General features: G+C 39.8%; 1 protein-coding gene across 1 annotated transcript; it reads left to right on the forward strand.

Moving 5' to 3' along the window:
• The first annotated feature begins 21,573 nt into the window (after window positions 1-21,573).
• On the forward strand, window positions 21,574-53,046 carry ZNF716 (zinc finger protein 716). Its single transcript, XM_034950976.4, has 4 exons — window positions 21,574-23,048; window positions 35,241-35,367; window positions 35,853-35,948; window positions 48,110-53,046. The coding sequence occupies exons 1-4, from the start codon at window positions 23,010-23,012 to the stop codon at window positions 49,333-49,335; spliced, it is 1,488 nt and encodes a 495-aa protein (XP_034806867.1). The 5' UTR covers window positions 21,574-23,009; the 3' UTR covers window positions 49,336-53,046.
• Window positions 53,047-72,089: the final 19,043 nt, after the last annotated feature.

Genomic DNA, 72,089 nt, shown 5'->3' on the forward strand with positions numbered 1-72,089 from the left:
GACCCAGCAGAAACAACAGGTAGACTCTGTAGACACAGATACTGGAATTATCAGAGAGAATATAAAGTAACAGTGTTTTATATATCTAAAGAAATAAAAAAGATTTCTGGAAATATGAAAAAAAAATCTTGTTTTATCACATGATCGTTCAAATCGTCCTTAAGTATTAGAAATACACTACAGCATCTCCAAATTTAAATAAACCTGAAGTAGTATAATTACATCACTCTGAATCAGTGCAGATTTGTACTGTCTTAAAATGTAAAGATTTGCATAAATGCATAAAATAATTTGTACTACTTTATTAAAATGGAAAATAGTCAAAATTCAAATTCAAATATTACATAATGTCAAATTTTCTTCCACAAATCTATATATTTGTATATTCATAATATTAATATTTCATCGAGAAACATGTACTGACTAGTTATAATTCAGTGAGATGTAAGAACAAATCATGAGAGAATTACAGACATCGCCCACCTGAGTCTTGATCGCTCACTGGTAATGAAGCTGAGAAACAGACGCTCACCTGGCTGAGTCTTGGAGTGAGTCTGTGTGGGAATTGTGGTCCCTGAGCCGTGGTTATAAGGAAGGGATGCTGTCAGTTTATCTCCCTCAGGCCCATAATTGTCATGTTACCTGTAGAAGCAGGATGGCCCTGACCCTGCGATTGTTAGAAAGGAGAGCCACTGGGAGAAAAATAAATGTACCTCATTCCTGAAAAGAGCAGAGTAGCCACAGCTGGGTTCTGAAGTTTAGAATGAGTGAGCTCATTTTCTTAGGTAACTTTTGCTCAGGTGAATTGCCTCCTCTCAGTCCTTGTCAACAAAATGGATGTTAAAGAATAACTCTAACTTCAAACCACCTTTACAGTTTCATGTCAGATTACCAAATGTTTCCTTGCTAAAAAAAAACTATACATACATACCATGGTATGAATGAATATCATAATGCTGCATAAAAGAAACCAAATTAAAAAGCGTGCATAGTACCTAATTCCATTCATTAAAAAAATCAAAAAGCAAACAAAACTGAATTTCTGGCTTCCTAGCTTGTTTAACAAGACTCTCACAGGAAAAGTAATACATTTTTGATAAAATGTGTAATTATATAGAAATATATTTATGTGTAATACATATGGTATAATACATGTATGGGTAAGAAGTGAATGAGAATTTCAGCTTTGTCCACTGTAGGGGAGTTAGGGATTGGAGTTGAGTTTAGTCAAATTAAGTTTCTTCTAGAAAAATAACAATACTCCTCAAAAAGCATAACAGAATCTAGAGTGTCTATCTGTCATTTATAGTTTCTAGCATGTAATTTTAAAATTCATGAGATGTGTGAAAAAAGCAGGATAATGTAATTCATATACAAGATTAAAAGTAAAACAGGCATCAGAAGCTAGCTCAAAGATGTCCAAGGTGTTGTAATAAGATGACAAGAATTGGAAAGCAGCTATTTTAAATATGGTCATGGAGGTAAAGAAAAATATTCTCATAATGATTGGGCAAATGTGGAATCTCAGAAGAGAAATGGAAATTATAAAAAAAACCAAATAGAAAGATGATAATAAAAAAGTACTATTGAGAGGATCATCTGATTAGAAACAGAAGAAATAAACTTAAAGACAGAGCCCTAGAAATTAACCAATCTGAAGACAATGTTTCAGACGAATGATTGAAGAAAAATAAACTGAGCCTCAGAGATCTGTGAGATGACTGGGTCCTGCTAGACAACACCTGCCTTCCCCAGTGTCGAGTCCACAGTGCAGCTGACCTGCCCCTGCGTGAGCATTTCGGCTGTGGTCCAGCATTCTTCTGAGAGCCTGGCCCCAAAGGCCAATGGTCCACCCTGGGGCTCCTGCCACAGTCACTACTGCCACTGCTATTGCTGCCACAAGGCCAAGGAGGAAGTGTGGAGACCAGGTACTTTCATGCACCCCAACAGTGGAATCCACCCTGTTTTTTTTTTTTTTGAGATGGAGTTTCCCTCTTGTTGTCCAGGCTGCAGTGCAATGGCGAGATCTCGGCTCACAGCAACCTCTGTCTCCCGGGTTCAAGCCGTTCTCCTACCTCAGCCCCCGGAGTAGCTGGGATTACAGGCATGTGCCACCACGCCGGGCTAATTTTGTATTTTTAGTAGAGACGGGGTTTCTCCATGTTGGTCAGGCTGGACTCAAACTCCGGACCTCAGGTGATCCACCCGCCTCGGCCTCCCAAAGAATCCACCCTGTTTTTGAGGAAGGTAGGTGGCAAGTGGGTCACAATGTTTCACAGCTGCCAGCCTCCACTGCACCCACTGAGGGGGGTGCCTATGCTCCCCAGTAACAGGCCCATGGCATAGCCACACTGCCCTTGCCTGGGCATTTTGGTTCCAGCTGCACACTCTTCTGAGGCATTGCAATCCCCAGCTGCTGGCAAAGCAGTTGACTCTGATGGAAGCGGGGAGCAGCTCTGCTCTTCAGGGCAGGGCAGGGTCAAGCCATGCCTCTGGCACCAGCTGTCTCACTCCAGCCATTCCCTGACTAGAGTCCAGTGATGTGGGTCTTATCCTAGCTCCATGTTTCACCAACTGTGTGACCTCGATGAGTTTCTTCACCCCCAGCCTTCTGTGTCCACATGCAGGCAGTGGATATGGGACACGAATAGTGACAACTGCACAGAGTGACTGGGCACGTCAAATGAGATGGGACAGATAGAAAGAAAAGTGGAGGCCTGGCCCATTTGTTGTTGGAGGTGCTCGCTGAGGTGCAAGCAGGTCTATAGGTCACCCACCCATCTGCCCAGGAGCCTCACCTGCCTGAGCACTTATTAGGCACCTGATGTACAGGGATTCTATGGCAGACACCCAACACAGCCCTTAGTTGTGGCTGCCACATGATTCTCCCACCTTGGCCTCCCAAAGTGCTGAGATTATAGGCATGAGCCACCACCCAAGCTTAAATTTTTGTTTCATTTTTGTTGTTTTTATATGCTTTAATTACTTTCTCTTTTTCTTCTGTGTATCTACTACAGTTTTTTTTCCTGGTGGTTATCATGAGACTTACATAAAACATCTTGTATCTTAACAACCTTGTTTAAGATGATGACAATTTAACTTCTATGCATAGAAAAACTTTACAAATTTTCTCCCTTTCACGCATTTTATATTATGTATGTCACACTTTACAACTTTTTATGTTGTGTGTCCATTAACAAATTATTGTAGCTATTTTATTTTTAATATTGTTTATAAATCTTACACTAAAGGTCAAAGTGACTTATGCAAAACCACTACAGTATTAGAGTATTCTAAATTTCACTGTTTATTTACCATTTTCAGTGACATTTATACCTCAATATTTTTGGTATTATTAGCCTTCGATCATATCAATGTGAAGACTTCTTTTCAGCATTTCTTGCAGAACAGATTGAGGTGTGATAAATTCCCTCACCCTCTTTTTTGTCTTGGAATGTTAGAATGTCTTGATCTCTATTATTTCTAAAGAGCCTTGTTGGATATACTCTTCTTAACTGTCAGGTTTTTTTCTTCTTTCAGCATTTTGAATATATGGTCTCCCAGTTTGCTTGCAAGGTTTCTGCTGAAAAATCCACTGATACCATTATAAAGGTTTCCTTCTATGTGAAGAATTTATCGCTTGCTGTTTTCAAGGTTTGTGCTTTATCTCTGTATTTTGACAATCATAATGTGTCCAAGGGCAATCTTTATTAGGTTCTTCTTGCTCAAGGTATTTGGAGCTTCATAAAACTGGATGTTCACATTATTTTCTAGATTTGGAAAGGTTTAAGACATTACGTATTTAAAGCTCTTTTCCTCTTTCTCCCTTTTTCTGAAATTTCTGAAATGTGTATATTTGTTCACTTGGTTATATATTGGTTACTTTTAAATAGCCTGTTTTGGAATTTGCTGAATTTTTCTTCTTTAGGATTGAGTCTCCTGTTAAACATTTCTATTACATGTTTCCCGTTCTGCCATTGTTTATTTCAGTTGCAGGATTTCTGTTTGGTTGTTTTTTATGGTTTCTATTTATCTATTAAAATAATTTTTAATATAGTTGGGGTCTTGTTATGTTGGCCAGGTTAATCTTAAATTCTTGGTCCCACGCAATCCTCCAGCCTTAGCCTCCCAAATTGCAATTTTCACAAGTATAAGCCACCATGATCAGCCTATTTCATTATTGTAATTCTCATTTTGTTTCTGTGTTGTTTCATAACATTTTTAGTAATCTATCGGTGTTCTTTTGCATCTTATTGAAATTTCTTGATGATTATTTTCAATTCTTTGTCAGTCAATTCTGAGACCTCCATTTCTTTGCAGATTTTTACTACAGCTTTATTAGTTTCTTTGGGTGATGATCATGTTTTTCAGATTCTTTAAGATCTGTGCAGCCTTATGTTTGTGTCCCTGAATACGAAGGAGTAAACACATCTGCCACTCATCACAGGATAGTTTTGAAAGATAAATACTTTCTCCTATTGGGTCCCTGGGCTGATGAGATTTTAATTGAGATTGTAGTTGAGTTTGTTGGAGCCAGGTCACATGACTGCTACGTGGTCTTTAGAGGGCTTTGTGAACATTTAGAAATCCATGTCTAAATAAGCTGTATTGCAAAGAACAGTGCATATCCTAATCCTGGTGTTGCTTGAATAGGTGGAATCCTTCTGCCCTCCATAAACAAAATTGATGAAATAGGTGAGAGAAATAAGTGTTAAAATGCACACTGTGTCACCTGGAGAACAGAGCACTATATCTTGGAATGCCAGTCAGAAGAGACATTTTTTTTCTTTCTCAAAAAGGTGGTTATAGTCCAGCTGGGACCCTGAGGTGCATCTGGATCACTTGGGGGGTTTGAAATTTCACAGATTACTGGGCTCTCCTTCGTGTTACTCGCTCCGTAGTTCTTGTCTATGGCTCAAGAATATTCTTTTTCTACAAGTTCTCAGGTGTTTCCAATGCTGCTTGCTCAGGGAAATCACTTGGAGAACCAGTATCTGGGTGCGTATTGTGTGTCTTCTCCAGCAAGGATATTGGCCCACAGAAGATGCAGTCAGAGACACAGGTGTCTGAATGGTTTTAAGTGGACTTCGGTGTTGGTTATCCAAATGTGAAAGTGATCTGATCCTCTGGACTATTGCATTACTTTTCTCTTACCTCAATTAAGTGATCAGAATGTGCTATTTAAAACCTATAAGTGGCCTCAAACTCTTCAGTAAAAAACCATTTATCATTGCGTTGCAAAAATTCCAAACTATTCATCAGAACTGAAAATGTCTTGTGTGAGATTCCATGGGGTAAGGAGAGCAGTGACAAAGCTATAACTATAAGACAGACAAGAAAATGGCTTTGATGCATATGTAACTGGGGATAAAAATAAAGAGGGAATGAGGAACTGGAGATAATTATAAAATAAAACAAGCAGAATTTTCTTTTCTAAATTCAGTCAGTTCAGTTGAAGAGCAGGTATCCTCTCTCCACATGCACAATCAATGCTATTTCTTCACTCTAAATGTTTCAGTCTCTTACCTGAAAGATGTAATATTACTCCAATAGAAACAGTTTTCTCTGCTGGGTGTGGTGGCTCATGCCTGTAATCCCAGCACATTGGGAGGCCGAAATGGGCAGATCACGAGGTCAGGAGATCGAGACCATCCTGGCTATCATGGTGAAACCCCGTATCTACTAAAAATACAAAAAATTAGCCTGGCGTGGTGGCATGTGCCTATTGTCCCAGCTACTTGGGAGGCTGAGGCAGGAGAATCACTTGAACCCAGGAGGCGGAGGTTGCAGTGAGCCGAGATTGCGCCACTGTACTCCAGCCTGGGTGACAGAATGAGAGTCTGTCTCAAAAAAGAAAAAAAAAAAGAAACAGTTTTCTCTTAAATGTTGAGTACCTGCTACACACCCAGCACTGTCCTCTGTATTTGTTTACTTTATATAAACATTAAAACAACTTCATAACTTATAAAACCTCATAAATTTCCACTGGAAAAAAAATCAGCCTGGTAACATTTTTAAAATTGTATGCTGTCACTTAACATAAATAGAAGGAACAATTAACTAAATAAAATTTTGACTTAAACAGTTTTTTCTCCAATCGGTAAGGGAGAAAGTGGAATGCAATAGTGAAATAAAATGTAATACGCTCACTCACTGTAGAATTAAATCTTCAAATAAACTTCTGAGCAACATTCAGTTTTATGAAAACATTTTTAAAATCACTGAGCAGATAATATAAAAATATTTCATAAACTTTGGAACAAAAAATTATATATTTGTTCTCATGTGAATAATAGGCAACTAAACAAAACAAAAAAATATATATATATATAAGGAAGATTCTGAACCCAGGAGACATGAGATTTGGGAAAAATAAGCTCAGTGTACAGTAGAGAAACTCATTTTGCTTGAAGCATTTGTGAGGTTCCTGATTTGCTAGCAAATTGTCAACTCTTCCAACACTATCTTTTTGGTCCACAATTTCCTTTTCAATTTAAAGAATACATACACACATACATACACACACACACAATTTCCTCCTCTATATTTCTCTTACACATATAGTTTATTTTTAGCCTAATATATTTGTATATTGCATTCAATGTAAACCAAAGCACAAAAATCTTTATGTGTTCAGTTGGCCCATGTACAGGAAATGTGCAAAGAAAAATATTCAGTAATTTTTTTTTTTTTTGAGACAGAGTCTCTGTCATCCAGGCTGGAGTGCAGTGGCGCGATCTTGGCTCACTGCAACCTCTGCCACCTGGGTTCAAGTGATTCTCCTGCCTCAGCCTCCCAAGTAGCTGGGATTACAGGCACACGCCACCACACCCAGCTAATTTTTGTATTTTTCTGATCTTTATCATAACTGACATAATCTTCCTGTAGTTACCAAAAAGTTAAAAAAAATATGAAGTAGAACTTTTGACAATAGTCTCCACATTATTTGAGTTCTCTGAACAAATCATTACTAAATATGTCATTTCACTGTATTACCCAATAGTATATTGTTACCATCTGTTGTCCCCAATCTTGATTAAAGTGAAATAGTTTAACATTTGTGGCAGGATAACATTTCATTTATTGCATATCAGTGTTAAAACACTGAAAAACATTTAGTTTATTAATTAAAACTAAGTTAACACATAGTCTAAGTAAGGCATTCCAAAATCCATTATAGTCTTCTTGGTCAAAATACAGTCACAAACATTGAATAAGCATTACTTTTTTCTCTGATGAAATTATCTTGATACTTCCTTTATCTATTTTTAAAGATGAAGGTTATTTAGGAAACATTGATTTAAAATACATTTAAAACCTTTCATGGAGGCGTTCTCTCTATCTGTAATTTAAAAAAAAATTATCACACTGAATAATATTTAAGACTTTAACCTTTTACTATAATACACTGGTATTTTAATAGACTGCCCAGCTTTTTTATCCCTTAAGGAGAGATGATTGGTAAAATTATTTATTTCAAAAATTCGGAATTTTTCACTCTTCCTTTAATAGAGAAGAATAATTCCCAGTATACCTACCTCATGCAGAGTAAGTAAACCACAAACAGCATCTCTCTTTAATTTTTTTTTTTTTTGAGGTGGAGTTTTGCTCTTGTTGCCCGGGCTGGAGTGCAATGGTACATTCTCTGCTCACTGCAACCTCTACCTCCCGGGTTCAAGCAATTTTCCTGCCTCAGCCTCCCCAGTAGCTGGGACTACAGGCACCCACCACCACACCTGGCTATTTTTTTTTTTTTTGTATTTTTAGTAGAGACAGGGCTTCACCATGTTGGCCAGGCTGCTCTCAAACTCCTGACCTCAAGTGATCCACCCTGCTTGGCTTCCCAAAGTGCTGGGATTACAGGTGTGATCCAGCAGTTTTTTTGTTTAATTTTTATTTTTTAATTTTACATTTGCCATGAATTTCCTTGAAGAAATTCATATAGAATGGCCTCTCCCAGCTCTGATGCAGCAACAATAGGTCACATTGTTTATAGTGTTTTCATATAAACACTAGGAATGTAGGCATAGTGACAACCGATTTAAGAGTTGAATTACATCAATAATAGATATTCCTTAAATAATCTCAAATAATGACAATACAAAGCAAGTATCCATTGAAATATAATTATACCTGTCCAAATATCATAGTCCTTGCTTCTTGCGAAAATACAAACCAGTAAATTATCTAATTGTTTTAACTTTAGATTATTCTCTATATTAAATATTCTTGTCTAATGTAAAGTTTGAAAATTATAGTGCCTTTGTACTTTCTCGTGGGAATTCTCTGAGGTTTAGTTAGACTTGATTTTTGAATACTCCCTCACACTTATTGCATTTGAAAAGTTCCCTGTGGAAGAATTCTTTATGAATTCTGGTTATTTCTAAGGTTTATATTTAAGATAAAACTCTATCTACATCCATTACATGTATAGTGATCTTCTAGTATGAATTATCTGATGTTGAGTAAAGTGTGAACAGTTGTTAAAGGCTTTGCCACATTTTTTACATTGTATTTAAAACAGCACATAGAAAGCAAATCTGTTTTATTCATTAAGACAAATTAATAATGTTTTCCATTTTAAAGAAAGTGTGAAGGATTTTTTTTTCTAGCTAGTCGTCATCCTTTATATAGACAGCTTAGGGGTCCCTGGGTGCTGGAGACAGGGGTCCCTTGCCCACTTATATCTAAGAAGGTTCTGGTTGGCATTCATTCATTTAACACAGAAATATTAAGCAATTAACTTTGTGTGGTTACTTTGCTAGAACCTTGGCATAATTCAATGACTACAGCATACAGATCTCTGGGCCTCAATTCTATTCAAGGAGTTAGACACTCCTTCAAAGTAGATGGACATCATAGCAGGTCATGTCCACGGAATGTGAGATGAGATGCCCAATGGCCTCTTCTAGGTAGGGAGCCATCCTCTTAGATTCTGACCAACAGGACAAATCCCAGGACCAACTATAAGGTGGGTGGAATTTGAGTTCATAATAAGGGCCTCCTGTCCTCCAAATATATGGGGGAAATACAAAGACCATGGTTGGGAAGAGGCCAAAAGAACCCTGGGCCTTGTGCATCTTATGATTCCCATGAGAAGGCTGGAGTCTGGGTGTTCTGCAGAATAAAAGGAGTCAAAGAGGCTGCAGATGGGCCTCAGACCCCCTACTAAGAAGAGAGGAGGCTGGAGCTCCCAGCCAGCCCTTGACAGACCCATCCCCATCACAGTCACATCCCAGCTCTGCCTGTCCCCCTCTATCCCACATCCAGGGGGCCCAGAACTGGAGTTATTATGAGCAGCCTGCTTCTCATAACCCTCCTTCTGCAGGTGCCATAGACGGGCCTGGGGGGAGCATGCCCGCTGGTAGTTGAGGGCACTAGTTGAAGACGCTAAGGTCCCCTCTCCACCTTGGGTGCCTCGGCCTGCACCATTGTGCTCTGCCTGGCTGTGGCCGCTGTGGCCAGCGCCTCCTCGGAGCTCCTGGAGAATGGCAGGTGAAGAAAGACTCAGCTACTCAGCCTGCACAAGGCAAAGGCCCAGGTTCAGTGGGTTGAGGCTTCGAGGACACGGAACGGGCGCCTGGGTGGAAAGTAGTCACCAGGTGTGAGTGGCACCATGGGGCCAATGCCCGGTTTTGCTGTCCCTGCTTCCTGAAGATCGCAGCTGGAGTCACCTGGGCACAGCGTTTGATGTAGCACCTGCAGCGGCAGAAGTGACACCCAACTGCGAGGATGCTGCAAGGAGCCGGCACGGAGACATCTGTCCCCTCTGCCCCGAGGCCCCAGTTCCTGGCCAGCTTTGGCAAAAGGGAGAGGCTGGACTTTGGAGGGTGGGTGTGAGTGCATGAGCTCATGTCCAGCCCCCAGTGCCCGGCATGACAAGGTGACCCTCTAGCGTCACCACTGCCCCAATCCTGCTTTCATACCTGGCGGGCCAATAGGTCTTTCCCCAGGTATGCAGAATGCAAAGAGGAGGGGAGTGGGCCAATGTCCCAGGGCTGTGGAGCTGCTGGCTGTCAAGGTCAGGTGGGACATGGTGGGTCTTCTAGAAGGGTTTGTGGGGCCAGCAGGAGTAAGGGTGCACCAACCTCAACCTGCAGGGGTACCATGGTCCCCAAGGTGCAGTGCCTACAGTCCCCAGCCAAGCCAGACTATGCGCTCCACGTGCCACCTGCTCCTTACATGTGCCCCAGGCTCCACGCAGTAAGCAGAGAGCAGTGGCCTGGTGTGTGGCTGCCGGGCACCTGCCCCCTGGGGACAGCCAATTCCTAGGGGGACCGAGGCATCCTCATCCCTAGCCTGGCAGCTTCTCAGGAAGGCTGTCGCCTGATAAGTGGGAGGGGAGGGTTTGGGGAGGGCCAGTGGCCCAGCCAACCTGAGTGATTTCCAAGTGAATGAACTGGGGGTTCCCACTGCCTCTGGCTCAGGCTTGTGGCAGAATCTGCCTGGACCTCAGGGGCTCCAGGCTGCCAGCTGCCTATCCAGGCTCTGGGTGCCTCCTCCAGACCTCAGATACCTCAGCTGTCTGAGAGGACTGATAGGGCATGATATGGCAGGGGTGTTTCAGGATTGGGCCAGATGATCCCCTGTAATCTCTTATTACTCACTCCCTCCCCTCCACTTTCATGCACCCTGCCTCCTTTTTTTTTTCTTTCCCTATTCTGAGTTTGTCATGAGACTTTGTGGAATGTTTCTGGTGGGGAGGTAGGAAAGGTGAAACCCTTACCCTTGGCTTCAGAGTTCCTCCCAGGCACCCCCTCCTCTTAGGCTTTTTTAAAGCACAGACCTGGCACCATGTCCTGTACTTCGGAGAGCTGCAGAGAACTTCATGTGTTTCCAAAACCAGAACACTTGATTGCTGACTCCAGATCCTTATCTCACCCCAAAACCCAAATGCCTTGGGGCGGCCAGCTTCAGACATGAGTGAATTTGATGCTTTTTCTCTGGGATTGACTGAAGGCTTATATAATGGAGCACGCCTGCCCCTGTGTTTTGGGAGAGTTACTAGTAGTGACCCAGAACTGTGAGCACCATTCCCCACACAGAGCACAGGGAACACAGCCCTCTCCAGCAGGCTGGGCTGGCCGTGGCCTGATGCACATCAGTCCCAAGGCAAGAGACCCAAGGCAGGGAATGTCTCTTGCCCCCGCTTTCACAATGCAGACATTTAACTGGGGCTGGTGGCCTCTTTGGGTCCCCAGCCTTCAGAGTGGGATTGTTACCCTGTGCCACCAAGGGAAATGGAAGCACAGGGCCAGTGGGTGGCAAAGTTAGAGACTCTGTGATTGGGAAATATCACCTTAGACCCAGCATGGCCCGTTCAGGACATAGCGCCTCTTGGGCTCCATCCATGGGCTGTTCTTTCCATGGAGCACTTTGGTTGTAGTCCGCACCCTGTGGGGTGGGGGTGGGGCACCAGGAGGAGCAAGTGTTATGGGATCCACAGGGGGAAGGAGAGGATATCCCCCCTTTGCCCCACCCTGGGCACAAAAGCTTTGTTCTCTGATGTGTGTGGGCATCAGTGCCTGTGTGGGTATGGGTGGGGTTGCCTCTTTTCTTGACCAAGAAAGAACCATTCCTGGGTCTCCTGGGAGGCTTAGGGCACTACATGTACCTGGGAGCTGAGTGGAGTGTGTGAGGGCTCTGCAGGACTCTCCCCTGCTGCCTCCTCTCCAGTGGGAGCCAGGCCATGTGCTCTTAGTGCCGACTCACGCCCAGGCCCACACTGCCCTTCACTCAGCAGGCCCCTCCCTGACTCCCCCAGCTCAGCTCCTTTTGGGTCTCCTGAGGCCCTTGTGGGCCCTGGGATAGAATCACGGAAGTTGACAGCTCTGCTGCCTGCCTCTGCCTGAAGTCAGAGTCCCTCGTGGGCAGGGTGGGTGGGCAGGTCAGGGCTCAGTTTTTGACTGAGTACAGGGTCCTTTTTTCATGCCACACTGATGGAAACACTGGGCAGGGCTGGCCTGGGGGCTGCTCTGTGGCCCCCCAGTCCATCACTGGACCAGGTTGAAGGCAGTATTTGTGCAGATGGCTTCATCTGTTGTCACGATCCAGACACTAGAACCAACTGGCTGTTGCTCTTGGGCCAGGGTCTTGGGCTGAGGCTGTCATGACCAGCATGTTCTCTGCCATTTGGGGGCCTCAGGCAGCTCCCAATGCTGAGTGGTCCCGAAAAGACATGACAGCCAGAACTGGAAGGCTGGAAGTCAGGACAGGAGTACACCTGACTCTGGGGCTTCCAGAAAGCTGACCCTGAACTGTGGCCCCTGCAAAAGACAGGCGCCTCCGAGATCGTACCACTGCACTCCAGCCAAGTGACAGAGGGAGACTCCGTCTCGATAAATAAATAAATAAATAAATAAGACAGGCTCCTGTGGATATTTCAGGGGACAAATGTGGGTCCTTCTGGCTGGCAGGATTCTGGTGATCACTGGGCAGGTGGGGCTGGCTTAGGCAGGTCAGGCACAGTTGGGCCTGGCAGAGGAGCCAGGGAATGGTGTGGCCAGAATGGACAGCTGGACCTTTGAATCTAGGCCATACATAGGCAGAATAACAAGTGATGGTGCAGCCAGCTCAGACAGGTCTAGGTCAGGGCACCTGCCAGTAGAAACATGCACCCCTGTTCCAGACCCCAATCCCAGACCACCTGCCTGCACTGGGCATTGTCTGGTCTTGGCAGAAGGCCTGGGGGTGATGATCAGGTTGCGTGTCCCTGGGTCTCAGGCCTCAGTGGCTCCTTAGGAACTGGGCAGTCACTGGGCAGTGGGAAGGGCCCAGGGACATGTGCATCTGCCCATGGGTTGTGTTCCCACCCCAGCTTCTCAGCCCTCACTGGGAGAGGCCAGGGATCCCCGCCTGCTCTGACCCACTCACCTGGTGACTCTGATGGCTTCCTCACCCCAGGCTGGGTCCTCCTCTGTTAGATGGGAGTCCCAGGCTTCCCGCAGACACAAGCCAACCACCAGCCACACCTTGTGGGCCCACTTGGACCTCTTTACCCCAGTGACCATTGAGACCCAACTGGCCAGTACTGGTGTCCTATTTGTATATTGCCCTTTTTCCCAGTGTGTTTTCTGTAATGACTGTTGTGTGGAGCTTCCATATAAGCTGTAGAATACAGAATGTCCTCTACCACACAAAGCCCCCACTACTGTCCCCCTAGGGCTGGTTGTGCCTTGCTCAACTTGATATAAATGGCTGCTGCTGGCCAGGTGCAGTGGCTCACAACTGTAATCCTAGCACTTTGGGAGGCCAAGACAAGTGGATCACCTGAGATCGGGAGTTCAAGACCAGCCTGGCCAACATGGCAAAACCCTGTCTCTACTAAAAATATAAAAATTAGGCCAGGTGCAGCGGCTTACGCCTGTAACCCCAGCACTTTCGGAGGCAGAGGCAAGCAGATCATGAGGTCAGGAGATTGAGACCAGTCTGGCAAACATGGTGAAACCCTGTCTCTATTGAAATTACAAAAATTAGCTAGGTGTGGTGGAGCACCCCTGTAATCCCAGCTACTGGGGAGGCTGAGGCAGGGGAATCGCTTGTATCTGGCAGGTGGAGGTTGCAGTGAGCTGAGATTGTGCCACTTCACTCCAGCCTGGGCGACACAGCAAGACTCTGTCTCAAAAAATAAAATAAAATAAAATAAAATAAATAAAAATTTTTTAAAATGGCTGCTGCCACGTGCACTGTTGAGTGCCACCCATCCACATGGCTGCCCAACCCTGCGTCTCCTTCCTTTTTGTTGCTGAGGTCTTTTCTGTTCCCCTGCTCTTCATCTGAACTGCTCTTGAAGCCAAGATGAGGGATAAGTAGGGTGGCATTGACAGGGACCCCTCCTGGGGTAAATCTCTGCTGAGAGGGGGCAGGCCTTGCCCCATCCTCTCATTTTGTCCTCTTAGCTTCATTTCTGCCAGAGGTCATCAAAGTGCAGCCTGTCCCCACCTGCTCTTCTGTCTCCCATGAGCGAAGGATGAATTTTACATTTCCAAATGGTCGAACAAACCAAAAGAAGAATCATACTTTGTGGCGTTTTGAAATTGGAGTTTTCAGTGCCTGTAAGGAAAGTTCTATGAAATTGAAGCCTTGTGCCTTCACTCACAGGTTGTCTGCAGGAGGCTGCCGTCATGCTACAGCTGCAGATTTGAGTCATTGCAATCGAGAGGGGTTGGCAAAGCTGCAAATATTGACCCCTAGCCATTTTGAGGAAGAGTTTTTAGACCTTGGTTTGAGAATTGTCTGGTGGGACCCTGGGCTCTGGGTCAGAGTCTTCCCCACTCAGGGCTGCTTTGACCTTCACTGGGGTGTCTGTAAAGTGGGGGTGCTGTGTGCCTATTGTGGGGGTGTTAAGCCCCAGAGTGTCAAATATTGGGGTGCCTGCCTCATGGTCACCCACCTCACCTGCAGAGGTCCTGGGATCTAATCCCAACCAGCAGGAGCTATTGGTCTTTGGTAACAGACACCATGAAGCTAAGTTGCCACTTGCATCGAGGTTGTCCCCTGGGGCTCACTCTCTAGGACAAGGATGGTACAGGGCTGATGTCCTGAATCACATTCTGGTGGAGCCTCGGACACTACAGCTGCTGAATGAGCTGCTGGCCTGCTGGGATGGGGGCGGCAGCTGGCAGAAATGGTTGCAGCTGCAGGACATTAAGGCAGCTGTGAGGCTACTGGGAGTCACACCTCAGGTCTCCCTCCCAGTACCGGCCCAGCTGGAATATTTGTGCCCCGGTGGTCACTATGCAACAGGACCTGACACTGACCAGGGAGCTATGGCCACAGGCTCTCTGCAGCTGGCCACAAAAGAGTCTTCTCCTCCCCTCTGCTAATTTGCTGGGTTCTCTTGTCTCATTCTCACTTAGCTACTTCATTACCTGAAAACAGATCCAAAATTGCTCCTCGGGCTGATAGTCATTTTTTTTCAGCCACCTGGAGTGGCTACATCTCCTGGAGAACTTTGATTTTCTAGTCACAGAGGAAAGGACAGGATACTGACAGGGCCTGGATAGAAGATGCCGAAGGGGCCTTGTGGGGAAGGGAGGGAGCAGGGGCCCAACCTCTTGGGGCCTTTCTCTTAAGAGGCTCCCTCCTCTCCTCCAATCCCATGCCGCCCCAGTCTGTTCTCAGAGTTAGATACAAGCAGCCTTCCTGCAAAGATTGGTCCTTGATTTCAGTTCCCCTATTCACACCCTTTATTGAAATGGGTCTCCTCTTTCTCTGTGTATCATACCCTCCCAATACATCTAAGATGAAGAGAATAGAGCCAGGCAGTGTGCTGCCCAGGGAATCCACTAACTCCTGGCCCACGGATAAACCCCAACCCCACCCCCTCTCATGCTGCACTACCACCAGTGCCACCAGGGTCAGGTTTTGGTATCAGGATGATGCACACCTCATTAAATGAGTTAGGGAGGAGTCCCTCTTTGTCAATTGTTTGGAATAGTTTCAGAAGAAATGGTACCAGCTGTTCTTTGTACCTCTGGTAGAATTCAGCTGTGAAAACATCTAGTCCTGGGCTTTTTTTGCTTAGTAGGCTATTTATTACTGCCTCAGTTTTAGAACTTGTTATTGGTTTATTCAAAGATTCAACTTCTTTCAAAAAATATTTCAAAAACAACAGATAAAACTAGCATTTAATAACAGAACAAAGGATCAGTAATATTTTAAGCAGAGTCAAAAAGGTTACCTCAGTCTTATATTAGTTTACTCCATGCAGTTATCTCCTGTTCTGCTTGATATTGATGAACATTTCACCTCTCTTTGAGAGTCCTGAAAGTTTTTTCTTTATTCTAATGCCAAATATTTCCAAAGTTATCGGAAACCTGCATTTAATAGCACCTGTCAACATCCTATAGCTGATTATCAATCACCTTTCAAAGAGGATTAAAACAAGACAACAATTGTCTGTGGATGACAAAGAAGTCTTAAGACAGCCATTATTAAAGCCACAACTGACAGGGAGATTTTTGTTACTTCTGTTGCATACAACAATTTTACATAACAAGTATTACTATTAGTAACTATTATATATATTATATATAGTATATATTATATATAATAACTATTATATATTATATATAATAACTATTATATATAATATATATAATAACTATTATATCTATTATATATAATAACTATTATATATATTATATATAATAACTATTATATATATTATATATAATAACTATTATATATATTATATATAATAACTATTATATATTATATATAATAACTATTATATATATTATATATAATAACTATTATATATATTATATATAATAACTATTATATATAATATATATAATAACTATTCTATATAATAACTATTATATATATTCTATATAATAACTATTATATATAATATATAATAACTATTATATATATTATATATGATAACTATTATATATATTATATATGATAACTATTATATATATTATATATAATAACTATTATATATAATATATAATAACTATTATATATAATATATATAATAACTATTATATATAATATATAATAACTATTATATATAATATATATAATAACTATTATATATAATATATAATAACTATTATATATATTATATATAATAACTATTATATATATTATATATAATAACTATTATATATATTATATATAATAACTATTATATATAATATATATAATAACTATTATATATTATATATAATAACTATTATATATAATATATAATAACTATTATATATATTATATATAATAACTATTATATATAATATATATAATAGCTATTATATATATTATATATAATAACTATTATATATAATATATATAATAGCTATTATATATATTATATATAATAACTATTATATATATTATATATAATAACTATTATATAATATATATAATAACTATTATATATATTATATATAATAACTATTATATATAATGTATAATATATGTAATAACTATTATATATATCATATGATATATAATAACTATTATATATCATATGATATATAATAACTATTATATATCATATGATATATAATAACTATTATATATCATATATTTTATATAATAACTATTATGTATAATATATAAATATAGCCTATATATAAATATATATAGCCTATATATAAATCTATAAAATATATGAAAAATATAAAAAATATATACATATTTATATAAATATATAAATATATATAGGCTATATATATAATATATATAACCTATATATAAATATATATATAGCCTATATATAAATATATAGGCTATATATATAAATATAGCCTATATATAAATATATAGGCTATATATATAAATATAGCCTATATATAAATATATATATAGCCTGTATATAAATATATAGGCTATATATATAAATATAGCCTATATATGAATATATATAGCCTATATATATAAATATATATAGGCTATATATAAATATATGTAGCCTATATATAAAAATATATACAGCCTATACATATATATACATATAGCCTATATATATATAGCCTATATATATAGGCTATATATTTATATATATAGGCTATATGTATATTTATATATAGGCTATATGTATATTTATATATAGACTACATATATTTATATATAGGCTACATATATATACTTATATATAGCCTATATATATAGGCTATATATACATTTATATATAGGTTATATATTTATATATAGCCTATATATTTATATATTATATAACTATGTATATATTTTTTATATTTTTAATATATTTAATATATGTACAATATATATAAATATATAGGCTGTATATATTTATATATAAATATATATATAGCCTATATATCTATATATAGGCTATATATAAATATATATAGCCTATATATCAATATATATTAAGCTTATATATATATTTATATATATTTAGCCTATATATAAACATATATATAGGCTATATATATGGCCTATATATATATAAATATATATAGCCTATATATAGAAATATATATATAGCCTATATGTATAGAAATATATATAGCCTATATATATGAATATATAGGCTATATATATTTATATATTTATATAACTATGTATATACTTTTTATATTTTTCATATATTTTATATATTTTTATATATGATATATAAATATATATAGGCTGTATATATTTATATATATTATATATAAATATATATAGGCTGTATATATTTATATATATAAATATATATATAGCCTATATATCAATATTTAGCCTATATATTATATATAAATATATATAGTAAATATATATAAATATATTTAAATATATTTATATATATTAATATATATGAATATATACAGGCTATATATAGGAATATATATAAATATATATACATATATAAGGATATAGATAAATATATACATATATAGGGATATATAAATATGTATACATATATAGGGATATATATAAATATATACACATATATAGGGATATATATACACATATATATGTATATATATAAATATATATACACATATAGGGATATATATATAAATATATATACATGTATGTAAGGATATATATAGGGAAATATATAAATATATATACACATATATAGGGATATATACATAAATATTTATACACATATATAGGGATATATACATAAATATGTATATAGGCAAAACTGATCCCTCTCCAAATTAAGACTACTATTTTTATTCTAGAACCTGGATCCCAAAAAGAGAAAATTAGCCCATCTCCCATTGGAGTATTACCTTCTCTCTCTCTCTCTCTCTCTCTCTATATATATATATATACACACACACACATATATATACACACATATATATACACACACACACATATATGTATATGTATTTCCCTTTCCTACCTTTTCTGTTACTCTGGGTCACCATCTTTCCCAGAGACCACATGTTGAAACTTCTGGCAGAAGTCCCTGAAACAGTCTTGGCAAAGTGGCTCATGCCTGTAATCCCAACACATATATATGTATATATATATATGTGTGTGTATATATGTGTGTGTGTATATATATGTGTATATATATGTGTGTATATATGTGTATATATACGTGTATATATGTGTATATATACATGTATATATATGTGTATATATACATGTATATATACGTGTCTTATATATGTGTGTATATATATGTGTATGTATGTGTGTGTATATATACGTGTATATATGTGTGTATATATGTGTATATGTGTATATATATGTGTGTATATATATATGTGTATATATAGATGGAGAGAGAGAGAGAGAGAGAGACAGAGAGACAAGCATTGCCTATGGCAGGGTGGGAAAGGTGAGGAGCTCAGATAAGCCAGAGAAAGACCCATGCATTGCATTGAATAATAAGTTTCGGTGGCTGCTTGTTGGTTGTGAAAGAATCTTTTTCTGCAGTCCTGTCAGCTCTCAAGTTTCCCACTTTAGGGAGGAAAAAGCTCCCCATGTTTCATGATCCTGTACTCGCCTAATTCTGTCAGCCACAGTCATCAGCAAAAAGTGCAAGGCAGATTAATCCAAAGACAGGGATGGGCACGGTGGCTCATGCCTATAATCCCAGCATTTTGGGAGGCTGAGGTGGGCGGATCACGAGGTCAGGAGTTTGAGACCAGCCTGACCAACATGGTGAAACCCGGTCTCTACAAAAAATACAAAACTTAGCTGCGCGTGGTGGCGGGTACCTGTAATCCCAGCTACTTGGGAGGCTGAGGCAGGAGAATTGCTTGAACTTGGGAGGCGGAAGTTGCAGTGAGCCAAGATCTCGCCATCGGACTCCGGCCTGGGTGACAAGAGCGAGACTCCATCTCAAAACAAACAAACAAACAAACCCAAAGACTATAGTGGTTAACATTCCATAATGCCAAATCTAATCTTAGCTCAGAGGGGCTTTACTAAGAGAGGCCTCTAACCCCGTACATCTTAGGAAAAACTCTAACCTTTCTAAGTTGCACCTCAAACACAAGTTTTGTCAAGTGTTCTTGCCTTTTATTAAAGGGGACCTTTTGTCTTATCTGTCTTAGGAGACACTCTAACTTCTCTAAGTTGGGCTACTAACCCAATCCCATTCCATACCTGGGTAAGCCACCACTTACAAAAGGTTAGCCAATTGGTGATTCCATGTATTTCCTTTGGGTTGGGGGTTTCCTTAGTATCATCCCTTTGTGATTCACTGAAAAGAAGCTTCCAGAAATGGTCCCAATCCAGAACCAAGGTGTGGGTTCTTGGATCTCGTACAAAAAAAGAATTTAGGGCCGGGGGTGGTGGCTCATGCCTGTAACCCCAGCAGTTTGGAAGGCAGAGGCAGGCAGATCACCTGAGGTCAGGAGTTCGAGACCAGCCTGGCTCCCATCTCTACTAAAAATACAAAAATTGGCTGGACATGGTGATGCCTGCCTGTAATCCCAGCTACTCCAGAGGCTGAGGCAGGAGAATCTCTTGAACCCAGGAGGTGGAGGTTGCAGTGAGCTGAGATGGTGCCACTGCACTCCAGCTTGGGTGACAGAGCCGGACTCTGTCTCAAAGAAAAAAGGAAAGAAAGAAAGAAAAAGAAAGAAAGAGAGAGAGAGAAAGAAGAAAGGAAGAGAGAAAGAAAGAAAGAAAGAAAGAAAGAAAGAAAGAAAGAAAGAAAGAAAGAAAGAAAAAGAAAAAGAATTTTGGGTGAGTCTGCAGTGCAAAGCAAAAGCAAATTTATTAGGAAAGTAAAGGAATAAAAGAATAGCTACTCCATAGGCAGAGCAACAGTGTGGGCTGCTCAACTAAAAATACTTACAGTTATTTCTTGATTATATGCTAAACAAGGGGTAGATTATTCATGCGTTTTACAAGAAAGGGGTGGGCAATTCCCAGAACTGTGTTTATCTTCTTTTTAGACCGTGTAAGGTAACTCTCTGATGTGCCATGGCATTCGTTAACTGTCATGGCGCTGGTGGGAACGTCTTTAGTGTGCTAATGCATTGTAATTAGCATGTAATGATTCGTGAGGACAATCAGAGGTCACTTTTATTCACATCTTGGTTTTGGTGGATTTCTGTGGCTTCTTTACTGCAAACTGTTTTATCAGCAAGGTCTTTGTGAACTGTATCTTGCACCAATCTCCTATTTATCCTGTGACTTAGAATGCCTGACTTCATGGAAAAGCAGTCCTGTAGGTCTCAGCCCCATTTTACCTAACACCTATTCCAGATGCATTTGCTCTGGTTCAAACACCTCTGACATGGCCACAGGGTGCTGGAATGTGGTTGGTCTGAACTGCAATATGCTGGAAAGGTAAAATACAAGGTTACATTGAAAGATTTAGCTTCAAAAATGTATACGCTTTATTAACCATTACATACTAATCACATATTAAAATAGTAATATTTTGGATATATTGGGCTGATTAAATTGTTACAATCAATTCTACCATTATTCCATCTGTTTCTTTCTTTTTTATTTGGAGACAGAGTCACTCTGTCACCAGGCTGGAGTGCAGTGGTGCAATCTTGGCCCACTGCAACCTCTGCCTCCCAGGTTCAAGCGATTCTCCTGCATCAGCCTCCAGAGTAGCTGAGATTACAAGTGCCTGTCACCATGCCTGGCTAATTTTTGTACTTTTAGTAGAGACAGGATTTCGCCATGTTAGACAGGCTGGTCTCGAACTCCTGACCTCAGGTTGTCTGCTGCCTCAGCCTCTCAAAATGCTGGAATTACATGTGTGAGCCACTGTGCCCGGCCCCACCTTTTTCTTTTTACTTTTTAATATTTGCCTAATAGAAAATTCAAAATTTACTTGTGGTTCACATTTTACTGCAGAGGACTGCCTCCTTCGTGAAATCTCAGGCTGCCTTCATGGATTAGGTCATTTTCACACTGCTATAAACAAATACCTCAGACCACGTAATGTTTTTAAAAAGTGGTTTAATTAAGTCATAGTTCTACATGGCTGAGGAATCCTCAGGAAAATTACAATCATGACCATGACGGAAGGTGAAGGGAAAGCAAGGCACATCTTACTGGGTAGAAAAAGAGAGAGAACTGGGGATGGGGAGGGTAGGGGGATGTGCCACAGTTTTAATCCATCAGATATCTTGAGAGCTCCCTTACTATCACAAGAATAGCATGAGGATAATCCCTCTTTAAGATCCAGTCACCTCCCACCCGGTGCCTGCCCTGACATGTGGGAATTACAATTTTTTTTTTTTTTTTTTTTGAGACAGAGTCTCCCTGCTGTCGCCCAGGCTGGAGTGCAATGGCGCGATCTCGGCTCACTGCAACCTCCGCCTCCTGGGTTCAAGTGATTTTTCTGCCTTAGCCTCCCGAGTAGCTGACCTTATAGGCGCCCGCCACCACCCTGGCTAATTTTTGTATTTTTAGTAGAGACGGGGTTTCACCATGTTGGCCAGGCTGGTCTCGAACTCCTGACTTCAAGTGATCCCTCCCCGCCCCCCGCCCTCCCCTCTCCCGCCTTCGCCTTCCCCGCTCGGCCTCCCTAAGTGCTGGGATTACAGGCGTGAGCCACCGCGCCTGGCCAGGAATTAAAATTTGAGATGAGATTTGGGTGGAGCTACAGAGCCAAACCATATCACTGCAAAGGATCCGCAGCAAGGAAGGTCATAAAATCTGAAATTTTAAAATAATTCTTTATATTTTTTCAATTTATGAATAACTATATTATATATCATTTATAAATGCATATGACATTATACACAAGGTTAAATGCAAGTATCCTCTGGGGTTGGCCTGGCTCAGATCAGGGAAGAAGCCTTGGCTGTAAAGGCTGCAGCCTAACCTGTTACTTTTGCTTTATTCAGCCCAGTGTCTGATCAAATTTTCCGTCACTGAGGGCGTGAAGGGTGGGGCCTCAAACCTTATCCAATCAGGGGCCGTGGAATAGAAACTGTCCAATCAGGAATGCAGCGGGAGAGAACAGGACGCTTCCGTAATGTTACGGGTTCTTTTTGCTTCTCTGCGCCCAGAGCTCCAGTCCTTCTCTTCACAGCTCTGCGTCCTCTGCTCCTGGAGGCCAAGCCTCTGTGGCCTTGTGTCCTGCAAGTATTCGCAGATTTATGGCTAAAAGACCGGGACCCCCTGGAAGCCGAGAAATGGTGAGTGCTGGGTCTGTCACCGTGAGAGAGGGGTGGGGGCTGGTTGGAACTGACTGAAAGTGGCTGTAGCAGGACCCAAACTTCCTCGCAGTCAGCTCCGGAGTCTGAGGACCCAAATCCTCCTTGTCCCAGCTCGGCTCTTAGTCCCCTCGAGCGTTAGGATGCTGCCTGGGCCAGCGGCTGGGACCCTGGGAGTTCTGTCTTTTTCCTCTGCAGTGGCTTTGCCCTGGACTGGAGCCCTCTCTGGGCAGCTCTACACTCCCAGCGCCTCATCTCACCCAGACTGTGCAGGGATGGGAAAGTCATCAGGGAAGAATCCAGACTTAGGGTGCAGGATTCGTGAGTGGAAAGAGCTGTGTTCTCTGGGGTCCCTAGTTCCTCATTTTTTCTTTTAGAGATGTATGGGGAGTCGCTGTAAAAATATCAGAGAATTGAATCAAAGTGTGATTCAAGAATCTTAGAGCGCCCAGCTATGGTTTGTGGGTTGTGATCCATGGGAGAGACTTGAAGGAAAGTTTGTTATAAGTTTCATGATGAAGCAAACCCAATTAAATAATTGGTTTGGTACAGTTAGGTAGTTTCCTTGTTTGTAAGATCCAGGTGAAAATGGCTTGGTTATGTCATCAGAGATTAATTGGCAGTCTGTGGTTGACTAGGCCTGAATATTTTTCTTCAAGAAAGTAATTTCCAAGAAATGCATTTTTTTTTTTTTTTTTGAGAGGGAGTCTCGCTCTGTTGCCCAGGCTGGAGTGCAATGGCACGATCTCAGCTCAATGCAACCGCCCTCCCGGGTTCAGGCGATTCTCCCGCCTCAGGCTGCGGAGTAGCTGGGATTACAGACGGCCACCACCACGCCCGGCTTTTGTATTTTTAGTAGAGACGTGGTTTCACCATGTTGGCCAGGGTGCTCTCGAAATCCTGACCTGAAGTGATCCGCCTGCCTTGGCCTCCGAAAGTGCTGGGATTACAGTCGTGATCCCCCCGCGCCCAGCTGCAAGAGATACATTTGAGATAGATTTTTTTTTTTAAGTGAGAGCCGAGAAGAATCAATCCACCTCAGTCTAATTGGCTGCTGTTTAAATATTTTTACACCCCACAGGAAATTGGTTTTCCCTTGGATTTTTTTTTTTTTTTTTTGAGATAGAGCCTCGCAATGTTGCCCAAGCTGGAGTTCAGTGGTGCGATCTCAGCTCACTGCAACTTCCGCCTCCTGGGTTCAAGTGATTCGCCTGCCTTAGCCTCCTGAGTAGCTGGGATTACATGCACCCGCCACCATGCCTGGCTAATTTTTGTATTTTTAGTAGAGATAGAGTGTTGCCATGCTGGCCAGGCTGGTCTCAAACTCCTGGCCTCAAGTGATCTGCCCACCTTTGTCTCTCAAAGTGCTGGGATTACAGGAATAAGCTATCACACCCAGCCTGCGTTTTTCAACTCTTTCTTTCTTTCTTTCTTTTTTTTTTTTTGAGATGGAGTCTCACTCTGTGGCCCAGGCTGGAATGCAGTGGCGTGATCTTGCCTCACTACAACCTCCACCTCCTGGGTTCAAGTGATTCTCCTGCCTCAGCCTCCCAGGTAGCTGGGATTACAGGCCTACACCACCATACATGGCTAATTTTTGTATTTTTAATAGAGATGGGGTTTCACCATGTTGGCCAGGCGGGTCTCAAATTCCTGACCTCAGGTGATCTGGCCACCTTGGCCTCCCAAAGTGCTGGGATTACAGGAATGAGCCACCATGCCCTTCCTCAGCTGTGTCTTAAGCAGGGTCTTAAGTCAACCATTCTGTTCTCACAGACTAACTCTGGCTTGCAATAAAATATTAAATTTTCAGTTTTTGTCACATTCCCAAATGTCAATTTTTCTTTCTAACTCACATTATTATCTATTTGTCCTTTCTTGTATGTTTCAGACACAGTACTTACATTAATTATTTTTTTTAAAAGCATTGGATGGCACTTTAAAAGTGTCATTCAATGTCAAATGGGAAAAAAAAAGTTCCCATTTGTAAATATTTCACATAAGAAGAAAGCAGGGGCCGGGCGCGGTGGCTCATGCCTGTAATCCTAGCACTTTGGGAGACTGAGGCGAGCAAATCACTTGAGGTCAGGAGTTGGAAACCAACCTGGCCAACATGATGAAACCCTATCTCTACTAAAAATGCAAAAAAAAAAAATAACCGGGCGTGGTGGTGAGTGCCTGTAATCCCAGCTACTCAGGAGGCTGAGGCAGGAGAATTGCTTGCACCCAGGAGACGGAGGTTGCAGTGAGCCAAGATGGTGCCACTGCACTCCAACCTGGACAACAGATTGAGACTCTGTCTCAGAAAGAAAAAAAAAAGAAAGCAGAGATTAAGCCTCTGACACTGTATTGTAAAAAATCTCTGTGCCTCTTCTTTTGTCTTCTCCAAGCACAGACATCATAATGTGTGGGTTGAGTTTTTTGGGGGGAAACCCTACAGGGTAATGTTTCTTCAGCCACACTTAAGGTTTTTCCTGGTTCTGGGTCTTAGTACTGCTTGGGGATAAACCAAGATACCTACTGTGGCCGTGTCTGCTGGAGTGTCTAGTGAATATCAACCCACCGTGGCCGTGTCTGCTGGAGTGTCTAGTGAATATCATCCCCTGAGTTATTTTCTTTTTGAGAATAGCATGCGGTATGAAGTGTAGCCTTCCAAGAGAGCAAATGGATGCCTGGGGCTGAGAGCGATCTCCTGCTATACTCTTCCCGTAAAATGTCCCTTGGGACACTAGAATCATCTTTGTTTCCTGGAGACATATTGCTGGTCAGCCAATGAGATGCGGGTATTGAGAGAAAAACACAGAAGTAATTTCTGCCCTCTGGATTCTGTCAGATTTGTGAAGGGAAGAAAACTACCCCTAAAGGCAAAAAAAACTGACCCCAATAAGATGGTGAAAGAATCTCAAAGTAATTGCACCTGGGGAACTCATGAGGGCACAGTGCAGTGTCTCCTGGAATGGTTGTCCTTGAGCATTTCAGTGAGCAGGATGCGCGTGGGAGAGTCTCTCAAGTGATCGGACGGTTTGACTTGACACATGAGTCAGACATGTCTGTTCCAATCAGCACTGCCACTCTCTGGGTTTGTCACCTTGAAAAGATAGTTTCACTTCTTTCGACTTAAGTTAGTTAACTGTAAATTGCATTTTATCAGTAGAGCTCAATATGTAAGAAAATATTCACAAAGGGCATAAAAGAGGGAAGTTTCAGAAAAAAAATGTAGTCATGTATTCTATTGGTTAAAAATTCACATTTGCCCTTTTCTTTCTCAGAGTAAGTGTAGAAATTTTCTCAGGTGTGTTATTTTTTGGCTGTGTGATTTCAAACAGTATTCTAAGGCTTAGCTTTGCGAATATTACCAAGGGAGAGAATATGAAAAATGTCTCTTCCATTATGGCTGTAGGAAATGAATACATTTGCACAATAAAATGTGTGAGATAACTGGGGAATTAGAAAGATTCATCAAAACATCAGTCTCTCTTTTTGCAAAATTAACATGTGACAGTAAAACCTGTGTTCTACATCCGTTGTCTTATTTTTATTTTGGAGACCGAGTCTTTGTCACCCAGGCTGGAGTACAGTGGTGTGATCTTGGCTCACTGCAACCTCCGACTCCCGGGTTCAAGTGATTCTCCTGACTCAGCCTCCCAGGTAGCTGGGATTACAGACACCCGCCACCACACCCGGCTAATTTTTGTATTTTTAGTAAAGATGGGGTTTTGCCATGTTGGCCAGGCTGGTCTCGAACTCCTGACCTCAGGTGGTCTGCCCACCTGTGCCTCTCAAATTGTTGGGATTACAGGCATGAGCCACTGCTCCTGGCCCTGTTATCTTGATTTCTGAATTTTATGCTAAACTTTATGAGATGGGACTGGGCACCTTCTAGAAGTTTGTTCATATTACTAATGTTTACTGAATGTCCTCTTATGGAAATAAGTACATGATATGTGTATTGTCTGAAAGAGATAGATACTTTTGCTTTTCTTATTGAGCTATAAAATGTAAGCACCTTAAAAATTTTTCCCTTGTATAAACACTGCATTTCAGTAATTTTTCTGGATTTATCACCACTTAGTTTCTAAAACTAAGTGAACATCTCTGACTTGAAAATTAAAGCCTGAGCCCTGTGACTCCAAGCTATGAGCAATATGGAGCCTGCAAAAGGAGATTATTGAAGGCCTAGTCAGTTCTTTCTAGGGAGCCTTCCCTGCAGATGTCCCAGCCTGCTCACTCCAGCCACGGAAGAAGCCTTTATACTGAGATAAGCAACAGAGCCAGGGAAACCTGGGGACCCACAGGCAGATGTAGTTAGGGTTAGAATGGATGGGAATTGGGAGGATCTTACTGAAAATAAAGGTGTTTTGGGGCAGTTTCTGGACTTTGTAAAATAAAACAAATTCAGATATTCAGATTTAGGTAAGAATTCTGAATCCCGGCCGGGAGTGGTGGCTCATGCCTGTAATCCTAGCACTTTGGGAGGCCGAGGCGGGCGGATCATGAGACCAGGAGATCGAGACCATCCTAGCTAACACGGTGAAACCCCATCTCTACTAAAAAATACAGAAACATTAGCCAGGCGTGGTGGCGGGCACCTATAGTCCCAGCTACTTGGGAGGCTGAGGCAGGAGAATGGCATGAACCCAGGAGGCGGAGCTTGCAGTGAGCAGAGATCGCGCCATTGCACTACAGCCTGGGTGACAGAGCAAGACTCCCTCTCAAAAAAAAAAAAAAAGTTCTGAATCCCAACAACAGAAAAAAGTGTCAACTGTAAGATTTTTCAGGGTATCAATGTATAGGCAGACAAGGACTTTCTTTTATAGAGAATAGCAAACAAGTTTAGAAAGAGGATGAAGTAAGAATGGTATGATAGAAGGGGGCAAAATTAGATTCTAGATCAGAGAATGTTTTACCCTGAAGTCAGCATGTTCTTAAGGAGAGACAGAAAATGGGGTTGTATGTTGGCTCAGACTGAAGGTACTCAAAGGTCAGGAGCCCTGGGAGAAGAGAAAAATTTAAGCAAAGTTGATTAAAAAATATTTTGGCCACTGAAGAAAAGTATTTAGCTGATTCTTTTATAAGAAAGAAGTGGAAATTTCCAGAATCTATATCTGGCTATGTGATAATTAAGAAAATACAAAACCATCTAAGTCATAATAGGAAAAAGTGTTTCTCTTAAGCTGTTGGTGAAGACCACAAAGGATGGAGAATTTTATTTATTTATTTATTTATTTATTTATTTATTTAGAGACAGAGTCTCACTCTGTCACCCTGGCTGGAGTGCAGTGGCACAATCTCAGCTCATTGCAACCTGCACCTCCTGTATTCAAGCAATTCTCTTGCCTCAGCCTCCCAAATAGCTGGGATTACAGGTGCCCACCACTGCAGCTGGCTTATTTTTTGCATTTTTAGTAAAGACGGGATTTCACCATGTTGGCCAGGTTGGTCTCAAACTCCTGACTTCAGGTGATCCACCTGCCTCAGCCTCCCAAACTGCTGGGATTACAGACATGAGCCGTCGCGCCTGGCTGGGGAATTTTATTAATCACAGCTATTTACCAGGATTATCTATATGCCCCATCTTTCCCAAACTTTTTTTTGTACATCTTTTCTTTTCTATTTGACTGTTTCTGGGTTGCATGGTTTTTTTTGTTTTTTTGTTTGTTTGTTTGTTTTTTGTTTTTTGAGATGGAGTCTCACTCTGTCACCCAGGCTGGAATGCAGTGGCACAATATCGGCTCACCACAACCTCCGCCTCCCAGGTTCAAGAGATTCTCCTGCCTCAGCCTCCCGAGTAGCTAGGATTACAGGCACCCACCACCATGCCCGGCTAATTTTTGTATTTTTAGTAGAGATGGGGTTTCACCATCTTGACCAGGCTGGTCTTGAACTCCTGACCTCATGATCCACCCACCTCGGCTTCCCAACGTGCTGGGATTACAGGCGTGAGCCATCACGCCCGGCTTCTGGGTTGCATGTTTTATAGTAAACTGGTTAATGTAAGTACAGGGTTTAGCTCAATTCTGTGAGTATCTCTATCAAATTATTGAACTTAAGGGAGATTGTGGGAGTCTCCAGTTTACAGACAGTAGCTGAGAAGCATAGATGGGTCCCTGGGATTTGTGACAGGCATGTGCAGTAAGGGCAATATGATGAGACTGAGCTCTGAATTATGGTCTGTGCTGACTCCGGGTGGTATCAGGATGGAAATGTTGGACAACAAGTTGGTGTTAAAAATTTGCATGGTGCCAGCCTGGCCAACATGGTGAAACCCCATCTCTACTAAAAATACAAAAATTAGCCGAGCATGGTGACGGGTGCCTGTAATCCCAACTACTCAGCAAGCTGAAGCAGGAGAATTACTTGAACCCGAGAGGTGAAGGTTGCAGTGAGCCGAGATCGTGCCACTGCACCCCAGCCTGGGCGACAGAGTGAGACTGCATTTCAAAAAAAAAAAAACAAATTGCTTGGTATTTAGCAAACTCCACAGATTTGGTGTCAGAAAAGAGATATTACAGAGGCCTGGCCTGGAGGGGGACTCTGCATGTCTGGTAAGGGGAGTCTCTGTTCTCTTGCACACAGGCTGTCACACTGCACACTGTCCTGTGATTCTAGGTCTCCTCTCAGGGTGAAAGGGGACTAAAAACTTAGAGAAAAGGAATTGTGATAACAGACCTCCTCCTTTCAGAGCTGCCACCACATGATTCTCATGCATTCACAGACAGACCCACTAGACATTGATGCATCCACACCCCTCCCGGGACTAGGCACCACCTTCAAGAATTCCACCACAGCACTTATGCTTTTAGTGTTTCTTGCCAAAATCCCACCAAAGTGCCTACAAGTTTCCTGGCATATCCCCAACCCCAGACACTGAATCTGCAGCAGCAACCTGTTTCCTCCACCAATGTAGGGGTCTATACCACTTGATCATAGTCTAATCTGCCTGCATGGACACAGGACTAAATCAGAGTATAGCCCCACATGGACCACTGTCTATAGCACGTCTGTGGCACAAACCAGTCCTACTACTTACCTTGCACCCTTTCCCACCCATGAATTTTTTTTTTTTATTTTGAGATGAAGTCTTGCTCTGTCACCCAGGCTGGAGTGCAGTGGTGTGATCTTGGCTCACTGCAACTTCTGCCTCCCAGGTTCAAGCGATTCTCCTGCCTCAGCCTCTTGAGTAGCTGGGATTACAGGTGTGTGCCACCACATCCAGCTAATTTTTGTATTTTTAATAGAGACAGGTTTCACAATGGTGGCTAGGCTGGTCTCGAACTCCTGGCCTCAGGTGATCTGCCCGCCTCGGCCTTCCAAAGTGCTGGGATTACAGTCATGAGCCACCACACCCAGCCACATTTTTTTTCTTTTACCTTTTATTTTAGGTTCAGGAGTACATGTGCAGGTTTGTTGTATAGGTAAAATCATATCATAAAGTTTTTGTGTACAGATTGTTTTATCACTCAGGTAGTAAGCATAGTACCCAACAGATTTGTTTTCTGATTTTCTTCATCCTCCAACCCTTCACCCTGAACGAGGCCTCAGTGTCTGTTGTTCTCTTATCTTTGTCCACATGTTCTCATTATTTTGCTCCCACTTATAAGTGACAACATACAGTATTTGATTTTCTGCTCCTGCACTAGTTTTCTAAAAATAACAGTCTTCAGCTCCATCCATGTTGCTGCAAATGACATGATGTTGTTCTTTCTTATAACTGCATCGTATTTCATGGTCTTTACGTACCACATTTTCTTTATCCAGTCTACCATTGAAGACATACAGATTTATTTCTGGTTTTTGCTATTGTGAATAGTGCTGTAATAAAAATATGTGTGCATGTGTCTTCATGGTAGAATAACTTATATTCATTGGGTATATTCCCAATTGTGGGGTTGCTGGGTCAAATGGTAATTCTGTTATCAGGTTTTTGAAAAATTGTCAAACTGCTTTTCTCAATGTTTAAACAAATTTATACTCTCACCAGCAGCGTATAAGCATTCCCTTTCTTCACAACCTCACAAACCTCTGGTTTCTGACTGTGTTTATTTGAATTATTTCTTTTTTCTTTGTTAGTGTAGTGTTTTATCTTTCACCAGAATCAACTTCTGGTTTTGTTGAACTTTTTTTTCTTTCTTTTTTTTTTTTTTTTTTTCTGACATGGAGTGTCACTCTTTTCGTCCAGACTGGAGTACAGTGGCACGATCTTGGCTCACTGCAACCTCTGCCTTCCAGATTAAAGCGATTCTTTTGCCTCAGCCTCCCGAATAGCGGGGATTACAGGAGCCCACCACCAGACCCGGTTAATTTTTGTGTTTTTAGTACAGACGGGGTTTCACCATGTTGGCCAGGCTGGCCTGGAACTCCTGACCTTGTGATCCGCCCACCTCGGCCTCCCAAAGTGCTGGGATTAAAGGCATGAGCCACTGTGCCCGGCCCATTGAACTTTTTATAGTTATTTATAAATAGTTATTTAACTATAAATATTTATGTTTCAACCTTCTTCATTTCAGCTCTGATTTTGGTTATTTCTTGTCTTTTGTGATCTTTGAAGTTGGTTTGCTCTTTTCGAATTCTTTTAATTCTAACATTAGATTTTTAAATTGAGATCTTTCTAACTTGTTGATGTGGATGTTTAGTGATATACTTTTTATTCTTAACACTGCCCTGGCTGTAACCCAGAGCTTCTGGTATGTTGTATTTCAGGTTTAATTAGTTTCAAAATTTTTTTATTTCTGGCTTAATTTCATTATTTACAAAATAGCCATTTGGAAGCTGATTATTCAATTTTTATGTAATTGTATCATTTCACATGTTTTTTGTATTGAATTATTCTATACATTTTCTTTTTAAAATTAATGATAAACATAAGAAGAAATGAAAATGCTGTGCTCTTAATCTAAATGCTAAAAATTATTCAACACTTAGTACCAGCTCCCAGGGTGCTGTGAAAATTAAATCACAAAATGTGTTATTCCCAGCACAGTGTTCTGTGACATGCTCCTGAGCACACAGTACCTGCTTAATAAACATTTTATTAGTACATGTGTACAGGTTTCCCAAGTGCAGATTCACTCAGACATTGCTGTCTTCTGTTGTCTCTGTAAACTTAAAAAAGCCAACAAAAAATATAATATTTTGGGATGGAGATTAGTTGTCTTTATTTGTAGCAGAAGTATTAGTATTGTGACAAATGTGGTATGTGTAAGGGACTCTTCTGTGCCTGCTTTCTCTTGTTAATGCTAATAATGTGTCTGGGAAAGCACAATCAGCATTTACAGGGGACTTGTTGAAAAAGCCCATTCCTGGACCCTTTTGGATCCCGCAGAATCACATTGCATAAAGCAGGGCCAAGATTACCAAGTGATTTATAAACTTGAGGGGTTCAAGATACATTCATGAGAGTTTAGTTCAACCTTTGCATCAGAGGAAGGCTGCACTGCCTGCCCTGTTTCAGTTTGGTAGGAAAAGGTCAGTGCGGTTCATGCTCCCATTACTGTAAAGAACATTGCTGGTGTCTGATAGGGGAGGGCAGGGGAAAAAGAAACGTATTTTAATAGTTATGGAGAAGCTTGTTGTTCTCTCATTGCTCTTAAATCTTTTCAGTTATAAACAACAAAAATGGGTGAATGTTTTCTGCAAGTCTCAGTCTTTCTGCCCGTGGGTGTGTGTGGTGGTAGCAGGTGAATAGGTTGTGCTTTAAAGGCATATTCTCAAGATGCAGTTTTGATATGTCCAGAGCATCTCATCTGATAATGCATTTCAGGGAAAGAGGAGGAAGAGAAAAAAAATCACTTTTTCTCAGGTGAGCATGTCTCAGATCAAGAGCAGCATTCAGGCCGGGTGCGGTGGCTCACGCCTGTAATCCGAGCACTTAGGGAGGCCAAGGCGGGCAGATCATGAGGTTTGGAGTTCGAGACGAGCCTGACCAGCCTGACCAACATGGTGAAAGTCCATCTCTATTAAAAATACAAAAATTAGCTGAGAGTGGTAGCATGCACCTGTAGTCTCAGCTACTCAGGAGGCTGAGGCAGTAGAATCGCTTGAACCCAAGAGGTGGAGGTTGCAGTGAGCTGAGATTGCACCACCGCACTCCAGCCTGGGTGATAGAGTGAGACTGTGTCTCAAAAAAAAAAAAGGCAGAGTCCACTCTGCCTTTTGGAATGCCATGTGTTTGGAACTTGCAAATTTTTACTTCTCTACTTGTGTTGTTATCCCTAATGAGTTTGTTTCAATTATTTTTTATTTTTATGATAGTCAAGGAGTTCTGAAAAAAATATATTTTTTCTGTATACCATAGCCTTCTATACATTCTCTTCATCTCGGGTTCTTGTATCCATGCAGAATTCTCACCACAAATTTATGACCTGCAATATTTAAAATGTTCCTATTGTAGCTGTTGAACATGAGAAGGTGTGGATACTCAAGATTTCTTTGGGGAAACACAGTTGTCTTTGGTATTAGTGAAAAGTGAAATATGTCATGTTGAGGTTTCATCTGTGTGCTCTATTAGTTCCATGCAGAACAGGTAACGCTCATTTAAACAGGATGGCATTTATTACCCAGAAAGTTCTAAAAACTGTTAGGAGATACTTGCTCTCCAGGGTGCTAAGGAAAGACTACTTAAAATTACTATTAAAAATTACGGCCAGGGAAGTTATCTGTATCTTCAACTTTGCAGAAAACTGATTTTTTTTTTTATAATTAAATTTAGGCCAGGTGCAGTGGCTCACGCTTGTAATCCCAGCACTTTGGGAGGCCTGGGCAGCTGTATCACATGAGTTCAGGAGTTCAAGACCAACCTGGCTAACATGGTGAAACCTTGTCTCTGCTAAAAAAAAAAAAATACAAAAATTAGCCTGGCATGGTAGCGTGTACGTGTGATCCCAGCTACTCAGGGGCTGAGGCAGGAGAATCGCTTGAACCCAGGAGGCAGAGTTTGCAGTAAGCCAAGATAGCACCATTGCACTCCAGCCTGGGTGACAAAGAGATTTTGTCTCATAAAATATATATAGTTACAATTTACTTTTCTGGGAGGAGAGAAATACCACAGCAGTGATGTTGCATCCTGTGTGCATCAGCACATAATAAAAATGTGTCCCAGTACAGTTGATAACAATTTTATTCACTTGGCTCAAGATCTCTATGGCATTTTTTCTACTATAGAGTTAATTATTATTCCCTTAATTATTAAGTACACTTAGGACATTTACTAGCTGAAGTGCATAAACCATCACATTTAATCTGGAAGCTGTCCTTTCTTTTTAGATGATTTTTGCATCTATATTTGTCTTTTAAAAATGAAGGCTTTTAGCTTTATTTACAGGTGAGAGAAACTGGGAAGAACCCAGACTCTGCCATTTACTAGATGTTTGACAAACTATTCTTACTAGGCTAGAAACATTGGTGAGCTTGCTAGAAATTCAGAAGCTCAGACTCTATCCCAAATCTCCTGAAACAAAATCTGTATAAGATCTTTAGTTTATTGCACATATTAAGACTTAAGAGGAACCTTCCAACTCATCATGAATGTTCTACCTGAGAAATATAAATAACTTATTCTGTATGATGTAAATACAGCACTCAAAAATAGACATGTCCTACTGGGTGCAGTGGCTCATGCCTGCAATCCCAGTATTTTGGGAGGCCGAGGTGGGTGGATCACCTGAGATCAGGAGTTCAAGACCAGCCTGGCCAACATTGTGAAACCCTGTCTCTACTAAAAATACAAAAATTAGCCAGGCATGGTGGCTCATGCCTGTAGTCCCAGCTACTCAGGAGGCTGAGGCAGGAAAATCACTTGAACCCAGGAGGCGGAGGTTGCAGTGAGCCAATTATCACGCCACTGCACTCCAGCCTGGGCAACAGAGTGAGCCTCGGTTTAAAAAAAAAAAAAGACACGTCCATATTGATGCCCTTAATTTTATAATTCATCACCCAGAAAAGTATCATATCTACAGTGGTACTGTGGATCTTATGCTATCCTCTTTTCTCAGTTAGAGAATACTTCCATGTTAAACATTATCTTAATGAATAATTTTAGTCAGTCTTACAAGTCAGAACCACTTCTTTTTACTCTCTTATTTAACATGAGTCAAATAAAAATCTCTGCCTATGGCAACATGGTAACTGTTTGTGTGTTCATGAGTGTTTTTTTGTTTGTTTATTTTTTGTTTTTAGGGACTGTTGACATTCAGAGACATAGCTATAGAATTTTCTCTGGCGGAATGGCAATGCCTGGATCTTGCTCAGCAGAATTTATATAGAGATGTGATGTTAGAGAACTACAGAAACCTGGTCTCCCTGGGTGAGGAAAACTTCAATACACAATTCCTAATATATTGCCTTTCTCTCTTTTCTAAGATGATTTTGGTAATTTCTGCTTTGCATGAATGAATTTTAGCTCTCCAGTTTTAAGAAAATCTTGGGGATTCATTGGTATATAGCAAATTCTTCAAGATGTTTTATCTTGACCTGAACTTTTCCCTTTCTTGTGCTTATGTATCTTTTGCTCTTGGTTAGTGGCAATTCCAAAACTGTCGTGGCATAAAATATCATTGCCCACAATTTAGAATTCAGTTCCTACCACCAATTTTTGATTCAGTAGCACTGAATAGTGAAATTAAGGACCTACAAATTTAAAGTATTTTCTAAATAGCTACAAAGATCTGTTACGAATCAATCTTAATTTTCCAGAATTTTCTATCATATCCTCTTACTAAGCATAATACTTGTTTGGTAATTAAAGAATTCAGCCAGATTTATGTTACTTTTTTTTCCTTAATGAAACAGGTATTGCTGTCTCTAAGCCAGACTTGATCACCTGTCTGGAGCAAAATAAAGAGCCCCAGAATATAAAGAGAAATGAGATGGTAGCCAAACACCCAGGTAGGTGAGAGCGAATGAAGCAGATGACACAGATGAGAGTTACAAAAGTCAAGGAGGAAGCCAGTCCTTAAAATGTGGTCTGGGGAGCTGTACTTCGATGGAAGAGTTTCTGAGAAGCCAGAGTCATTTTTTTCTATTATGCTTACATAGGGACACCTTCTACTCCATGCTTTTAAATTCTCTAAGGATTCTACTTTCGGTTTAGTATTCTTCTTTCAAGTTCATAGTGCGAGCTAAAGTTTTCTTTATGGCTTATAAGGGACTGCAAAAACTGACTGCTTTGCCATTGCTTTTGGGGACACACAAATATCTGCACATTTTTGAGAAACTCTATGTGAAACCATTTTTAAAGTTCTTTTTTGCATCATGACTCAAATGTGTGAGAATAGTAGTTTCTGTTTCATTGGAGGTTGTCCATTTTTCTGCACATGCCATTCTGTTTTTATTACTATAGCCTTGACATATAAATTTTTTTTACAATTTTTTTATTTTTAAATTTTTATCCATGTATTTATTTATTTATTTAGAGGCTGGGTTATGAGACTTGCTGTGGGGGAATATGCAAGCAGGGTACCTCTTATGTCTTCATGTTACCGTGTTGCATATTTTAGACATAGATTCATAAATGGAATTGTTTATTGTATGATAATTTCATTTTTAATTATTTGAAAAACATTCATGATATTTTTTATGATGGCTGAGTCTTTTTTTCTCATCAACTGCTTACACAGGTTTCAATTGCTTTACATCATCAACATAGTTTGTGTTTTTAAAAAATTTATAGTGGCTATCCTAATTGATGTAAGGTAATTTTGTTTTTTTGTTTTGTATTGTGATTTTGTTTTGCATTTTTCTATAAATTATTAATTTTGTGCAACCATTCAAATAGTTCTTCCCATTTGTATATCTTTTTAAATTAAAATGTAGTTCAATCATTTGTCCATTTCTTTTTTTTTTTTTTTTGAGACGGAGTTTCACTCTTGTTGCTCAGGCTGGAGTGCAATGGCGCAATTTTGGCTCATGGCAACCCCTGCCTCCCACATCCAAATGATTCGCCTGCCTCAGCCTCCTGAGTAACTGGGTTTACAGGGATGTGCCACCATGTGCAGCTAATTTTGTATTTTTTGTAGAGATGGAGTTTCGCCATGTTGTTCAGGCTGGTCTTGAATTCCTGACCTCTGGTGATCTGCCCAGCTCAGCATCCCAAAGTTCTGGGATTAAAAGCGTGAGCCACTGCGCCCGGCTCACTTGTCCATTTCTAAATCATGTAATTCGATTATTGTTGTCTAGTTCTAGGAGTTATGTATTCTCAATATTAAGTGTTATCACATGTGATTTTCAAATATTGTCACCCATTTCTTGGGTGGCACTGTCACTCTATTAAATGTTGTATTTGATTGCAGAAAGTTTGAAATTTAGTTAAATTTTTCTGTTCTTCTCTTTGTTGCTCAAGCATTTGATGGCATATCTAAGAAAATGGTGCCAAGACCAATGTCCTGTCTTTCCACTATATTTTTTTTCTAAGAGTTTCGTTACTTTTTTTTTCAGTCTAAGTATTTTTTTTTTTTTTGCCATTAAGAGATAGTTTATTACAGTTCCCAAAAGGAGGGTGCATGCCATGCCATGGGGGGAGAGGGCCACAGGGAAACATCAGGAGGCAGAAGGAGGGGTGAACTGTGGGCAAGAGCTCTTATTGTGGTTTCATGGGAAGGAACAGGTCAGGCAGGGTAAGGGGGCTTCAGATTGACTGGTTTAAATAATTCCAGTGGCTCTGGTGCATAGGGGCTGTCTCTGTTGTCTGGTCCTGGCCCTGGGATGATTAGGGCAGGTGAGTAGTGACCCAGAGCCTTATCATGGAGGTGGCTGGAGCTTGGGCTCTGGATTGATTGGTTTGCATTTCCAAGACATACTCATGGACAAGTTGTTCGCTGTCTCTAGGAATTGACTCATCCAGGGAGGGGCAGTCCTTCCAGAGTCAGCAAGGCCCCAGATGCCAAAGCATCAGAATACAGAAAGTAAAAGTCATGATTAATACAAGTACCTAGTATTTTTCTTTTTTCTTTTTTTTTATTTCTGCCATTAGTTTTATTTATTTATTTTGTTAATATTATTTTATTTTATTTATTTATTTATTTATTTTTTAATTATACTTTAAGTTTTAGGGTACATGTGCACATTGTGCAGGTTAGTTACATATGTATACATGTGCCATGCTGGTGCGCTGCACCCACTGACTCGTCATCTAGCATTAGGTATATCTCCCAATGCTATCCCTCCCCCCTCCCCCCACCCCACCACAGTCCCCAGAGTGTGATATTCCCCTTCCTGTGTCCATGTGATCTCATTGTTCAGTTCCCACCTATGAGTGAGAATATGCGGTGTTTGGTTTTTTGATCTTGCGATAGTTTACTGAGAATGATGATTTCCAATTTCATCCATGTCCCTACAAAGGACATGAACTCATCATTTTTTATGGCTGCATAGTATTCCATGGTGTATATGTGCCACATTTTCTTAATCCAGTCTATCATTGTTGGACATTTGGGTTGGTTCCAAGTCTTTGCTATTGTGAATAATGCCGCAATAAACATACGTGTGCATGTGTCTTTACAGCAGCATGATTTATAGTCATTTGGGTATATACCCAGTAATGGGATGGCTGGGTCAAATGGTATTTCTAGTTCTAGATCCCTGAGGAATCGCCACACTGACTTCCACAATGGTTGAACTAGTTTACAGTCCCACCAACAGTGTAAAAGTGTTCCTATTTCTCCACATCCTCTCCAGCACCTGTTGTTTCCTGACATTTTAATGATTGCCATTCTAACTGGTGTGAGATGGTATCTCATTGTGGTTTTGATTTGCATTTCTCTGATGGCCAGTGATGATGAGCATTTTTTCATGTGTTTTTTGGCTGCATAAATGTCTTCTTTTGAGAAGTGTCTGTTCATGTCCTTCACCCACTTTTTGATGGGGTTGTTTGTTTTTTTCTTGTAAATTTGTTTGAGTTCATTGTAGATTCTGGATATTAGCCCTTTGTCAGATGAGTAGGTTGCGAAAATTTTCTCCCATTTTGTAGGTTGCCTGTTCACTCTGATGGTAGTTTCTTTTGCTGTGCAGAAGCTCTTTAGTTTAATTGGATCCCATTTGTCAATTTTGGCTTTTGTTGCCATTGCTTTTGGTGTTTTGGACATGAAGTCCTTGCCCATGCCTATGTCCTGAATGGTAATGCCTAGATTTTCTTCTAGGGTTTTTATGGTTTTAGGTCTAACGTTTAAATCTTTAATCCATCTTGAATTGATTTTTGTATAAGGTGTAAGGAAGGGATCCAGTTTCAGCTTCCTACATATGGCTAGCCGGTTTTCCCAGCACCATTTATTAAATAGGGAATCCTTTCCCCATTGCTTGTTTTTCTCAGGTTTGTCAAAGATCAGATAGTTGTAGGTATGCGGCATTATTTCTGAGGGCTCTGTTCTGTTCCATTGATCTATATCTCTGTTTTGGTACCAGTACCATGCTGTTTTGGTTACTGTAGCCTTGTAGTATAGTTTGAAGTCAGGTAGTGTGATTCCTCCAGCTTTGTTCTTTTGGCTTAGGATTGACTTGGCAATGCGGGCTCTTTTTTGGTTCCATATGAACTTTAAAGTAGTTTTTTCCAATTCTGTGAAGAAAGGCATTGGTAGCTTGATGGGGATGGCATTGAATCTGTAAATTACCTTGGGCAGTATGGCCATTTTCACGATATTGATTCTTCCTACCCATGAGCATGGAATGTTCTTCCATTTGTTTGTATCCTCTTTTATTTCCTTGAGCAGTGGTTTTTATTTCTCCTTGAAGAGGTGCTTCACATCCCTTGTAAGTTGGATTCCTAGGTATTTTATTCTCTTTGAAGCAATTGTGAATGGGAGTTCACTCATGATTTGGCTCTCTGTTTGTCTGTTGTTGGTGTATAAGAATGCTTGTGATTTTTGTACATTGATTTTGTATCCTGAGACTTTGCTGAAGTTGCTTATCAGCTTAAGGAGATTTTGGGCTGAGACAATGGGGTTTTCTAGATATACAATCATGTCGTCTGCAAACAGGGACAATTTGACTTCCTCTTTTCCTAATTGAATACCCTTTATTTCCTTCTCCTGCCTAATTGCCCTGGCCAGAACTTCCAACACTATGTTGAACAGGAGTGGTGAGAGAGGGCATCCCTGTCTTGTGCCAGTTTTCAAAGGGAATGCTTCCAGTTTTTGCCCATTCAGTATGATATTGGCTGTGGGTTTGTCATAGATAGCTCTGATTATTTTGAAATACGTCCCATCAATACCTAATTTATTGAGAGTTTTTAGCATGAAGGGATGTTGAATTTTGTCAAAGGCTTTTTCTGCATCTATTGAGATAATCATGTGGTTTTTGTCTTTGGCTCTGTTTATATGCTGGATTACATTTATTGATTTGCGTATATTGAACCAGCCTTGCGTCCCAGGGATGAAGCCCACTTGATCATGGTGGATAAGCTTTTTGATGTGCTGCTGGATTCGGTTTGCCAGTATTTTATTGAGGATTTTTGCATCAATGTTCATCAAGGATATTGGTCTAAAATTCTCTTTTTTGGTTGTGTCTCTGCCCGGCTTTGGTATCAGAATGATGCTGGCCTCATAAAATGAGTTAGGGAGGATTCCCTCTTTTTCTGTTGAATGGAATAGTTTCAGAAGGAATGGTACCAGTTCCTCCTTGTACCTCTGGTAGAATTCGGCTGTGAATCCATCTGGTCCTGGACTCTTTTTGGTTGGTGAACTATTGATTATTGCTACAATTTCAGCTCCTGTTATTTGTCTATTCAGAGATTCAACTTCTTCCTGGTTTAGTCTTGGGAGAGTGTATGTGTCGAGGAATTTATCCATTTCTTCTAGATTTTCTAGTTTATTTGCGTAGAGGTGTTTGTAGTATTCTCTGATGGTAGTTTGTATTTCTGTGGGATCAGTGGTGATATCCCCTTTATCATTTTTTATTGTGTCTATTTCATTCTTCTCTCTTTTTTTCTTTATTAGTCTTGCTAGCAGTCTATCAGTTTTGTTGATCCTTTCAAAAAACCAGCTCCTGGATTCATTGATTTTTTGAAGGGTTTTTTGTGTCTCTATTTCCTTCAGTTCTACTCTGATTTTAGTTATTTCTCGCCTTCTGCTAGCTTTTGAATGTGTTTGCTCTTGCTTTTCTAGTTCTTTTAATTGTGATGTTAGGGTTTCAATTTTGGATCTTTCCTGCTTTCTCTTGTGGGCATTTAGTGCTATAAATTTCCCTCTACACACTGCTTTGAATGCGTCCCAGAGATTCTGGTATGTTGTGTCTTTGTTCTCGTTGGTTTCAAAGAACATCTTTATTTCTGCCTTCATTTCGTTATGTACCCAGTAGTCATTCAGGAGCAGGTTGTTCAGTTTCCATGTAGTTGAGCGGCTTTGAGTGGGATTCTTAATCCTGAGTTCTAGTTTGATTGCACTGTGGTCTGAGAGATAGTTTGTTACGATCTCTGTTCTTTTACATTTGCTGAGGAGAGCTTTACTTCCAAGTATGTGGTCAATTTTGGAATAGGTGTGGTGTGGTGCTGAAAAAAATGTATATTCTGTTGATTTGGGGTGGAGAGTTCTGTAGATGTCTATTAGGTCCGCTTGGTGCAGAGCTGAGTTCAATTCCTGGGTATCCTTGTTGACTTTCTGTCTCGTTGATCTGTCTAATGTTGACAGTGGGGTGTTAAAGTCTCCCATTATTAATGTGTGGGAGTCTAAGTCTCTTTGTAGGTCACTCAGGACTTGCTTTATGAATCTGCTTGCTCCCGTATTGGGTGCGTATATATTTAGGATAGTTAGCTCTTCTTGTTGAATTGATCCCTTTACCATTATGTAATGGCCTTCTTTGTCTCTTTTCATCTTTGTTGGTTTAAAGTCTGTTTTATCAGAGACTAGGATTGCAACCCCTGCCTTTTTTTGTTTTCCATTTGCTTGGTAGATCTTCCTCCATCCTTTTATTTTGAGCCTATGTGTGTCTCTGCACGTGAGATGGGTTTCCTGAATACAGCACACTGATGGATCTTGACTCTTTATCCAATTTGCCAGTCTGTGTCTTTTAATTGGAGAATTTAGTCCATTTATATTTAAAGTTAATATTGTTATGTGTGAATTTGATCCTGTTATTATGATGTTAGCTGGTTATTTTGCTTGTTAGTTGATGCAGTTTCTTCCTAGTCTCGATGGTCTTTACATTTTGGCATGATTTTGCAGCGGCTGGTACCGGTTGTTCCTTTCCATGTTTAGCACTTCCTTCAGGAGCTCTTTTAGGGCAGGCCTGGTGGTGACAAAATCGGTCAGCATTTGCTTGTCTGTAAAGTATTTTATTTCTCCTTCACTTATGAAGCTTAGTTTGGCTGGATATGAAATTCTGGGTTGAAAATTCTTTTCTTTAAGAATGTTGAATATTGGCCCCCACTCTCTTCTGGCCTGTAGGGTTTCTGCCGAGAGATCCGCTGTTAGTCTGATGGGCTTCCCTTTGAGGGTAACCCGACCTTTCTCTCTGGCTGCCCTTAACATTTTTTCCTTCATTTCAACTTTGGTGAATCTGACAATTATGTGTCTTGGAGTTGCTCTTCTCGAGGAGTATCTTTGTGGCGTTCTCTGTATTTCCTGAATCTGAACGTTGGCCTGCCTTGCTAGATTGGGGAAGTTCTCCTGGATAATATCCTGCAGAGTGTTTTCCAACTTGGTTCCATTCTCCCCATCACTTTCAGGTACACCAATCAGACGTAGATTTGGTCTTTTCACATAGTCCCATATTTCTTGGAGGCTTTGCTCATTTCTTTTTATTCTTTTTTCTCTAAACTTCCCTTCTCGCTTCATTTCATTCATTTCATCTTCCATTGCTGATACCCTTTCTTCCAGTTGATCGCATTGGCTCCTGAGGCTTCTGCATTCTTCACGTAGTTCTCGAGCCTTGGTTTTCAGCTCCATCAGCTCCTTTAAGCACTTCTCTGTATTGGTTATTCTAGTTATATATTCTTCTAAATTTTTTTCAAAGTTTTCAACTTCTTTGCGTTTGGTTTGAATGTCCTCCCGTAGCTCAGAGTAATTTGATCGTCTGAAGCCTTCTTCTCTCAGCTCGTCAAAGTCATTCTCCATCCAGCTTTGTTCTGTTGCTGGTGAGGAACTGCGTTCCTTTGGAGGAGGAGAGACGCTCTGCGTTTTAGAGTTTCCAGTTTTTCTGTTCTGTTTTTTCCCCATCTTTGTGGTTTTATCTACTTTTGGTCTTTGATGATGGTGATGTACAGATGGGTTTTCGGTGTGGGTGTCCTTTCTGTTTGTTAGTTTTCCTTTTAACAGACAGGACCCTCAGCTGCAGGTCTGTTGGAGTACCGGGCTGTGTGAGGTGTCAGTCTGCCCCTGCTGGGGGGTGCCTCCCAGTTAGGCTGCTTGGGGGTCAGGGGTCTGGGACCCACTTGAGGAGGCAGTCTGCCGGTTCTCAGATCTCCAGCTGCGTGCTGGGAGAACCACTGCTCTCTTCAAAGCTGTCAGACAGGGACATTTAAGTCTGCAGAGGTTACTGCTGTCTTTTTGTTTGTCTGTGCCCTGCCCCCAGAGGTGGAGCCTACAGAGGCAGGCAGGCCTCCTTGAGCTGTGGTGGGCTCCACCCAGTTCGAGCTTCCCGGCTGCTTTGTTTACCTAAGCAAGCCTGGGCAATGGCGGGCGCCCCTCCCCCAGCCTCGCTGCCGCCTTGCAGTTTGATCTCACACTGCTGTGCTAGCAATCAGCGAGACTCCGTGGGCGTAGGACCCTCCGAGCCAGGTGTGGGATATAGTCTCGTGTTGCGCCGTTTTTTAAGCCGGCCTGAAAAGCGCAATATTCGGGTGGGAGTGACCCGATTTTCCAGGTGTGTCTGTCACCCCTTTCTTTGACTCGGAAAGGGAACTCCCTGACCCCTTGCGCTTCCCAGGTGAGGCAATGCCTCGCCCTGCTTCAGCTCGCGCACCCACTGGCCTGCGCCCACTAGTGAGATGCACTGGCACTCCCTAGTGAGATGCACCCGGAACCTCAGATGGAAATGCAGAAATCACCTGTCTTCTGCGTCGCTCACGCTGGGAGCTGTAGACCGGAGCTGTTCCTATTCGGCCATCTTGGCTCCTCTCCCAGTCTAAGTATTTTGTTGAAAAATTTTTTTATATGATGTAATTAAAACATCCAACTTCATTGTTTCAATGTAGATATCCAGTTTTCAACATTGTCTGTTGAAGGGATTTTATTTTCTGCATTGTCTGCTCATGGCAACCCTGTGGCAGATTATTTGGTCATACACAGAAGAGTTCATTGCTGGCCTCCCTATTTTGTTCTATCATGTCTTTATCTGTCCTTGTGTGAATACCACATAGTTATTGTTGTTGCAGCTTTTTATTATGATTTGAAATTATGAAGTATAATGCCTCTGTGTTTTTCATGTGTGTTTCTCTAGCTATAGTTCATAATAAAATTTAAAAATGTTAAATAGTATTTTAGTAATAAATATACTTTTAGAATTTTGATACAGAGTATATTAAATTTGTTCACCACTGTGGGTTATCTTAACACCTTAGCAAATTAAGATATCAATTAAATATTTTGACCCGTGAGCAAAAATGTTGAATTAAATTGACATATTTAACCCTGGGCAAGAATACATTGAAGAGTGTGTTTATTTCCGTATATTTTTGATTTGCCAGTTTTACTTTTTTTCTTTTTATTCAGTTTTAGTTAGAAAACATACACCGTATGATTTTGCTCTTCTTACATTTTTTTTTTGACACAGCGTTTCTCACTCTGTTGCCCAGACTGTAGTGCAGTAGCACAATCTTGGCTCACCGCAGCCTCAACCTCTTGTACTCAAGTAATCATTCCACCTTGGCCTCCTGAGTAGCTGGCACTACAGACATACCCCACCATGCCCAGCTAATTTTTAACTATTTGTAAAGACAGGGTCTCACTGTGTTTCCAAGGCTGGTATCAAACTTCTTACCCCAAGTGATCCTTCCACCTCGGCCTCTCAAAGTGCTGGGATTACACCTGTGAGCCACTGCACCTGGCTGAGCTTTTGAAATTTACTAAGACTTATGAGTTCTAACAGAATGCACCAGGAGCAAATAAGAATATTGCATGTCCACATGCACACGTATGTTTATTGTGGCACTATTCACAATAGCGAAGACTTGGAACTAACCCAAATGTCCAACAATGGTAGACTGGATTAAGAAAATGTGACACATATACACCATGGAATGCTATGCAGCCATAAAAAATGATGAGTTCATGTCCTTTGTAGGGACTTGGATGAAATTGGAAATCATCATTCTCAGTAAACTATCGCAAGAACAAAAAACCAAAAACACCACATATTCTCACTCGTAGGTGGGAATTGAACAATGAGAACACATGGACACAGGAAGGGGAACATCACACTCTGGGGACTGTTGTGGGGTGGGGGGAGGGGGGAGGGATAGCATTGGGAGATATACCTAATGCTAGATGACGAGTTACTGGGTGCAGCACACCAGCATGGCACATGTATACATGTGTAACTAACCTGCACATTGTGCACATGTACCCTAAAACTTAAAGTATAATAATAATAAATAAATTTTTAAAAATGATTAAAAACAACATATGAAAATATATATAAAAAAAGAATATTGTGTGTCCAACCGCAATATTGACTCGGGAGTTCTGCATATGTCTGTTTAGCCTAGTTGGTTTATAATATGGTGTAGATGGTTGTTCCCTCCAAATCTCATGTTGAAATGTAATCTCCAGTGTTGGATGTGGGGCCTAATGAGAGGTGTTTGCATCATGGAGACAAATCCCTCATGAATGACTTGGCACAATCCCCTTGGTAATCATAGAGTTCTCACTCTATTAATTCACATGAGAGCTGGTTGCTTAAAGGAACCTGGCTCCTCCACCTCACACTCGCGTCATCTTTCATTATGTGACATGTTTGGTTCTTTTTTGCCTTCCACTATAATTGTAAGCTTCCTCATATCCTCAGCAGAAGCAGATGCTGGCATATACTTCTTGTATACTCTACTGAACAGTGAACTAAAGAAATCTTTTTCTTTATAAATTACCCAGTCTCAGGCAATTTTTTATAGCAATGCAGAATGAATTAATACACTATATTATGTTCTTCTGATTTTCTGTTTTTTTAATTGAGTTTTTATTTGAATTTTTTTATTATTGAAAATGAGATCTTAATGTTTGTAATTTTATGCTGCTATTTTAATTCTTGCTTCATTTCTGTCAATATTTGCTGTATATAAATATATATTTTGAAGCCCTGATATTATATATGCATATACATATATGTAGACATAATAGTTACAGATTCCTAGTAAATGGGCTCATTTTACCATTATATAATATCAATATCAATAATATCAATATTTGTCTCATGCTAGTAATTGATTCATTTTCTTTTGTGTGTCTATAAAGATTTTTTCTTTGTGCTACATTGGAGATTTTAGAAAACCTCTTAATGTTACAACAGTATATTTTAAACTGGTAAAAAAATGACTTCAGTTGCATAGAAAAATTTATTCTCATTATATCTATCCCATATGTCTTATTAATGTCGCTAATTATATCTTTTTATGGTTTTTGATTATTTTTATGCTTATATCTTTCAAATTTTAAAGAACAACTAAAAATGTTTTCCGCATGATCACAATAATGCCACAGACTTTTATTTTTTGTAGATGCATATGTTTTTCAGAAAGTTATGTATTTTTTTCATCATGTAATTTTAAGTGGAAGGACCTCTTTTCAGCATTTTATTTAGGGCATGTGCAGTGCTTATATGCTTTTCCAGCATTGGTTTATTCTGGAAGATCTTTATTTTTTGTTTATTTTGTAGTACATGTTTGCTGGTTATATTATTCTCACCATGAAGATTTTTTTTCAGCACTTTGACCATTTTGCACGTTTTTTTCTGATCTGCAAGGTTTCTGTTGACAAATTCACTAGTTGTCTCAGGGGACTATGCTTACAAATAATACCTCACGTTTATCTTGCAGCTCCCAAGATTATCTTCTAGTTTGTGACTTTTGAAACTTTGCATGAATATGTGTTATGGACCTTTCTGTGTATATCCTAGTTTGTTTGTTTAGCTTCTTCATTAAATGTTTTCAGCTATTTTGTTTTACCTACACATTTGTTTATTTTTATTATTCCAAGCTTTTGTTGATATTCTTATTTTTCTGATATTATTTAGGTTTCTAGTTTTGCATTTCTCTCACTGAGCATAATATGGATTATCTTATATTTTTAAAATTAATATATAAATCTTTAGCTTAATACTTTCTTTTTCAAAATTTTTGATTTTTTTGATTGGACTGTGTTGCCCTAATATTTTATAAACATAGTAATCTTTGGTTGAGATTTAGACATTAATGGAAAACTACCTTTCACGATCTATATAATGCAGCTCTTTCCTGGCATAGCCTGAAACCGATTGTCTTGGCTAGAGATTCTCGGAGTCTTTCAAACATGTTCTCAGGATGTGTCTTATCTGCAATTTTGTATTTATTTTTCAGTTAAAAGACTTCTTCATGTTTCCTCTTAGCAGTCAGTAACTACTTTCTACACCTATTTTCTGTCCATGGTACAGCAGTCTTTCTGCTGTTGTTAACATTTACTTTTGATTTCAAAAGACTTAAAGGTGTCATTTCAAAGTATACCAGCATTTCATTCAGCACTTTCTGTCATGGAAGACAGAAAGGCTCCCATACGCCAAAAGTAAAGATATAGGTGCCAGTATTTTTCTTTTGAGATAAAAGCCAGTTTGCTCCTAAAGACACCATGTTCTTCTATTGGGGATGAGGAAGGGCTGTGTTGGGTAAATGTAGCAGACTTTTCTTTTGTCTCTCTATGGCTCTTGGCATTGTGCCCACCTGGTGCCCACAGTTACTTTACTTATAAATTTCCCACAAAGGTATTTTGATCACTACTATTTTGTTACATTTATACATCTATGAAGGAATTACGGCTTGTGGTATTTTGATATGCCATTTTGCTGATGTACTTTGTATAATTTTATATATTTGATTTGCAAAATATATTTATCTGAGTGTAGTAAGTGGAGAAACTTGTGATTTTTATGTCTTTCAGTTACATGTTCTCATTTCACCCAAGACCTTCAGTCAGAGCAGGGCATAAAAGATTCACTCCAAAAAGTGATACTGAGAAGATATGGAAAATGTGGACAGGAGAATTTACAAGTAAAAAAATGCTGTAAAAGTGTAGGTGAGTGTGAGGTGCACAAAGGAGGTTATAATTATGTTAACCAATGTTTGTCAGCTACCCAAAACAAAACATTTCAGACTCATAAATGTGTCAAAGTCTTTGGTAAATTTTCAAATGCCAATAGACACAAGACAAGACATACTGGAAAGAAACATTTCAAATGTAAAAACGATGGCAAATCATTTTGCATGCTTTCACACCTAAATCAACAGCAGATAATTCATACTAGGGAGAAGTCTTACAAATGTGAAGAATGTGGCAAATCCTTTAACTGCTCTTCAACCCTTACTAGACATAAAAGAATTCATACTGGAGAGAAACCCTACAGATGTGAGGAATGCGGCAAAGCTTTTAGCTGGTCTGCATCCCTTACTAAACATAAGAGAATTCATACTGGAGAGAAACCTTACACATGTGAAGAACGTGGCAAAGCCTTTAGCCGCTCAACACTTACTAACTACAAGAGAATTCATACTGGAGAGAAACCCTACACATGTGAAGAATGTGGCAAAGCCTTTAGCCGCTCCTCAACACTTACTAACCACAAGAGAATTCATACTGGAGAGAGACCCTACAAATGTGAAGAATGCGGCAAAGCCTTTAGCTTATCCTCAACCCTTAAGAAACATAAGATAGTTCATACTGGGGAGAAACTCTACACATGTGAAGAATGTGGGAAAGCCTTTACCTTCTCCTCAACTCTGAATACTCATAAGAGGATTCATACTGGAGAGAAACCCTACACTTGTGAAGAATGTGGCAAAGCCTTTAGCTTACCCTCAACCTTCACTTACCACAAGAGAATTCATACTGGAGAGAAACCCTACAAATGTGAAGAATGTGGCAAAGCCTTTAACTGCTCCTCAACCCTTAAGAAACATAAGTTAATTCATACTGGAGAGAAACTCTACAAATGTAAAGAATGTGGGAAAGCCTTTACCTTCTCCTCAACTCTAAATACTCATAAGAGGATTCATACTGGAGAGAAACCCTACAAATGTGAAGAATGTGACCAAACTTTTAAGTGGCATTCAAGTCTTGCTAATCATAAGAATATGCATACTGGAGAGAAACCCTACAAATATGAATAATGTGGTAAAGTCCAGCCCTCAGGCCTTATAATACATAAAATAATTTATACTGGAAAAAATCACTACAAGTGTGGAGAATGTGGCCAATTCTTTAACCAGTTCCAAACCACTGCTGTCCATAAGATAATTCATATTGGACAAAAATCTTATAAATGTAAAAAAAAAAGTAACAGCCTTTAACCACCCCTCAAACCTTAAAGAGAATTTATTAAAAAAATTTTTTTTGAGACAGAGTCTCACTTTATCACCCAGGCTGGAGTGCAGTGGCACGATGTCAGCTCACTGCAACCTCTGCCTCCTGGGTTCAAGCGATTCTCCTGCCTCAGCCTCCTGAGTAGCTGGAATTACAGGCACGTGCAACCACACTGGCTGAGTTTTGTATTTTTAGTAGAGATGGGGTTTCACCATTTTGACCAGGCTGGTCTCAAACTCCTGACTTCAGGTGAACCACCTGCCTCAGCCTCCCAAAGCCTAAGAGAATTTATATTAGAGAGACTCTACAAAGGTAAAAAATGTGACAAAACATTTAAGCACATCTCAGGCCTTACACAATATCAGATAATTCATTCTAGAGACAAACCCTACAAAAACAATGTGGTAAAGCTTTTACCTAGTCTTGAACCCTTATTATACACTAAAAGAATTGATACTGAAGAAAAACCCTACAATAAGGAATATGGAAATGTCTTCTAAAAGTCCTCAAACTTTTTGTTTGAATAAATGTAAAATAATTGATACTGGAGAGAACCCCTGCAATTGTAAAAAAAAAAAAAATGTGGCAAAGCTTTTAACTGGTTCTCCATCTTTATTAATTAAAATATTTTATACTGGAGAGAAACTCTACATACATAAAAAATGTGACAGCATTTAACCACACCTGACATTTTTCTAAAATAGAGAAATCATACTGGTGAAAAACTCTAGAAATGTGTTAAATGAGGTAAGGCCTTTAAATGGTAGTTACATGTTATGGTAGGTAAGATAATTTATACTGAAGAAAACTCAGGCAAATATGAAAAATGTGGCAAAACTTTTAACAAATTTTCCCATCTTATTGCACAGGAAGGCATTTATACTAGAGAAAAATTGTAAAAATATAAAGAATGTGAAAAGCCATTAATATCTGTTCACATCTTACTCAATATCAGAAAGTTTATACTTAACAAAAGCATTATAGGCTAGATGTGGTGGCTCATGCCTGTAATCCCAGCACTTTGGGAGCTCATGGCAGGTGGATCATGAGGTCAGGAGTTCAAGACCAGCCTGGCTAACATGGTGAATCCCCATCTCTACTAAAAACACAAAAATTAGACAGGCATGGTGGTGTACACCTGTAATCCCAGCTACTCAGGAGGCTGAAGCAGGAGAATTGCTTGAACCCAGGTGGTGGAGGTTGCAGTGAGTCAAGATCACCCCACCATACTCCAGCCTGGGTGACAGAGTAAGAATCCATCTTAGAAAAAAAAAAAAAAGCATAAATGTGATTACTGTAAAAAGACCTTTCAGAAAATATAGGCCTTTAAAGTAAAGACTATTTATTCTAAAGACAAACATTAAAATATAAAGAGGATTGTGTAGTACCTTTATTTGTATTACGGATTTTATTGTACACATTTTATATCAAAGGAAAACCCTGAAACAGATGCTCAAACTTTGTTGAACATCGGAGAATTTATATTGGAGAGAAAGTGTAAATGAATGTCAAAAAATATTTGTTCAAAAACTACAGTTTAGAAAACACTAGTTTATACTAAAAAAATATTTTTGCAGATGCAGTAAATGGGGAAAATATATTTAATCAAAAATTAAGTCTACATAAACATTTGAGGATTCACAGTAGAAAGAATAAAGGTGCTGAAACTTCAGACATTACACTAAATCAGAGTGTTGAGTGTAAAAAAGATATAAATCTAACAATATAAATTTAAAGAAGTAGATTTATTTGGAGATTTATAATTACATTCGAGGTATGCTTCTTTCTTTGTAAAAAAAATATAGATTTTCTGAAAAGCAAATAGTAATGTAACTCAAGTTTCAAATTACTTCATGTTGATCCTTTCTTCCCATTGTTTATGTGAAAGTATTGGACCAATTGTTGAATCAGAGATATGAGATTGTTTTTTATAGGTGTCCATTATTCATGAACTTTTCTATGGATGAGTAAGGACATTAAGTTATAAGATGCATAATGAAAATCTAAATGGAGAGGTTCTTTGTGGTTGACTTATAACATTGTTTTAGTGATGTATAAGGCGAGTGTTCAGAGTAATATTCAAAATTCTAGTGAGGAAAACCTTTGAATGTCAGTAGTAAATTATTTTATCAATTGTACCTTTATGTAAACAAAGTTGTTTTTAATGAGCTAAAACTATTGTGCTTTGAAAGAAGTATTAAGCTGCCATTGACTCTATCGTGTCTCATCTTACCTAAGGTTCTGCGTAAAAGATGGTGACAATATACTATTTGTTAATGTAGGGGAATGACATCACTAGTAATCTCTTTTTTTGCCAGTGTTTTTGTTTGTTTGTTTTGAGACTAAGTCTTACTCTGTCACCCAGACTGGGGTGCAGTGGTGTGATCTCAGCTCACTGCAACCTCCACCTCCTGGGTCCAAGTGATTCTCCTGCTTCAGCCTCACAAGTAGCTGGAACTAGAGGCACGCACCACCACTCCTGGCTAATTTTTGTATTTTTAGTAGAGACGGGGTTTCCCCATGTTGGCCAGGCTGGTCTCAAACTCCTGACCTCAGGTGATACACCCACCTCGGTGTACCGAAGTGCTGGGATTACAGGCATGAGCCACCATGCCTGGCCTGCTAGAGGTTTTAAACAGCAAACAAGTTGAAGAATTTTGTTCCCATAGGACAAATTTGTACTTTTTTACCTTATTTAATTTTTTTTTTAATTTTTGTGGGTAGTGTGCATACACACTTATGGCATATATGAGATATTTTAACACATGCACATAATATTTAATGATCACAACAGAGTAAATGAGGCATTCATCACCTCGAGCATGTATTTATCCTTTGTATTACAAACAATCCCATTATACAGTTTTAGTTATTTCAATATGTGCAATTGAATTACTATTAACCACAGGGTCATTTTATGATCATAAAAATTACATGAGTATAATTAATACCCATACATTTCTGAGTCTTGATTAAATATTTTTAAAATTTTGTTTTATATATTTTTTGCACATGTGGCATCTCTGCTGACAAACAAAAACAGACTTTTAGTTTCAATTTACATAGAGTTACATATACAAATATATTACTCTAAAGATATACCAGCCGAGCACAGTGGCTCCCAGCATTTTGGGAGCCTGAGGTGGGAGGATCATTTGAGGTTAGGAGTTCAAGACCAGCCTGGCCAACATGGTGAAACCCCATCTCTACTAAAAATACAAAAAATTAGCTGGGCATGGTGGTGCATGCCCATGGTCCCAGTTACTCAGGTGGCTGAGGCAGGAGAATTGCTTGAACCTCAGAGGTGACGGTAGCAGTGAGCTGAGATGGTGCTACTGCACTCCAGCCTGGGTGAAAGAGCGAGAAACCATCTCAAAAAAATAAATAAATAAATAAAAGGTATACCTTAAGCATAAGAAAGTTATGTAGCAAGTTATTGTGTTTGTGTGAGTTTTTATGTATTTTCAGAAAAGAACAATATTGAAACAAAAAGATCATTTTAATAAGGTAGATAATTAATTAGAAACCTGGAAACCTCATATTCTGAAAACAAAATCTATATTATGTGCCTTGTATTGAATTCATTACTGTAAAATCTTTTGCCACCCAAATCTTATCTCAAATTGTAATCCCCACGTGTCAAGGGAGGGACTTGCTGGGAGGTGATTGGAACATGGGGGTAATTTTCCCCCATGCTGTTCTCATTATAATGAGTTCTGAAAAGATCCGATGGTTTTATAAGTGGCTTTTTTTTTCTGTTCTCCCTCTCCCTTGCTGCCTAGTGAAGAAGGTGCTTGTTTTCCTTTGCCTTCCACCATAATTGTAGGTTTCTTGAGACCTCCCCAGCCATGCAGAATTGTGAGTAAATTAAACCTCCTTTTAATGTAAATTACCCAGTCTCTGGTAGTATCTTCATAGTAGTGTGAAAAAAGAGTAATACAGAGCTCTGAAAAAGATAGGAAGATGTGAGAAAGTTTGGAACTTCCTAAAGATTGTTGAATGCTTTTGACCAAAATGCTAATAGTGATATGGATGATAAAGTCCTAGCTGAGGTGGTCTCAGATGGAGATGAGAAACTTCTGTTTAAAATGGAAGCAGAACATAAAAGTTTGGAAAATTTGCAGCCTGACCATGAGGTAGAAAGTAAAAACCCATTTTTTGGAAAGAAATTAAAGCCACTGCAGAAATTTGCAAAAGCAAAAAGGAGCTCAATGTTAATAGCCAAGACAATGGGGAAAATGTCTTCAGGTCATGTCAAAGATGTGAGACAGGTCCTTCCATCACAGACCAGGAGCCATAGGAGGAAACAATGGTTTCATGGTTGAGGCCAGGGCCCCACTGTTCTGTGAAGCCTTGGGACTTGGTGCCCTAATCCCAGCTGCTCCACATCCAGCTGTGGCTAAAAGGGGCCAAGGCACAGCTTGGGTTATTTCTTCAGAAAGTGCAATCCTCAAGCCTTGGTGTCTTCCATGCAGTGTTGGGCATGTGAGTGCACATAAGACGAGAGTTGAGCTCTAGGAACCTCTGCCTAGATTTATGATGATGTATAAAAATGCCTGGATATTCAGTCAGAAGTCTTCTACAGGGGCAGAGCCCTCATAAAATACCTGTGATAGGACAATGCTGAAGGGAAATGTGGGGTTGGAGCCCTCACGCAGAGTCCCCACTGAAGTTGCCTGCTGGAGTTGTGAGAAGGCCACGATGCTCCAGACCCCAGAATGACAGATCCACCATGATCTTGCACTGTGCATCTGGAAAAGCCACAGGCATTCAATTCTAGTCTATGAAGGAGCTTCCAAAGGCCATGAGGGCCCACCCTTTGCATCAGCATGGCCCACATGTGAGACATGGAGTCAAATAAGAACATCTCAGACCTTTAAGAGTTACTGACTGCCCTGTTGGAATTCAAACTTGCTTGGGGCCTGTAGCTCTTTGGTTTTGGCAAATTTCTCCCATTTGAAATGGAAGAATTTACCTAAGGCCTGTACCCCATTGTATCTTGGAAGTTACTAACTTGCTTTTGATTTACAGGCTCATCAGTAGCAGGGACTTGCCTTGTCTCAGATGAGACTTTGGACTTAGACTTTCAGGTTAATGCTAAAATGAGTTAAGACTTTGGGGGACTGTTGGGAAAGCATATTTGGTTTTGAAATATAAAATGGCATGAGATTTGGAAGGGGCCAGGAGCAGAATGATACCCATGGTGTTCTCATAGTGAGTGAGTTCTCATGAGATCGGATGGTTTTATAAGTGGTCATTTTTCCTGCTCTCCCTCTCTCTTGCCACCCAGTGAAGAAGATACTTGCTTCTCCCTCACCTTCTCCCATTATCGTAAGGTTCTTGAGGCTTCCCCAGCCATATGGAACCATGAGTCAATTAAACTTCCTTTCAATATAAATTTTCCAGTCTTGGGTAGTATCTGTATAGCAGTATAAAAAGAGACTAATGCACAAATATATGATAGGGCTATCTGTATACTAGATGCTTCATAATTAGCCATAAATATTCCTGCTTGAGTGTCTGTAACTCTCAGTCACAGATGGGAAATATTAATGGTGATAAAATAACATTGATTATGCATGTGCAGAGGACATCTGTTCCCAGGCTGCAGAACAGCCTCTCTGAATTTACATAAAAATTCTGCCTTTTAAATTTTCTGATTATCTTTTGTGACCTTTTATGTTTATCCTAATGATGTATCCATCACAGCCCTTCCCCTTTTTTCTGTGTTATGGCTACGGTTTTCTCACTGTTCTCTCTGTGCCATGTCATTTCACACAGTACTTTGTAGGTTCTGATGAGAAGTTTGGAATTTTTTAAATTTTTTTTTTTATTGAGACAGAGTCTTGCTCTGTTGCCCAAGCTGGAGTGCAGTGGCACATTCTCAGCTCACTGCAACCTCCGCCTCCTGGGTTCAAGTGATTCTCCTGCCTTAGCCCAAGTAGCTGGGATTACAGGTGCATGCCACCATGCCCGGCTAATTTTTTTGTATTTTTAGTAGAGACGGGGTTTCACCTCATTAGCTAGGATGCTCTCGATCTCCTGACCTCATGATTTGCCCACCTCGGCCTCCCAAAGTGCTGGGATTATAGGTGTGAGCCACCACACCCGGCCTGGGATTTTTTAATATGGTGAAAAACTGTGTTAAACTTGGGAGTTTGAGCTTATTTATAGCTTCTCGATGTAACTTCCAGATCAGTTAATTGAGATAAGAGGTATCCACTGTCCACAAGTGAGACAATTAAATCAGGTAGCGCTATTTGTCTTTGTAAAAAAAAAATTTTTTTTAGATTCTAACACAAACTGTAGCATATACAAAATTATTTAGAAAATATATCTTAGAAATTAAATTTATAGGAGAGTTAATATTAAGGATAATTATTACATGTTATTTTTATGATGTATTTATAGCACAACTTATGTTTTCATGCAGGATCTTGTATTTTTGAGTTTGAATGTTAAATGTTGCAAATAAAATGAGCTCTGTGATTTAAAATATGGAATAATATTTCTTTTTCATATTAATGTTACAATCTTGAGAGATTTTTCTATTATTTTATGATTATTTTTGAGTGGGTAAAGTTCACAGTCTACAGTTTCACTCTTAGTCACCTAACTGTAGCCAACATTTTGGTCATTTTCTCTGAGCAAATTTTGGAGATTATGGTAGCCTTTGGATTAAAACATTTACTCAGTTATTTTTCATGCAAAGATGTTTATTGTGTTCACACAGTGACCAATCATGCGACAGAGGGCAACCCCTGATTTTTAGTGTCTTCCGTTACATTGCCATCAGCACCAGAAACTAAAGGTGCCCAAGCTGAAAGTAAAAGCCCTAAAGCACATTGGCTCCTCCCATGCTCTGCTGGACCCAGAGTAGTAAATACTAGATTTTTCTATCGCTATTGCTGACAAGTTAAATAACAAATAGCACAGAAAAACTGAGGAAAATGCATTGATACATTTTTTAGTTCTTTATAGTTTATAAAACTTAATAGTTTCTAAATTATTATATGTTAAAACAATTTGAACATGCAGATATCTATAAGTTCTATCTAGATGATGTTATTAATATTGTAATGCTTATAAGATAGCAAGAATTATCCCATTTGGTTTACTGCAAAGTAGTTACTTCTCTTCTAAATGTAAGTAGTGAATAGGGTTTCTATGATCATAAGCATACAAGGTCTTTAAGATGATCACTAAGATTAGAATAAAATTCATAGGCTTAGGGCCGGGCGCGGTGGCTCTCGTCTGTAATCCCAGCACTCTGGGAGGCCGAGGCCGACGGATAACAATGTCAAGAGATCAAGACCATCCTGGCCAACATGATGAAACCCCATCTCTACTAAAAATACAAAAAAAAATTAGCAGGGCGGGTGGCGGGTGCCTGTAGTCCCAGCTACGCAGGAGGCTGAGGCAGGAGAATTGCTTGAACCCAGGAGCTGGAGGTTGTAGTGAGCAGAGACTGCACCACTGAACTCCAGCCTGGTGACAGAGAGAGACTCCGTCTCAAAAATAAAATAAAATAAATAAATAATAAAAAAACATAGGCTTTCAGTAACATAAATTTTAATTATTTTCTAAGAGAAGTGAAGAAGCAATAGAAATAAGTTGTTAAAATGAGTTCAAAGAAACTACACATGTGGTCATTAAATCACATTTAAAACCACATTGTAAGTGACTGGTTAGTAATTCTAATTTGTTTCATTTTAGTCACTGAGAAAACAATATTCTTTACTCATTCTATATGAAAAAGTATGTTTTTGGTTTTTTTTGAGACGGAGTCTCGCTTAGTCACCCCGGCTGCAGTGCAATGGCGTGACCTTGGCTCACTGCAACCTCCACCTCCTGGGTCCAAGCAATTCTCCTGTCTCAGCCTGATGAGTAGCTGGGATTACAGGCATGCGCCACCACGCTCGGCTAATTTTTGTGTTTTTAGTAGAGATGGGGTTTCACCATGTTGGTCAGGCTGGTCTCAAACTCCTGAACTCGCGACCTGCCCACTTTGGCCTCCCACAGTGCTAGGATTATAAGTTTGAGCCACTGCACCCGGTTTCATTCTAGCTTTTAATATAAAAGATATTTTTCAAAAGTACCATTAGTGACTCTTTTAAGCAATGAGAGGAGCAGGGTTGTTAGAAACCATTTACCAACCAAAGTATTTGTGTTAGGCTTGTTATGAGTACTTTGTACCCAAAATGAAGTTCTCCATACTATTTAGGGGTCAAAAAAGTTGTTTTAAAATTCTGCTTCATTTCTACTAAATTAGAAAATTCAAAGCAAAAATGTTAAATAAAAAATGGAAAAAAAAAACGTGAGTGAGATGGGGCTGACCATAATGGTTAATATTAAAGCTCAGTATCTGGTGGTCCCTGATTGCATCCTGGTTCTGTCACTTATGGGCTGTGTGACCTGGAGACAGTTTCTTGATATCTCTGTGCTTGATTCTTCAGCTGCACAGTAAGGATAATACTGCCTAAATCCTATGGTTTTGGTAAAATTAAAGCAATTAATGCAAATAAAGGTGTCAGAAGAGTGCCCAGCATATAGCAAGTGCACAGAAAATTTATTAGCTCTGGTGATTTGTATAGTTTTTTAGATCAGGACCAATGTTAAGCCTGGGAACAACAAGGTGGCCACACCAGGGGGTTGTAATCCACGTTCATTTTAATTGGTCAGTTTGGGAATATAATAGTCAATGGATATTTTTAATATTATCCTTGGCAAATTCTCATATATTCTCATACAGCATGAATATAAATACTAAAGAAAGATCCCTCATTTTGTACTGCTCTTTACTACTCTAGTAACACTAGATAATAAGCACTTAAATGCTGAGTGTTTGTCAGTTTTAAAATTAGAGAAAGAGACAAATTGTTTTCTGATCTACTTGCTTAATAAATTATTTTTTGCCAACTAATTTTTAGGTTTACTTGGTAAATTTAAAGGTAGTTTAAAATGTATATTTAAATAACTTTTCTCTATTATTGAAGAAAATAATTTATCTTGAGAGAATTTTACTTTAAACAGTTGCTTTAGAGTCTATCTTGTAAAGTATTCTATTTTCAAATAAAGCCAGGTGCAGTGGCTCATGCCTGTAATCCCAGCACTTTGGGAGGCCGAGGCAGGCAGATTACCTGAGGTCGGGAGTTTGAGACCAGACTGACCAACAAGGAGAAACCCCATCTATACTAAAAATACAAAATTAGCTGGGTATGGTGGCGCATGCCACCAGCTACTCGGGAGGCTGAGGCAGGAGAATCGCTTGAACCCAGGAGGTGGAAGTTGCGGTGAGCCGATATGGCACCATTGCACTCTAACCGGGGCCACAAGAGCGAAACTCCGTCTCAAAAAAAAAAAAAAAAAAAAGAAAGAAAAGAAAAGAAAGAATTATATTATTCTGAACAATGATAATTAACATATTTTATTATTGAGTGATAGGTTCACACTATTCATGATATCAAAAGTTTACTTACCAACATCACTAAGTAACCAAGCTGTGTGTAATTAAAAATAAATGCATATCTTTCCTGAAATTATAAGATATGAAGAATCATTTATTTCTCTGGCCCAATTTTTAAAGTTAAGTTTTACAAAAAAAAACCATGTATTACTATAATATTTGGTTGACAAATCAAAATTGCATATTTATGGGGTACAGTGTAATGTTTTGATATGTGTATAAAATATGAAATAAGACAAGTTAACTAACACATCTATCACCTCACTTACCAATCATTTTTTGTGGTGAGACATTAAAACTTACTGTTAGTTATTTTGAAACATACTTACATTATCATTGACTATAATCACCCTACTGTGCAATAGATCTCAAAACCTCTTTATTTTGTCTGTAAAACTGCATTCTTTTATCAACATCTGCCTCTGGTAAACAATTATTCCACATTCTGCTTTGTTATTAAAACTTTATTAGATTCTACATATAAATGAAATCATGCAGTACTTTTGTTTGTGTGCCTGGCTTATTGTACTTAGCAAAGTATCCTCTAAATGTATCCATATTTTTTCAATTGACAATATTTCCCCCCTTTTTAAGGCTACATAGGATCCATTGTGTATGCTATTATTCTAAATGTATACACCACATTTAGAATAAAATTGTAATTTAAATATATATTCATCTATTGGTTGGAAAACTCATGTAATGGAAAAATATTTGTGTGAAAGCATGTATTAACATAATGCAGCATATAAATATCTAGTTAATAATAGCTAATTTGTACTGAGCAATAACCATAACACTATACATGTGTTAATAAATTTTGTTTTCACAGTGATATGGTCTGGCTGTGTCCACACCCAAATCTCATTGTGAATTGTAGTTCCCATAATCTCTGTGTGTCATGGGAGACACCTGGTGGCAGGTAATTGAATCATGTGGTCAGTTACCCTCATTCTGTTCTCATGATAGTGAGTGAGTTCACATAAGATCTGATGGTTTTCTAAGGGGCTTTTCTCCCTTTTGCTCAGCACATTTTCTCTTCTTGTCACCATATGAAAAAGGACATATTTGTTTCCCCTTTCATTATGATTGTAAATCTCCTGAGGCCTTTCCAGCCATGCTGAATTGTGAGTCAAATTAACCTCTTTCCTTTGTAATTTACCTAGCCTTGGGTACATCCCTACAAAAATGTGAGAATGGACTAATAGACACAGTAACTTAATAACAAAGGTATTATTATCCTCAATTTACAAAGAAAAAAAACAGAGCCAGAGAGAGAAATAACCTGCTTACAATAGCAGAGCCAGTATTAAAACACAAGCAACTTTGACTCCGGAGATAATACTCTTGAATACAATAATAAAAACCATTTCAAACAGAAAAGAAGTTACCTTTAACATCTGTTCTTAAAAATTTAACAAAAATTAAAAATGGATACATTTGTATTGTTTTATATATATGTATGTGAATGTATAATATAAATGAGAACTATTTCATGTAAACCAGAAAATGTTAATAATTATTTTAATGAATAAAATTGAAAAGCAGTTCAATTAATTATTATTTGCAGATGATATCTTTGTTTACTTAGAAAAACAACAAAAGCAACTGAAAGGTGATTTTAGAAATCTATTCAGGTGGGTAGGCAAAATTCTCAGATGACCCTCAGGTTCCCACTTCCGTGCACACCTGCTGTGTAATCCTTTTCTCTTGAGTGTGAGAAAATGTGTGACTGTGGTGGGACATTATTCATGTAATTACATTACTAATGTGTTGGCTTATTGTTTATCGTAAGAGAGATTATCTTTATTAGCCTTAATCAGAGGTGCTTTTAAGAGAAAGAGTATATCATAGAAAAACACCCCTGCTTCCCTGAAATTAATCAAACTTCTTGATAAGAGATGTCATAAGCTGTTTATCCTGGCCACATGGCAAGGGATATATTTATATATTGTCTCTATTTCTGCCTTCAACATGTTGCTTTCAGTAGAGAGAATAGGAGGATCTCATGGCAGAGAAAAAGGAAGGAATCTCATTTATGCAAGAAATAATCACCCCTCATCTGGGACAGCTTATGAAAAACAGAGACCAGAACATGACCACATCAATGGGAAACACATCAACTTGGTTGCAAGGGCTCACTGGCATTATGAAGCAATGTCTACACAGCCGAAATAAATGATCAGCCTCTGGGATACCAGTAGTCTACCAGCAAGGCTGTATTCATTCTCATTCTGATTAAATTAGCATTTCTGCACCATTCTGATAACTCAGTTTTACATAATTTATGACAAAAGTACCAGGCAGACCCATGAGTACCTTCCTAGAACTGAACTTATGAAAAAGCATATGCAATTTTTTAATTTCAAGATTGGAAAATGTTGAAAAAATAAGGAATTTATTAATAATAATCTGACTTTCTAATTTTAGAGAATTCTACCATTCTGTAATACAATATTGAACTTTGAACACCTTAACATATTTCTTGAATACATAAATTTTTATGTAGATAGTTTCTCTTTTAGATTAATGCAGTAAGACTAACAATTAGAGAAAACATTTGAAATAAAATAAAAGTCATCAGAACCACATCTTTCAATGGCTTGGCATAATTGCCATGCTCTTTGATATGGTCAAGAAGCAAAGACAAGATTTCGGCTTTGACCAATTATTAAGTCCTTGACCTTTTGAAATCTAACATCCTGGCTAAAAAATTAGGATGGCATATATTTTAGGTGGCTACCTGGAGTGTCAAAGGCAATATGAGAAGAATTTTGATAGTTGGACAAGAAAATGCATACTACATACACACATTACTCTTCTCTGATTTGCTTTAACTTTGAAATATTGGAAATTGCAGATCTAGTTCCTCCATTTAGGGTAAATTAACAACAAATTCGTGTTTCAGCTGAGCAAGCTATTGTATGAAACTTATAGGTAACAGATATCATTAGCTGCAAAAAGCAAAATAGTGTGACTAGTTTCAGTAACTATCTAGCCATGCAAATAATAGACCAATTAGATTAAGATCCTAAAAGGTGCATGTAGAAAATATTTATGTGCAATGTTGTGACCCTCCCCCAAACATCTTTTTCTGTCTCCTTACAGAGATACCAATTTTTCCTGAATGACTCAGGGTGAATACTGGGAACTGAGAATGCTCAGTGTTCAGAGTTGATTCCTGGGAGCATAGCTAACACATTTCTTCTATATTATAAAGAAACTTTATGAATTTTACTGTGCCTTAGAAAGGCTTTTAGTAAGAGATTGTTCATGTATAACTCTCTACTTGGATTCATAAAAATTTTCAATATTCCATTTAAATCAGACACACTGAAATGTCAACCAAATATCATAAAACATCTTTGAATGAGATCGAGCCTTTCTTAGCTAAGAATTTTATTTCATCAGTAAATTTAGAGGAAAATAAGAAATGTGTGTACTTTGGGCCAGATAACAGTGTTGGTCTCATGGGAACAATTCAGACAAGTGCTCTTCCTCATCACTCTTAAAGTAGCAATAGCACCACATCAATTTCCTGGCACCAGCTGGCCTGTTTTTCACTGATATGAAGTGCAGAAGCCATTGAAACAGTGAAGAAGTGTGATATAAATGGAATACTTATTTGAAGTACAGTTGTTAATAAAAGGTAGCATTTGATGTTGTACAACTATAGGTAAGATGACTAGTGTGAGATAAAAATATTTTTACTTTGACAGAATAACTTTTTCACAATATTTCTATTTCAAGTAATTTTTTGCTCTATATTTGCTTGCTTTTCATCCAACACTACCTGAGCTCAATAGGAATCAACAAAATGAACCTTTTTTACCACAAGAATTTTATTCATGCATATGCTTAATTTGCTGAAAATACGTGAGCCTTCCATGAAAGATTTATACTAGTATTGTGTCATTTTTTGCTGAGAAGTGGCTCTCCTGCCAGAAAATTGCTATTCTCAACTCTGCTCACATTGACTCTGGTCAGCATGGTGACGGGAAGTGATGTGTGAATAAAAAGCAAATGTGTCTTCCTTGAATCTTTTTTCATCTGTTGGCTGAAGAAAGAGAGAGTGCAGAGAGAAAATTTTAAAAAATCTAATATCTGAATAATCACAAAGAAGTTTTCTTTTCTTTTTTTTTTGTCTGAGACGGAGTCTCACTCAGTCGCCCAGGCTGGAGTGCAGTGGCGCGATCTCGGCTCACTGCAAGCTCTGCCTCCTGGGTTCACGCCATTCTCCTGCCTCAGCTTCCCAAGTAGCTGGGACTGCAGGTGCCTGCCGCCATGCCCTGCTAAATTTTTGTATTATTAGTAGAGACGGGGTTTCAATGTATTAGCCAGGATGGTCTCCATCTCCTGACCTCGTTATCCGCTCTTCTCAGCCTCCCAAAGTGCTGGGATTACAGGCATGAGCCACCACGCCCGGCCAAGTTTTCTTAACCAGAAATAAACCAAAGGGGATGGTGATGTGTGAGAAAATGTATTATTTTGCCAAGCCTTAGAAAATTTAGGGTTTATTAGAATGGGAATCTGCATTGCTTTAACAAACATATTAGTCTTTCAGTTTTAATTCTTCTGGATATGATTCAATTTCCTGATGAATCTGAACTGAAAGCAGAATAACTTATTTGTTAAAATTGAAGATGTGGGAAAAATATATTGACTAAAACAAGATAGTCAAAAAGAGACAGACAAAACAGAAAGTAAAATGATGTTCTTCAGAAACAAAAGAGAGAAGGAGAAGACAGTTTATTTTATATTAAATTATACCTTTTTTTGAGACCGAGTAACGCTCTTGTTGCCCAGGCTGGAGTGTAATGGCGCCATCTTGGCTCACTGCAACCTCAGCCTCCCGGGTTCAAGTGATTCTCCTGACTCAGCCTCCTGAGTGGCTGGGATTACAGGTGCCTGCCACCATGCCCAGCTAATTTTTTGTATTTTTAGTAGAGACAGGGTTTCACTATGTTGGCCAGGCTGGTCTTGAACTCCTGAACTCCTCAGGTGATCCACCTGCCTCGGCCTCCCAACTTGTGGGGATTACAGGTGTGAACCACCACACCTGGCCAAATTGTACTTTTAAAGATAAAATTGATCTAGAGATCTGTTTCAAAATAATGTAAATATACTTAAAAGCACTCAACATATAGTTTAAGTATACAACATTAAAATACTTAAAATGGTAATTTTATGTTTTTAATCACAAATATTTACATCTCTCAAAAAAGTTACATTTTTCAAAAATTAAATAACAAGGGTTTTCTCACATAATGACATATTCAAATAATAAATAGACGGTAATTTTAGACTGCCTTTCTGGCTACTCATCCAGACAATAAAACACTGAAAAACACCCAAGAAAAAAAATAAACAAGATAATAAATAAAAAGGGGCAATATTTATACTTAGAAACCAGTCCCCGAGGCTTGGCTAACAGGAGCCCTCTGTGGCAGTGCTTGGGTGTCGGGGCTCTGAGGCTCCAGCCTGACCTCTCCACGGGGTTGACGGGGATGTCTCCATATGCCAGGAGTCGCAAAGGGCCGAACAGGATGAGGAAACCCCAGGTCGAGTCCGGGGGAGGCAGCACGGCATCCCAGCCTCAGGCCTGCCCAGACGGTGTTGGTTGGGGTGAGTCTCCCCAAAAGTCGTGCCGCCGTGATCTGGAGGACAGGTCTGCCTGCGTGCCCCCGGGCTGCTCTCTCACCCGAGGGTCGTTCTCGTGAGAGCAGAACCCCACAGCCTCAGGGCTTGCCTGGGGGTGTGTGTTTCAATGCCTCTGCTGTATGACTCTGTGTGTGGGTCTATGTCTGTGTGTGGGGTGTGTGTGTGTGTGTGTGTCACCCATTCTCTCTTCTGTCTCTGTCCCTCGGTCTCTGTGTGTTTCTTTCCCTCTCTCTGTGGGTTTGTGTGTGTGTGTGCCCGTGTGCATGTGTGTCTTTGGCCGAATGTGCCCTGTGCGCCACAAAGCGGTTTCTGGCATGGTGGCCCGTCTTTAGTGAGCCTCTTTCTGCGTCTCTGTCTGGGTCAGGAGGCCGGTTGTCAATGGTTTTCGCCAGCCCGGATCCGCTTTGTGTGTGTGAAGACCTGGCCCACGTGAGGAGATGCGTCGGTCCTGGAGCAACTGAAATCTCATCCCCATCCTGAGCGGCCTCTTTTCTAGGATCAAGATGAACACACTGCAGCCGAGGACAAGAGCCCCACAGGAGAGCAGTGGACCCACGACAGAGAAGATGCTTGTATCTTTTCATGGCTCTTCTCTGAGAAATGAAGCCACACCACGATACGGTCTGGAAGAGGAAGCCGGGAATGGGTGATGGCAGCAATCCCTGTCACTGGAACACTAGCCTCGCTGGACAATGGAATGGAATGGAATACAATGGAATAGAATGCAATGCAATGGATACTTGACATGTAATGTGAGCTGAGATTTTGCGACTGCACTCCTGCCTGGGTGTCACAGTGATATCCTGTCGAAACAAAGGAATGGAAAGCAATGGAGAGAAATGGAATGGAGTGGAGTGGAGTGGAGTGGAGTGGCGTGGAATGGAATGGATTGGAATGGAATTGAATCGCATCTAATGGAATGGAATGGAATCGAATCGAATCAAATGGAATCGAATGGAATCAAACAGAATCAAATGGAATCACATTGAATGGAATGGAATGGGGGCTGACACTGTGCCACTGCACTCCAGGCTGGGTGACAGAGTGACATACTCTCAAAAGTAAGGAATGGAATGGAATGCAGTGGAATGGAATGGAATGGAATGGAGAGGAGTGGAGTGGGGTGGAGTGGAGAGGAGCGGAGTGGAGTGGGGTCGAGTGGAGAGGAGTGGAGTGGAGTGCAGTGGAGTTGAGTGGAATGGAATGGAATGGACTCAAAAAAAATGGAATGGAATGGAATGGACTCGAATGGAATCATCATCGAATGGACTCGAATGGAATTGTCATCAAATGGACTCGAATGGAATCATCTAATGGAATCATCAAATGGACTCGATTGGAATCATCATCGAATGGACTCGAATGGAATCGAATGGAATCATCGAATGGAATCGAATGGAATCATGGAATGGAATTGAACGGAATCATCATGGAATGGAATCGAGTGGAATCCTCGAATGGAATCAAACATAATCATCATCGAATGGAATTGAATGGAATCATCGAATGGAATCAAACGGAATCATTGAATGGAATCGAATGTAATCATCATCGAATGGAATCGAATGGAATCATCGAATGGAATCGCATGGAATCATCATCGAATGGAATCAAACGGAATCATCGAGTGGAATTGAATGTAATCATCATTGAATGGAATCGAATGGAATCATCAAATGGAATCGAATGGCATCATCATTGAATGGAATCGAACGGAATCATCTAATGGAATCGAATGTAATCATCATCGAATGGAATCATCGAATGGAATCGAATGGAATCATCATCGAATGGAATCGAATTGAATCATCATCAAATATAATCGAATTGAATCATCATTGGATGGAATCGAAATGAATCATGGAATGGAATCGAATCGAATCATCGAATGTGATCGAATGGAAAGGAATCGAATGGAATCGAATGAAATAATTGAATGGAATTGAATGGAATCATCGAATGCAGTCGAACGGAAATGAATCGAATGGAATCAAATGGAATCAAATGAAATCAAATGGAATGGAATAGAGTGAGAGCTGAGATTGTGCCACTGCACGCCAGGCTGGGTGACAGAGTGAGATACTCTCGAAAGAAAGGAATGGAATGGAATGGAATGCAGTGGCATGGAATGGAATGGAATGGAGTGGAGTGGACTGCAGTGGAGTGGAGTGGAGTGAAGTAGAGTGGAGCGGAATGGAGAGGAATGGAATGGGATGGAAAGGTATGGAATGAAGTGGAGTGGAGTGAGGTGGAGTGGAGTGCAGTGGAATGGAGCAGAATGGAATGGGATGGAATGGAAAGGAGTGGAGTGGAGTGCAGTGGGGTGGAGAGGAGTGGAATGGAGTGGAATGGAATCGGATGTAATGGAATGTAGTGGAGTGGAGTGGAACACATTGGAATGGAATGGAATTGAATGGAATGCAATGGAATAGAATCCAATGCAATGGAAAGTTGACATGTAATGTGAGCTGAGATTGTGCCACTGCACTCTTGCCTGGGTGACACAGTGATATCCTGTCGAAAGAAAGGAATGGAATGCAATGGAGTGAAATGGAATGGAATGGAATAGAGTGGAGTGGAGTGGAATGGAATGGAATGGAATTGAATCGAATTGCATCAAATCGAATGGAATGGAATGGAATGGAATTGAATGGAATGGAATCGAATGGAATCGAATGGAATGGAATCAAATGGAATGGAATAGGATCTGAGATTGTGCCACTGTGCTCCACGCTTGTTGAAAGAGTGAGATACTCTGGAAAGAAAAGAATGGAATGGAATGCAGTCGAATGGAATGGAACGGAATGGAATGGAGTGGACAGGAGTGGAGTGGAGTTGAGTGGAATGGAGTGGAATGGAATGGAATGGACTGGAATGGAATGGGCTGGAATGGAATGGAATGGACTCGAATGGAATCATCGTCGAATGGACTGGAATGTAATCATCATCAAATGAACTCGAATGGTATCATCATCGAATGGACTTGAATGGAATCATCATTGAATGGACTTGAATGGAATCATCATCGAATGGACTCAAATGGAATTATCGAATGGAATCATCGAATGGAATCGAATGGAATCATCGAATGGAATCGAACAGAATCATGGAATGGAATCGAATGGAATCATCATACGGAATCGAATGGAATCATCAAATGGAATAGAATGGAATCATTGAATGGAATCGAATGGAATTGCATCGAGTAGAATCAAATCGAATGGAATCGAGTAGATTCGAATGGAATGGGAGCTGAGACTGTGCCACTGCACCCCAGGATGGGTGACAGAGTGAGATACTCTGGAAAGAAAGGAATGGAATGGAATGCAGTGGAATGGAATGGAATGGAATGGAGTGGAGTGGAGTGGAGTGAAGTGGAATGAAGTGGAGTGGAGTGGAATGGAGAAGAGTGGAATGGGATGGAATGGAATGGAATAAAGTGCAGTGGAGTGGGGCAGAGTGGAGTGCAGTGGAATGGAGCAGAACGGAATGGGATGGAATGGAAAGGAGTGGAGTTGAGTGGAGTGGAGAGGAGTGGAAGGGAGTGGAATGGAATCGGATGTAATGGAATGTAGTGGAATGGAATGGAAAGGAATGGAATGGAGTGGAATGGAATGGACTTGAAAGGAATGGACTCAAATGGAATGGAATGGAATGGAATGGACTCGAATGGAAACATCATCGAATTGACTCGAATGGAATCATCATCGAATGACCTCGAATGGAATCATCATTGAATGGACTCGAATGGAATCATCATTGAATGGACTCAAATGGAATCATCATCAAATGGAATCGAATGGAATCGAATTGAATCATCATCGAATGGACTCAAATGGAATCATCATCAAATGGAATCGAATGGAATCATCATAGAATGGAATCGAATGGAATCATCATCAAATGGAATCGAATCAAATCATCATCGAATGGAATAAAATGGAATCATTGAATGGAATCATCATCAAATGGAATCATCTTCGAATGGAATTGAATCGAATCATCATCGAATGGAATCGAATTGAATCATCGAATGGAATCTAATCGAATCGAATGGACATGAATGAAATGGAATGGAATGGAATGGAATAGAATGGGAGCTGAGATTGTGCCACTGTGCTCCAGGCTGGGTGACAGAGTGAGATACTATCAAAAGAAAGGAATGGAATGGAATGCAGTGGAATGGAATGGAATGGAGTGAACTGGAGTGGAGTGAAGTGGAGTGGAGTGGAATGGAGAGGAATGGAATGGGATGGAATGGAATGAAGTGGAGTGGGGTAGAGTGGAGTGGAATGGATTGTGATGGTACGGGAAGGAGTGGAGTGGAGTGCAGTGGAGTGGAGAGGAGTGGAATGGAATCGGATGTAATGGAATGTAGTGGAGTGGAGTGGAGTGCAGTGGAACGCAGGGGAATGGAATGGAATGGAATGGAATGCAAAGGAATGCAATGGAGTAGAATGCAATGCAATGGAAAGTTGACATGTAATGTGAGCTAAGATTGTGCCACTGCACTCCAGCCAGGGTGACACAGTGATATCCTGTCAAAAGAAAGGAATGGAATGCAATGGAGTGAAATGGAATGGACTGGAGTGGAGTGGAGTGGCGTGCAATGGAATGGAATGGAATGGAATGGAATCAAATCAAATCAATTGGAATGGAACAGAATGGAATGGAATGGAATGGGAGGTGAGATTGTGCCACTGCGCTCCAGGCAGGGTAACAGAGTGAGATACTCTCGAAAGAAAGGAATGGAATGGAATGCAGTGGAATGGAAGGGAATGGAGTGGACTCAAGTGGAGTGGAGTGAAGTGGAGTGGAATGGAATGGAGAGGAATGGAATGGGATAGAACGGAATGGAATGCAGTGGAGTGGAGTGGAATGGAGTGGAGTGGTGTGGATTGTAATGGAGTGGAGTGGAGTGGAATGGAATGGAAAGGAACACCATGGAATGGAGTGGAGTGGAGTGGAATGGAATGGAATGGACTCGAATGGAAAGGAATGGACTTGAAGGGAATGGAATGGACTTGAATGGAATCATCATCAAATGGACTCGAATGGAATCATCATCGAATGAAATTGAATGGAATCATCATCGAATGGAATCCAATGGAATCATCATCGAATGGAATCGAATGGAATCATCATCAAATGAAATCGAACGGAATCATCGAATGGAGTCGAATGGAATCATCATCGAATGGAATCGAATGGAGTCATCAAATGGAATAGAAAGGAATCATGGAATGGAATTGAATGGAATCATCGAATGGACTTGAATGGAAACATCATCGAATGGAATCGAATGGAATCATCATTGAATGGAATCGAATGGAATCATCATCAAATGGACTCGAATGGAATCATCATCGAATGGACTTGAATGATATCATCATGAATGGACTCGAATGGAATCATCATCGAATGGACTCGAATGGAATCATCATCGAATGGAATCAAATGGAATCATCATCGAATGGAATCGAATGGAATCATCAAATGGAATCAAATGGATTCATCATCGAATTGAATTGAACGGTATCATCGAATGGAATCGAATGGAATCATCAAATGGATTCGAATGGAATCATCATTGAATGGAATCAAATGGAATCATCGAATGGAATTGAATGAAATCATCGAATGGAATCATTGAATGGAATTGAATGGAATCATCTAATGGAATCGAATGGAATCATTGAATGGAATCGAATAGAATCATTGAATGGAATCGAATGGAATCTAATAGAATGGAATCGAATGGAATCAAATCGAATGGAATCGAATGGAATCAAATGGAATGGAATTGAATGGAATGGAATGGGAGCTGAGATTGTGCCACTGTGCTCCAGGCTGGATGACAGAGTGAGATACTCTTGAAAGAAAGGAATGGAATGGAATGGAATGGAGTGGAGTGGAGAGGAAAGGAATGGTCTGGAATGGAATGGAATGAAGTGGAGTGGAGTGGGATGGAGTGGATTGCAGTGGAATGAAGCAGAATGGAATGGGATGGAATGGAAAGGAGTGGAGTGCAGTGGGGTAGAGAGGAGTGGAATGGAATCGGATGTAAGGGAATGTAGTGGAGTGGAGAAGAGTGGAGTGGAATGCAGTGGAATGGAATGGAATTGAAAGGAAAGGAATGGAATGGAATACAATGGAATAGAATGCAATGCAATGGAAACTTGACATGTAATATGGGGTGAGATTGTGTGACTGCATTCCTGCCTGGGTGCCACAGTGATATGCTGTCGAAACAAAGGGATGGGAAGCAATGGAGAGAAATGGAATGGAATGGAGTGGAGTGGAGTGGAGTGGAGTGGAGTGGAGTTGAGTGGAATGGAATGGAATGGAATGGAATCGAATTGCATCTAATGGAATGGAATGGAATGGAATGGAATCGAATGGAATCAAACAGAATCAAATGGAATCACATGGAATGGAATGGGAGCTGACACTGTGCCACTGCACTCCAGGCTGGGTGACAGAGTGAGATACTCTCGAAAGTAAGGAATGGAATGGAATGCAGTGGAATGGAATGGAATGGAATGGAGAGGAGTGGAGTGGACTGGAGTGGAGAGGAGTGGAGTGGAGTGCAGTGGAGTTGAGTGGAATGGAATGGACTCGAAAAAAATGGAATGGAATAGAATGGACTCGAATGGAATCATCATCGAATGGACTCGAATGGAATCATCATTGAATGGACTCGAATGGAATCATCATCAAATGGACTCGAATGGAATCATCAAATGGAATCATTGAATGGAATCAAATGGAATCATCATTGAATGGAATCAAATGGAATCATCGAATGGAATCAAATGGAATCATGGAATGGAATCGAATGGAATCATCATCGAATGGAATCAAATGGAATCATCAAATGGAATCCAATGGAATCATCGAATGGAATTGAATGGAATCATGGAATGGAATTGAACGGAATCATCATGGAATGGAATCGAGTGGAATCATCGAATGGAATCGAACAGAATCATCATCGAATGGAATCAAATGGAATCATCGAATGGAATCGAACGGAATCATTGAATGGAATCGGGTGGAATCGTCGAATGGAATCAAACAGAATCATTGAATTGAATCGAATGGAATCATCATCGAATGGAATCGAATGGAATCATCGAATGGAATCAAACGGAATCATTGAATGGAATCGGGTGGAATCGTCGAATGGAATCAAACAGAATCATTGAATTGAATCGAATGTAATCATCATCAAATGGAATCGAATGGAATCATCGAATGGAATCGAACGGAATCATCATCGAATGGAATCAAACGGAATTATCGAATGGAATTGAATGTAATCATCATCGAATGGAATTGAATGGAATCTTCGAATGGAATCATTGAATGGAATCGAATGGAAACATCATCGAATGGAATCGAATGGAATCATCATCGAATGCAATCGAATCG

Source organism: Pan paniscus, chromosome 6, assembly GCF_029289425.2.
Source record: "Pan paniscus chromosome 6, NHGRI_mPanPan1-v2.0_pri, whole genome shotgun sequence".
Taxonomy (NCBI): Eukaryota; Metazoa; Chordata; class Mammalia; order Primates; family Hominidae; genus Pan; species Pan paniscus.

What these genes read in the sequence shown, in the direction of transcription:
- ZNF716 (XM_034950976.4), top strand. Translation starts at nt 23,010, where the DNA reads ATGGCTAAAAGACCGGGACCCCCTGGAAGCCGAGAAATG. An exon ending in CCCCTGGAAGCCGAGAAATG is followed by an intron (nt 23,049 to 35,240) that starts GTGAGTGCTGGG and finishes TTTTGTTTTTAG; the next exon opens with GGACTGTTGACATTCAGAGA. An exon ending in CAGAAACCTGGTCTCCCTGG is followed by an intron (nt 35,368 to 35,852) that starts GTGAGGAAAACT and finishes TTAATGAAACAG; the next exon opens with GTATTGCTGTCTCTAAGCCA.